The 53,788-nt window shown below is 32.3% G+C and overlaps 7 protein-coding genes across 15 annotated transcripts in view; 5 read left to right on the top strand and 2 right to left on the bottom strand.

Moving 5' to 3' along the window:
• EGL3 (basic helix-loop-helix (bHLH) DNA-binding superfamily protein) overlaps positions 1 to 2,179 on the top strand; it is a 4,159-nt gene extending 1,980 nt beyond the window's left edge. For both annotated transcript variants that reach the window (XM_020362267.3, XM_083069115.1), the window contains 4 exons: positions 1 to 19; positions 108 to 962; positions 1,040 to 1,480; positions 1,828 to 2,179. The exon at positions 1 to 19 is cut by the window's left edge and continues 38 nt beyond it. In XM_020362267.3, the coding sequence (XP_020217856.1) occupies positions 1 to 19; positions 108 to 962; positions 1,040 to 1,480; positions 1,828 to 1,899 (1,387 nt within the window). In that variant the 3' untranslated portion in view covers positions 1,900 to 2,179. The remainder of the gene's footprint in view (positions 20 to 107; positions 963 to 1,039; positions 1,481 to 1,827) is intronic.
• An 8,799-nt stretch (positions 2,180 to 10,978) lies between these two features.
• LOC109800239 (GMP synthase (glutamine-hydrolyzing), putative / glutamine amidotransferase) lies at positions 10,979 to 14,106 on the top strand. Its single transcript, XM_020361004.3, has 5 exons — positions 10,979 to 11,646; positions 11,936 to 12,562; positions 12,657 to 12,788; positions 12,873 to 13,048; positions 13,644 to 14,106. The coding sequence occupies exons 1-5, from the start codon at positions 11,107 to 11,109 to the stop codon at positions 13,765 to 13,767; spliced, it is 1,599 nt and encodes a 532-aa protein (XP_020216593.1). The 5' UTR covers positions 10,979 to 11,106; the 3' UTR covers positions 13,768 to 14,106.
• Positions 14,107 to 15,864: 1,758 nt separating this feature from the next.
• On the bottom strand, positions 15,865 to 21,679 carry LOC109800237 (uncharacterized). 4 transcript variants are annotated; one of them, XM_083069114.1, is made up of 7 exons: positions 21,540 to 21,679; positions 20,300 to 20,508; positions 19,979 to 20,052; positions 18,025 to 19,246; positions 17,806 to 17,885; positions 16,791 to 16,971; positions 15,865 to 16,704 (listed from the first exon to the last, which is right to left on the bottom strand). In XM_083069114.1, the coding sequence occupies exons 2-7, from the start codon at positions 20,442 to 20,444 to the stop codon at positions 16,046 to 16,048; spliced, it is 2,361 nt and encodes a 786-aa protein (XP_082925240.1). In that variant the 5' UTR covers positions 20,445 to 20,508; positions 21,540 to 21,679; the 3' UTR covers positions 15,865 to 16,045. The 4 variants fall into 4 exon arrangements, with proteins under 4 accessions (XP_082925240.1, XP_020216590.1, XP_020216591.1 ...); XM_020361001.3 differs by lacking the exon at positions 21,540 to 21,679 and adding an exon at positions 21,012 to 21,503; XM_020361002.3 differs by lacking the exon at positions 21,540 to 21,679 and adding an exon at positions 21,012 to 21,503 and having other exon boundaries at positions 19,979 to 20,046.
• Positions 21,680 to 23,670: 1,991 nt separating this feature from the next.
• MURE (ALBINO OR PALE-GREEN 13) lies at positions 23,671 to 27,500 on the top strand. The gene is made up of 5 exons (XM_020361003.3): positions 23,671 to 25,489; positions 25,649 to 25,765; positions 25,884 to 26,059; positions 26,841 to 26,986; positions 27,179 to 27,500. The coding sequence occupies exons 1-5, from the start codon at positions 23,716 to 23,718 to the stop codon at positions 27,195 to 27,197; spliced, it is 2,232 nt and encodes a 743-aa protein (XP_020216592.1). The 5' UTR covers positions 23,671 to 23,715; the 3' UTR covers positions 27,198 to 27,500.
• Positions 27,501 to 34,740: 7,240 nt separating this feature from the next.
• Positions 34,741 to 36,296, top strand: LOC109800241 (putative aquaporin PIP1-2). The gene is made up of 4 exons (XM_020361007.2): positions 34,741 to 35,143; positions 35,284 to 35,582; positions 35,684 to 35,824; positions 36,016 to 36,296. The coding sequence occupies exons 1-4, from the start codon at positions 34,816 to 34,818 to the stop codon at positions 36,109 to 36,111; spliced, it is 864 nt and encodes a 287-aa protein (XP_020216596.1). The 5' UTR covers positions 34,741 to 34,815; the 3' UTR covers positions 36,112 to 36,296.
• Positions 36,297 to 40,271: 3,975 nt separating this feature from the next.
• On the top strand, positions 40,272 to 43,347 carry LOC109800240 (NAD(P)-binding Rossmann-fold superfamily protein). 2 transcript variants are annotated; one of them, XM_020361005.3, is made up of 8 exons: positions 40,272 to 40,429; positions 41,016 to 41,247; positions 41,606 to 41,685; positions 41,840 to 41,993; positions 42,151 to 42,229; positions 42,431 to 42,515; positions 42,789 to 42,835; positions 42,977 to 43,347. In XM_020361005.3, exons 1-8 carry the CDS (start codon positions 40,324 to 40,326, stop codon positions 43,139 to 43,141), a joined length of 948 nt encoding a protein of 315 aa, XP_020216594.1. In that variant the 5' UTR covers positions 40,272 to 40,323; the 3' UTR covers positions 43,142 to 43,347. The 2 variants fall into 2 exon arrangements, with proteins under 2 accessions (XP_020216594.1, XP_020216595.1); XM_020361006.3 differs by having other exon boundaries at positions 40,283 to 40,429; positions 41,005 to 41,247.
• Positions 43,348 to 43,984: 637 nt separating this feature from the next.
• Positions 43,985 to 52,851, bottom strand: YDA (Protein kinase superfamily protein). 4 transcript variants are annotated; one of them, XM_020361000.3, is made up of 13 exons: positions 52,611 to 52,845; positions 52,413 to 52,478; positions 50,060 to 50,819; positions 48,539 to 49,954; positions 47,961 to 48,048; positions 47,665 to 47,727; positions 47,214 to 47,374; positions 46,647 to 46,722; positions 46,086 to 46,145; positions 45,888 to 45,995; positions 45,481 to 45,717; positions 45,281 to 45,372; positions 43,985 to 44,911 (listed from the first exon to the last, which is right to left on the bottom strand). In XM_020361000.3, exons 3-13 carry the CDS (start codon positions 50,614 to 50,616, stop codon positions 44,392 to 44,394), a joined length of 3,378 nt encoding a protein of 1,125 aa, XP_020216589.2. In that variant the 5' UTR covers positions 50,617 to 50,819; positions 52,413 to 52,478; positions 52,611 to 52,845; the 3' UTR covers positions 43,985 to 44,391. The 4 variants fall into 4 exon arrangements, with proteins under 4 accessions (XP_020216589.2, XP_029127378.2, XP_020216587.2 ...); XM_029271545.2 differs by having other exon boundaries at positions 45,281 to 45,717; positions 52,573 to 52,851; XM_020360998.3 differs by having other exon boundaries at positions 45,281 to 45,717; positions 52,385 to 52,478; positions 52,611 to 52,851.
• Positions 52,852 to 53,788: the final 937 nt, after the last annotated feature.

Raw genomic sequence — 53,788 nt, 5'->3', positions numbered from 1 at the left:
GCTAGGTACTACTGAACAGGTAAGTTTTCAATTTCATATAACCATTAATTAATATGTCATTTTTGTCATCCTCGCTCATTCATTTAACCCTTTTTCTTTGTGTGAAGGTCTCAGAAGATTTGAGTATCATTCATCAGATCGAAACTTCTTTCTTGAATAGTCTGCACGTCAATGTTCCTAATAAGTCAGGAGCTACATTGAAATCAAGGGACCAGGAAGATCTTGCTTATGTATCATTTGATCATAATGCTTATAATGTTGAATTAACACCAGAAGTTGGATATGATATAGCCAACACAACCTCTCCTAATGGTAGTTCAAATGCACTCCAAGCCAATCAACCACTACATGAAACATTCATGGTTGAAAGAATAACAAGTGGCACTTCTCAAGTCCAAAGCTGGCAAGTTATGGATGATGAATTGAGCAACTGTGTCCACAACTCCATGAATTCCAGTGATTGTATATCACAAACTTTAGCCAGCCCTGAGAAGATTGCTTTTACCCCCAAGTGTAACAACCCTTCAGACCCTTGTGCCCGAGATCTTCAAAAGTACAACAACCCAAAAATGACCGTAGTGGATCCTCGAAGTGATGATTGGCATTATCAGAGAGTTCTTTCTACCCTTTTGAAAAGCTCTGACCAGTTACTCATGGGAGTGCATTTGCAAAAACTTCATCAGGAATCAAGCTTTGTTAGTTGGAGGAAAGGAGGGCCAGTGGATTGTCAATGGCCTAGAACAGGAACCTCACAGAAGTTATTGAAGAAGGTATTGTTTGAAGTTCCTCAAATGCACTTGGATGGCCTGCATGAGTCACAAGAAGAGAATGACTACAAAGAGGGAATGAGAGTAGAAGCTGATGAAATTGGCATGAACCATGTTATGTCAGAGAGAAGGAGAAGAGCAAAACTAAACGAAAGGTTTTTGACCCTTAGGTCAATGGTCCCTTCAATCACTAAGGTAATATATATTTTAGTCATGGCATTTGTTTGCTTGATTGTCACTACACAAATTAGCCAAATGTATAATTCTTTCAGGATGATAAAGTTTCAATACTAGATGATGCAATTGAATACCTTAAAAAGCTTGAGAGAAGAATAAAAGTGTTGGAAGCTCAGAGGGGGGTAACGGATATAGAGACTGAGACTAGAAGATTACCACAAGATATGGTGGAGAGGACTTCTGATCATTATTTTAGCAAAAGCAATAATGGCAAGAAACCAGTGGCAAAAAAGAGGAAGGTTAGTGGTGTAGATGAGACAGGAAGAGAGATTAATTCAGATGTTCCAAAAGGAAGTTATGCTAATGATGTTACTGTGAGTACTAGTGACAATGAAATTGTGATAGAAATGAAGTGCCCCTCTAGAGCAGGAAAGCTGCTAGAAATTATGGAAGCAGTTAACAGTTTCAATGTAGATTTTAATTCAGTTCAGTCAACAGAAGCTGATGGAAATCTTTATCTGACCATTAAATCTGTGGTGAGCACTTGGTATGCCTTTTTAGTTTTTGACAAAAACTTAAATTCAAGACTATAGGTATTGTGGTGCAATTCTTCGATTAAAATTGAAGTTTTTCATTAGTAATATATGTTGATATTTAATGGAATATTTTATAATGCATATTGAAGTGAAATTTCAATTTTGAATCAAGAACAAAACCGAGGTCATCTATTGTATTGCATTTAAGTTTTAGTCATGTTCTGCATGTTACCCTGACCAAGGGTTGGTCATGTTTTTTTCCTACTTCTTGAAATGGTCGTTTTTAATGTAAGCAGCTAAATACCCTCTTGCCCTTTATCTAAAAGTAAGTACCCTTCCATTTGCAGTTCACAAGAGCAAGTATTGCAACCGCCAAAAGAATCAAACAAGCACTTCAAAAAGTGGCTTCCAAGTCCTGAATTTTTTGTCTTTGCCCTAAAAACCATGGTAGTTCTTGTCACTGCCGTGTGACAGAGAGAATTCATTAGATTGATGGAGTCACAACTCACTGCTGCAGTTCTTGGAGATTCTCTTTGAAGATTTCTCATAAAAGAAAAATGTTGTCCTTAACACTTTCGGCTATACCATAACTCTTGGTGATGTAACATGGACTTTTAAGAACTTGTAAATGGGTAGGTAGGCTCAGTTGACTAGATTTTATGGAATGATATTAACTCCTAAGATTGACCAATGACTAAATATTGATAACAAGACGTGCATTCTTTAAGCGTTTGATATTGAAAATGAACCCACCTAACAAGATGATTTTCCTAGAGTTTTGTACTAAAATGAACAACTATTTTGACCATGAACCTTTGTTTATGGATTTCTACGTCACAACTCACAAGGAAACTGTAATTCCTGTGATCCAAGAAATGTACACATGCTCAACTTGTATCATACTAAATAAATAAAAAAACAGGGATGGGGACAAAATTGCTGACACATTAAGAATATTTTAATAACTATTTCTCGTGATAATAAAAAAATATTGCTAGCAGTCCAACATAATGGTAACATGGTATATTACCGTGAGAATATCCTAACTCAGTTAATCTTTTCACCAAACTACTCCATTAATTTTTATTTGTTTATTCCCTAACAATACTTGATCTGGGTCAAATTGAGTTTACATATTATAATCAACTTTCTGGATTTTGACGGATCCCACGCATAGAACAGATTATAATAAAATGGGGGCGGTGGGCCCAGCCGGCATTTCAATTTATAGTATCTGGTTAAATGTATCTAAGCATCCGTTTAGTTGCGAAAATGAGAAAGAAAAGAAAGTGAAAAAGTAAACCAAAAAACAAAGGAAATTAGTAAAGGAAAAATTAAAAAAAAAATGTACGGGTTCACATCTTTTTATTTTTCTGTAAAATAGGAAAGAAAACTTATAGTAACAAGTGAAAAAACATGAAAATAGTTTGTTAAAGTGAATGTATAATTGATTGTGAAACTATTTTTCGCCAAGAGACGAATGTTTTATTGGTTTAACGGATTAAAATTTTGATGTAATCAATTAAAAAAAACAATATATTGTTTTTCAATTAAATCAAAATGTTAATTAATTATTAAATTAAAAATAATTTTAAATTATTTCTTATATTTGTATTTCTCTTGCTTGTTTTTTTAACTGAAAATTCTTATTTTTATTCTATTTTTCACCTATTTTTTTATTTTATTCTTTCTTTATTAATTTTATTTTATTTTCACATATTTCTTTTCATCCTTTCTATTTACATTCTTTTTTCTTTTTTCTATTCTATTTTTTACATATTTTTTCATGCTACTAAATACGTCCTAATATGTGTTTGTTATATAAAAAGTTTACACACTATAATTACTCCTTACAAATGTTTTTTTTATTTATATATATTTACAAAATTATTTTTATAAGAGATTGACACTTACCATTTCCGAATTATAAGAAAACTTTTATTGTGACAAAAATATAATGTTACGTTTAGTTGTTTATATAGTATCATTAAAAATCTTTGATTTTCAATTAATACGTAAATATCTGAAAAAATATTTATAACTAATCAAATAAATTTTAATAATTTATAGGAATCGGGGTTCCTAAAATATATAATTCTTAAATCCCAAGCGTGTGGTTCAGCGATAGGGGTTGATCCATGCTTAAGCAAGGTCAGGGGTTTGAATCCTGCCTTGTGTATGCAGCCGCGTTAAATCTTGGGGCCAGCTATCCCACCCTTTGAGGTGCCTCCAACGTAGCGAGGAGATTAATCACTGCTGTCGGCGGTGGATACTCCAGGGACGAAACAAAAAAAAAATATGATTCTTAAAAGTCAAAATTTATAGGAATAGGATATATGATTTTAATGAATCATGATTTTTGGTTGTGAAAATAATTTTTTCCTATCAAACATCCCTAAAAGCAAATTATTAAATTTATATTTGCTATAAGTGTCATTACATAAATTCTGTTAAAATTTTGATTATCAAATTTATCTTTTAATTTTTATTACTTTAACCTATTAAAGATTTTATCATTAAATTAATTCCTTGAGGATTTACTGAATTATATTTTCAAATTGTTTTTTATTACTATTTAGTCTTCTATTTTAGATTGTTGAGTTATCTTGAGATACGAGAATCGGCTTGATATTATTAATTATTGTAAAGATTAATTTTTGTTAATATTAAAATAATGTTTAATTAAAGAGAGTCACATGGAGTTAAATTATTTTTAACTCTAAACCCTAAACCCTAAACCCTAAACATTTCATTCAACCAATCGAGTTAAATTATTTTTAAAACTTTCACAATTAATTACATTATTTATATATTAGTTGTTACTAATAGAAAAAGAAATATATTATTGCAACATGTTGTTTTTAACGGAAAAAACTTTTTTGGTAGAAGGAAATAATTACCTCTAAAGTAACCCTAAAGTACGTTTTATGTATATATAAAATTATGGCTATTATATATTGGAGTTATTGGGCCGCCAATCCGGCCAATCCGGACTTGAGCACGAAATAAAAGAGTCCACTCATTTTAGGGGCGAGGTAGAAAATAGCAGCCAACACCCAACAATCCACTCACATAAAGATATATCTTAGCCACATTGTCTGGCTCAAAATAAATTTATGTATTTAATTCTAATAAATATGTGTTAGTTGTACATTAATCAAAATTATATATATATATATATATAATATAATTCTATAGTATGAAACATTATCTATTATTTTTTATAGTGTTCTAGTCGTAAATAGGAAGATTTACTTGTTATTTCTTAAGTTTTGTTTCTTTTTCCTTTACTTTTTATTTTCATGTGCACCAAAAAAATAGTATGATATAATATATTTAGGCTCGGTAATATATTAAAGTAAATTTTAATTTAATACTAATAAATATATATACAATTTTGATTCTCTTTTAAGGTACATATAACATCACTTTTATTTATTGTAAAAAGACATGTAACTTTAGGTCTTAAATATATGATTTAAAAATATTAAATACTTGTATATTTTAAGTATTTATTATATATGTATATATTATAATTTTAAAAATAATCATTAGTTTAATGATTAATTATTGATGTTGGAGGTCAAGGACGGAGCCAAGGGGGGACCTACGGGTGCCACGGCCCCCCCAACAATTTTAATTTTTTTTTATATACATATATATTACTATATGGCACCCCCTATTTTTAATATAAACTTATATGTATAATTAAATGAATAACCCAAATTTATTTTTTTATTCAACTTTTGGACTTCTGGTACGGCCTGCTATGTGGTATCACTTTGGAATTTATTCTCGGCCCCCCAGTATTGAAATCCTGGCTCCGTCCCTATTGGAGGTAATGATAAAAATTCAAATCTAAAGTTTGTTACATTGACATTTTTTTACATGTTATTTTTTTATTTATAAAAATTATAATGAAAATTCAAACTTAATTCTACATATACTACTATAACTTCACCATGAGGATGATCTTAATGGTTCACATATGTCATATTACTAGATTATGTCATTAACATATCCATATCTCTCATATAACTTGATAAAACAACAATATATTTAAATTTTATTTTTATTATTTTATTTTGATCCATTGGACAGTCATGTTTACTTGTCTTTATTGTGAATATATAAGTTGTGTTTATACGTTTTATTATAAAAAATAATAATAATAATCAAGGGAGTAATTTTTTTAAAATAAGGAAATAACTACCCTAAGCGTGTAGTTCAGCGGTAGGGGTTGATCCACCCTTAAGCAAGGTCAGGAGTTCGAATTCTGCCTTGTATATGCAGCCGCGTTAAATCTTGGATACTCTAGGGACAAACAAAAAAAAAGGAAATAACTAATTTTTACAAGAATGAATTTTAAATTTCACTAAGTTAAAAATTAAAAATTTTAATAATGATTTTTTTTTAAGTGTGAAAAGAACTTTAATATTTAAGGGAAAGCATTGTATACAAATTTGTAAGATACAACCAAAATCTACGATAAATGATGCATCAAGCCTACATTTTTAATAAATTTCCATACATTGTTTCATATAAATATATAAGCTCACCCCCTGCGGTTTTATTTTACACGGTATAAATTTTCTATTCATAAATTCACATATAATATCAACGTATAAGATGAAGGAAAAAAATATAATAGTTTACATAGTGAGAAAAAAATAAATGTTTTGAGTAAAAACCTAAATTTAGAAATTATTATTATTTAAACAAGTGAAAAGAAGCATTCATGTATACGTGCATATAGTTTAAAAAAAATAGTGTTATGACACGTAAATCAAGTGAGATTATGTATAATTAGAAAAAAAGGTAAATTAACCTTAAACAAAAAATAGAAATATCAAGTGGTTGCAAAATACGTGGATAGTTATATATTCTATAACAAATATAAAAGGTAATAACCTGGTTTGTTGTACATATCTTTTAAACAATTTTACTCTTTAATTTTAAAATAATAAAAAATATTAAAAATTAATTACTCTTATAAATATAAGACTCAAATTTAAGATCTTGAGATTTAAATCTCAAGTGTAACTTTAATTATCTAACAAACATTTGTAATTCTTAAATACATTATTAGATAAAAATATAAATGTACAGGGTATTTTAACTCCACTAGTATATACAAATCGTGGTAAATTGATTTGGTCACATATTTTTAAGATGATTTTATCCTTAAAATTTTAAATAATAAAAAATAATATTAAAAATAATTATCCATACAAACACAAAAATTTAAGATTTGAGAACCAAGTGCAATATGAGTTGATCTAATAAATGTTGATAATTTTTAAGCACTTTTAATTAAATAAAATTTAGAGACTAATTACTAATAAAGTGATTAGTTAATTTTTTGGAACATTTTTTTTTTACTCTTGAGATATATGATGGTGGAAAAATGAATAACATATGTACTATATATATAGAGGATACCTTTTCCTGGTTTTTACACTTTTTTAGACATTTATACCCTTTATTATATATTGTTTTTCCACCATCATAACTCTTAAGGGTAAAATAGAAAGAAGAATATGTATAAAAAAAATTAAATGTTCACTCTATCAATAATAACTATCCTTTTATTTTATAATTACTTTTGTCTCTATTTTTGTTTGACATTATTTTACTCTTTTATAATCATACATCATCTCATGATTTGCATGTTATGAACTCTATTATTTGTATTTTTATTTTATATTATTTTTAAACAAAATATATAGAGACACAAAGTATCATGATTTCACTAATATATAATAAAGGAGTGTAAATGTCTAAAAAAATGTAGAAACCAAAGGAAAGTATCCCATATATATATAATTAATTAATTTTACCTTGAAAGATATAATGGTGAAAAAATAATTAATAAATAATAAAAAGATATAAATGTTAAAAAAAATGTGGAAACCAAAATCCTTTTATATAATAGTAGATGGACAGAGGCATTAGGTTTCTCTAACTATTAGACATATAGAATATTAAATGATTGTAAGTGATTATTCAGAGAGAATAAGATTTTTTTTTTATTTACATTTGAGAAGTATAATGGTCAATTAAAAAATGGAGACAAAATAACATATATACCATGATACCCCATTTATAGTAGGTATAGATAGATAAATATTTATATAAACAAATTTATATTAAATTACATTTGTTACTGTTAATTAAAAATAAATTCCACCTAATAATTTATGTCAATATGACTTATGGTAAATTATTCATACCTGTGATGCATGGGTGTTTTTGTGATGAGTTACTTGTATCTCTACTTGATTCAAAAGTATCATTGGTCATTTTTGTAAACCTAAACTTTACATGATCAAATACCGAAAAATATAAGAGAAGTTCATGGAAATTGGACTTGTTTGTATGATATATTAATTTTAACATTACATGCAATTAATTTGTAAAAAAAAAAGTACAAAACTACAATTAGGATATATTTTACAATATATTTCTTGATAAACAATATGAATAAAAATATAAATGTAATGTTAGACAAAATAATATTTATTTAGTAAAAAAATGTTATTAAGATTTAATATATCATTTGGTCTCATAACTTTTTTAAATTTTTTAATTAAGTTCCTAATTTTGTATATATATATTTGGGGGTTACGTTAATCATTTTTTCTTTGGTGGTTATTATTGTACACATTATTCAAATGTCATATCAACTTTTTAAATAAAAAATATTTTTATATTATTATATTTTTAAGTTCTTATTAATGTTTTAAAAAAAATTAAAAAATTATTAGATTTTTCGTTTCTTCTTATTGGGCTTCAGTATAGTAGCAACCCCTTCTTCTTATTGGGGCTTCGATGCAGTTTTGTTTGAGGAAGAAGTTTGACGTAGATTTGATAAAAAATTCACAGAGGTTCATAACGTGTAGAAGGAGATCGGAGGTTCAGAACGCGTGAAAAGAGATATGAGGGTATAACTTGGAGGGGGCGGAAGGAGATCATCTCTCCTCCTTCGGGTTTGCCTTAGTATTTATGCGGTGGGGTGTTCCTCCTCCATTGTGAAAGAAAATGTAAGTCTTTTGAGTTTGATGAATACAACAATAACGTTTCAAGCATCGTCTATCCATGGCAATGATTTTCTTGTATTCAAATTAATTCTTCACCAAATTTCATGTTAATCAGATTGGTTCTAACCGATTCATTTAATAGGTTCGAATTTTTTTATTTTAAAATTAAAATGGAATCATACTAGTAATAGAACTTGTAAATATTATAAAATTCAAAGCACTCTTATGTTTATTTGCCCTGTTTCCTAGCCTTTTAAGTGAACTACAATCTCATTATTAATGTGATGGAAATGGTAAGGAGGAGTGATGAATGTTCTTCTCCTTAACTCTCCTTATGCATGGATCTTCTTCAAGGAAATAGAAACCAACGTGATGAACACTAGATGGAGGAGATTCTCGGATAGGAAGAAGGTTTAAGCCTTGGATGGAAGCATCCAAGCTTAAGGTGCAAGGGAAAGCTCACTTCAAAGAGGAGGAAATCCTATAAGGGTTCCTAAGGTGAAGCTTTCTCTCATGGTGACTCTTGAACGAAATTTGGCTGAATAAGCTCTCAAATTTCATTATTCTCAAAAGTGAATACAAAGAGTGGAAGAATCACTTAAGTAGGGTTCCAAGTGTGCAACTTTGGGCGCCTAAATCCAAGGCTACATGTGGCGCCCAAAATTTGAATTCAAAACTTGAAATTTGAATTCAAATTTTGGCTCACATGTGCTAGTCCGAAAATTTAGGTGCCTAGATGTATTTAGGTTTGATTTGAGAGTTATTTAGGGTTAATTTGAGTGACACATGTTCAGCCACCCATGGTGCTAAACATGTGACTCAAATGTAACTTAAATGACTTCCAAATTAAACATAGTTTAACCTATTTTACCTATTTAAGTAATTCTTGTGTATCCCTAATCTAATGACCTAAATACATTGGTCAAACAAATACAATGGAAAGGAAAAATTACAAGAATGAAAATGAGCCCAATATTGGGTACCAAAAGCCCAAAGGCCCATGAAGCCCAAAACTAGGCCCAACAAGCCTAAAACCTAAAATGCTACTCTATGTGGTCCAAAATACAAGACCAAAATATATGATACCTATACTAACATGATGTATACAAAACATATGAAAATAGCTATAACAAAATATGGCCCATGAAAAGTTCAACTTGGGCCTTCCCAGGCCCATCAGGCCCATTGGGCCCTGACTGGCCCAAACTTTCATGTCTAGCCAACTCCTCTTGGCTCCTTCAATATGTCACCTCTTGCCTTCCTAGGCATGATTCCATCATAATGCCTTGCAAAATAACAAAACAACTTAACATTACGACACTAAGGTAAGGCATGGAAAATTTGTTCATGATAAGTTTGACAATCTATTTGAAGCTACAAACACGCCTTAGTATAAAACTCCCATGAAACAAAACAAATGGAATGAAAGACATGGTTAATTCAAACTCAGTTTGTTGAAGCAAGACATACAAAAGCAATGGAATTGGATTTAGTGCAGTCAAGTTTGTAGTCATTCATTGTACTTACAACCGTTGGATATAAATCAGATTGCAAAAAATTGAATGTAGAGAGAAGCAAAGCAAGCAATACCATTTTGCATGTGAATTATGAACACAAAATTGGACCTAAGACCTAAGAAGGATGACTTGAAGGCACAAGCTGATCTAGGATTTGAGTAACCTCAATGTCACCTTTCAACATCTTCAAAGCATTAGCAATTGTTGGCCTTAAAACAACCATCACATGAGATCACATAATTCTCACCAACAAAAACCTCTCCATTATGCTATTAGGATTTGACTTAAGAAAGTTCTCATCCTTCACCAAGGAACCATCCAATGCATCTTCTATCTTCCCAGCCTTTACCAGTGACCAAACCCAATTTGTGATCAAGTATGTTTTTGATGATTCGGATGAAGACAAACAAATAGACTTCCTTCCACACATTATCTCTAAAATCACACCAAACCTCACAAGAACATAAGCACAAAATAATAATGAACATTAAATTTGAGTGCTAACATAAATAATAAGAAGAAATAATAATTTTTTTTAAATTATAGATGTACATATTTAAATTTGGATTTCTAAAAATAAAAAATAGTAATTTTTTGAATAAAATAAATAAAGAATCAAATTAAAATATAAAAATACAAAATAATGATGTGATTAAACATTAATAATGTAGCAAAAAGTCAAATAACACTTTCAAAATCTTTCCAAAATGTTAAGACATGGTAAAATTTCGTGTTTATGGAAAAGTGGTAGCGTGGCACAAGTTGATTGGACGGGAGGGAAAAAGGCATGAAAAGAATGAAAAAGTTCCCGCCAAAGCTGAAATTAAATGATAGCGAGTGTGACTAGTTAGTAAAAGAAATATATATCTATATAAAAAAAAAAAAAAAAAATTAACGTGAGATGTGAAGTGGACTTATTATTAAAGTATTGGTACTAGCGGGTTTTGAACGACTGATCCTGGGCTATCTATCAGAATCAGAATCAGAATCAGAATCAGAATCAGCACTGTCAAGTGTCAACATAAGGCATAAACCCTAGTTCACCTTCAGCACCTCCCATCGCCCAAAAATGGCTATGGTTAAATCAGACCTCGTCCTCATCCTTGACTACGGTTCCCAATACACGCACCTCATCACGCGCCGAATCCGCAGCCTCTCCGTCTTCTCCCTCTGCATCTCCGGCACCTCCTCTCTCGCCGCCATCACCCACCTCAACCCCTCCGTCGTCATCCTCTCCGGCGGCCCCCACTCCGTCCACACCCCCGACTCCCCCTCCTTCCCCGACGGCTTCCTCCCCTGGGCCCGCTCCAACGCCGTCCCTGTCCTCGGCATCTGCTACGGCCTCCAGCTCCTCGTCCAGCGCCTCGGCGGCCACGTGCGCATTGGAGACAAGCAGGAGTATGGAAAAATGGAAATCTCTGTTAACCAATCGTCTGCGCTCTTCGCCGACGACAAAATTGGTAAACGACAAGTTGTTTGGATGAGCCACGGCGACGAGGCCGTCACGCTCCCCGATGGCTTCCATGTCGTTGCACGCAGCGACCAGGGCGCCGTCGCCGCCATTGAAAACCCCTCCGCTAAGCTTTACGGCCTGCAGTATCACCCTGAGGTAATTTTATCAAAACATCATTTTAATTCGATAAAATTTTTATTTTGGTTCGTGATCTCATCTAACTATTGGGTAGTAATTTTCTTGCTTGAGATGTTTTCATTAATTTGTTTATAAATTAATTAATTTTATTACACTGGTAAAATTACAAGGACTATATAGACCTGTTAAATTTTTATAGGAACTAAAACTGGATTTAAATATATTTTATCGAACCAACTACATTTTTATTCGATTTAATTTTACGTGCCGGGAGATGGGGATTAATGTTGGTTGTGGTTTTGTGTAGGTGACGCATACTGAGGGAGGAATGGATACGTTGCGGCGTTTTCTGTTTGATGTCTGTGGTGTGGAAGCGGGGTGGAAGATGGAGGATGTGATGGAGCAGGAGATAAAGGTGATTAACGATACGGTGGGGCCTGATGAGCATGTGATTTGTGCTTTGTCCGGTGGTGTGGATTCCACTGTTGCTGCTACTTTGGTGCATAAAGCTATTGGGGATAGGCTTCACTGTGTGTTTGTGGATAATGGGTTGCTTAGGTATAAGGAGAGGGAGCGTGTGATGGAGACCTTTGAGAAGGATCTTCATTTGCCGGTTGTGTGTGTGGATGCTGTCGATCAGTTTCTTACCAAGTTGAAAGGTGTGACGGATCCTGAGACAAAGAGGAAGATTATTGGGAAGGAGTTTATTTGTATTTTTGATGCTTTTGCTCAGGAGCTTGAGGAGAAGCTAGGGAAGAAGCCTTCTTATTTGGTTCAAGGGACTTTGTATCCGGATGTAATTGAATCTTGCCCTCCACCTGGTAGTGGGAGAACTCATTCCCATACCATTAAGAGTCATCATAATGTTGGAGGCCTTCCAAAGGACATGAAATTGAAACTTATTGAACCGCTTAAACTTTTGTTTAAGGATGAGGTATTACTTGTGATCCATTAGCTTGCTTGCATGCAGTTGGATTCTCATCTTATGTTATGCATTGATCTTTGTTTTTGTTGCTGTGTGTATATAGGTTCGTCAATTAGGGAGGATCTTGGATGTTCCTGAGGGCTTTCTAAAACGTCATCCATTCCCTGGTCCTGGTCTTGCAGTGAGAGTTTTGGGTGATGTGACTGAAGGAAATGCTTTAGATATTCTCCGACAGGTACTGGATATTTTGTTCTTGTGTGTTTGTAATATTGATTAATGATTGTCCTTCAGTGTTGAAGTTTGAAAATTGTTTTCCCAGGTTGATGAGATCTTCATTCAGTCAATCAAGGATGCTGGCCTCTATGACTCAATATGGCAAGCTTTTGCAGTGTTCTTGCCAGTTCGATCAGTTGGAGTTCAAGGTGATCAAAGAACACATTCCCATGTTGTTGCACTCAGAGCTGTCACAAGTCAAGATGGAATGACTGCAGACTGGTAAGATTTCAACTGTAGTATGTTTGGCTATGCTGCTGGATAACTTTTTTCCTTATTACTACTACTTCTGAATGTGCTCCATTTGCAGAATATGCCTCAAAAAAAGCATATTTGGTTATGCTGTGTTGCTGTAGCATAACGTTATTTGGTTTTTCTTTTCTTTTAATGGAACCAAATTACCAATAGTAGGTCGAACATGCTTCTAGTATTACTATCGAATGCAGCAAATAAAGTTTGGCAAGCGTGTTAAGCGGTTCCTATTATACGACAGAATATTCTGCTTTTCAATATTGTTGCATGTATATTTGATACAGGGGAAGGTGCTTGTAACAAAGTATAAGAACTTCTACACCTACTTGAGACTTTAAGCAACACCTAAATAGATAAGAAGTTTTCAGAGATAGTGGTGTTACCTTATCATCTCGTTAAGTCATGTCATGATGTTGATTAAAGACTAGGGCATTAAATTCTTTGCTGAAAATACATCAGTTTCAGGGCACTTATGTTTTATTTGTGATGCAAAGTTATTCCATTGGCTTCAAATAATCTTTCCCTATTAAACCATCAGAACTGTTGCTCATGAAATAAATTGCAGGTATTACTTTGAGCACAAGTTCCTTGACAATGTCGCCCGAAAGATCTGTAATGGTGTCCGTGGTGTAAACCGTGTTGTGCAAGACATTACGTCAAAGCCACCATCAACAATTGAATGGGAATAATATCATATTTTATGTCTTTTGCTTTACAGAAGTAGTGAGGTACTATGAAGTTGTATATGCGCTAAGGCACTCTTTTCTTATTTGATTTTCTTGTCTTCTTCCCTGCATGTATATGGCATGGAGGGAAGTTATGGGAGGGGGAATTTCTAGTGGGAGTAATATGATTCTTGTGATTGGAATAGCTAGAATTGAGAGGACCATAACCTAAATTATTACATTGTAATGATTTTTTTGCCCCCAGGAATCAATTTTATAAATGTTGTAGTTTTGGAAACCGAATATCATGGAACCGGAACAGTAGTCAAAACCAGAGAAATGCTCACATTTTCTTCAAAGATTTATTTGTGTTGCCAAGTCTCTCGAGATATAATAGCTATTTTCTGATAGCGTGTAGTTGCACTTGCAAGTCCTTGTCAAAGAAAATAAAATAAAAATTTTAAGTGGTGTTATTCTTATTCCATTATAAAAAATTTCTACAGACTATCTTGTTGATGTATACTATCAACGAGGTTCATAACTACCGTGCCATTGGTCTGATTAAATTTGAACTTGGATTTTTTAAGTAGATTTTGAATTAGCGTTGCAAATGAAAAAAAAATGTATTCGAAAAAAAATCTCATTAATGGTTAGTTACATTTTTTTTTAGTAGAGGTTAGCTGATAAATATTTCACATCTATAATACGACTCTGAACTTAGTTTTGAAGAAATCATTCTCTTATGGTGTAAAAAGTAATTCAATAAATTTTATAATTAATTTAACGACTGAAACTCATTCGTCTCCCTTTTTCAATATTATAGATTCTCGTCATTCTTTTGCTTCCTTCTTGAAAGGAGCATTTCACCGGCTATCCCCAAATCATAAAATATCTTTTTTTAGTTATCTCATTATATTCTTTTATATTTATATATTTACAATATTTTCTTGACAATCTATCTATTTTAATTTTAAAATATAAATTTTTATCACCATTTCAATTATTTATTATACATTTTAATTATAATTATATACAAATAAATACTCATCATATACAGCACACAAGTTAAAATACTAATAATTAAAATTAGAGGATAATAAACTTTTAAGTTGAATTCATAGTTTACTTTTGGGAACATTATAATTAGAGTTAATCACCTATACACTGCCAGTGTAAAGTTAATAGTGCATTTTCTATTTTAATTTAATTAAATGAACAAATGACATGACACTATTAACAGATCTGATTGGTTGTTAGTGTAAAAAAACTTTACACCGGTAGTGTATAAGTGATTAACTCTTATAATTAACTCTCTTAAGGTTTTCTTAAATGACACTCGTATTAAAATCTTATTTTGATGAATATATCTACTTAAAGAAATCTCTTAGTATTAAAGATGAAATTTCTCTAACGAATCTTTACTAGTATTCACTTTAATAAGTAAAATCCCGAATCAAATCGAGTATTATTGAGTTTTAACTAAGTACTAAGTAGACAGTAATACTTAGTTTTATAGCTGTCAAAACGGGTAACTCGACCCATATGGCTGACCCACCTTGACTCACTTTAAAAGTGAGTCAACTCAACCCGGCCCACTTTTAATTTTCTCAAAATTTTCCTAGCCAGGCCTGGCCCACCACGGGTTGGTGGGTTATACGGGCCAGCCCACCAACCCACCAAAAAATTTTAAAAAATTTATCAACAAAATTCAAAATTTCAAATTAACTATAAATTAATATAATAATCATAAAATTAACATTATTAATAGTCATATGTCATAACTCATTATACAAAATTAAATGTAAACTATTATAAAAGTCCAAAATAAAAAATTTGAATGTCCCATTATACACAATTAGCTATAAACCGTAATTAAATTTCAATTTTAAAAAAAAGGTGGGCTGGTGGGTTGCTTCACTCACCACAGGTTCAACCCGGGTGAGCCGGTGAAAATGGGTCAAGTTGAAATATACCCATTTACTATAAATTTTTATTTATTTATTTTGGCCCGATCCAGCTTATTTTCAAGGTAGGTGGAGTTGAGCTACGAGCCACGACCCATTTTAGGAAATAAGAAGATTTGAAAATAAAACTCATAGGAAATAAGAAGATTTTAGGAAATAAGAGAGAATTTGAAAATTTGCATACACTTTAGGTTTAAACCTGTTATTCAACAGACAAAAATTATAAAATAAATGAAATAATGCAATTGTATGTACAAAAAATCATGTTGCACTGATACAAGTGTAATTTACTTGTACATCTTAGGAAGCGTATTGCGTGGACCAAATATACGATTTATTCAATAAATGGTAGCTAGATAATCCTTCCAAAATGCTTTATCATCCCCCAAGCAAGTAGACATAGGTTCATTGCAATATGTCATGGTTATGATATCCATCTCAGATGCAATTTCCAATACCAGATTTTCAAGAACATCTTTCTCCACCTCTATTGCAATATCTTCTGTGTCAACTTGGATATTTAGCCATGAACCACGTCTTTCCAAGTCCTTTTCAACAAGCTGTTCTAACCTTAAGGGTGATGGACAAGGGTGAAAGTGCAAGTTAACTAGTTCTGTAATCTCTTTAACCAGAAGTTTCTTCACAACATATGCTTGGACGTTTGGATTTTTTGTTGAAACATGAGGTGGAAAACCATAGTTCTGGTATACATTTGTGAAAGTTTCGATGACACAATCAAGCAAGATTGTACCACCAGAAAGTTGACGAGTTAGTTCCTTCAGTTCAACAAAAGTGGATGGATCCAGTGATTGGTCACATGATCTCTTCTGAGTAAGTTCATCACATTTCAAGTTGAAAGCATGCAGAATTTTCCTTACATAGTCTAATATGTCCTTGGAGGAGGTTAAATTGTTCATTTGATTCAATGAGAGTCTTATAAGGTCTTCAAAATGGTTCTCTTTAAATTTATCTTGCATTACTTGTACCGGTGGCTCATCTGTGGAAGTCCTAAACTGTCAACTTGGCTTGACAAATAGAGTGAAAAGGAAAAAAAGTTGAATGTGTCCAGGTTTAAAATCATACCTGGTTGAAAGATGGTGATTGGTGGGTTGGTAAAATCATCCTTAATAAATTGCTCAGCAACAGATTCACCACTGGGGTGGTTAACATCGACTACAGTATCTTTTGTTCTCTGACTGAATGTGAGGCTTGATGAAGCAACATCTTGTGAAAAAAGCAAAGCCTGGATCTCTGGATGCAAATCCTAATCAACTCGAAATTTCAATATTAACATCCAGGATAAAAAGACAAAAAGGTTGGAATAATTTTGATGGATTTGACTAAATAACGACGGTTGTACTTGAAAGGCAGAAGTGTGAAAATATTGTTACTTGTAAAATCAATATTTGAGATTGTGATAAAATACGTGTACAAAATAAAAATTACCACCCCATTTCTATATATAAAATTCAATTATTTAATTTATCATTATAAAAAATAGTTAACTTAGTTAATAAAAATAAATAAATAAATAAATATATATATATACATATTTATATATTTTTTCTAAAATTACCTTTGTATCATATTTTTTAATCTAATTAATATTCACACATGTTTTCTAATCAATTAGAATATATATTTTTTAAAGAACTTATAAGAGAATATATTTTAATTAGGAATATTTTAGTCTATAAATAATTTATATATGAGATAATATAAATTAAGTCTTATATAAAAGAACAAATAATTATTTAAAATTGGATCTTATAAATAAAAACGAAAATAGTTTAACACTGATAAATATTAATTTCAACATACTCTCCAACATATTCTTTTAAACAAATACTTTACTATGAATTGAAAATTTATTAAAAGTTACAAAATCAAAGAAAGACTCATTAAATAAAAAGTAAGATCAATGAAAAATTGTTATTTTCAATAAATTTAGGGCAATAATAAAGTGTTAAAAAAATGTGATATCTCTGCATTTTACAATGTAATGTCCCTTAAAGCAACCCAATGCATATCTGATAAATGTAAAAGATAGAAGTGTAAGTCAGTTCATAGTTCAGAGTATATGTCAAAAAATATTTACCAGAAAAGATCCACATCCACTTCCTCTGATTATATTATTTAGGTCGATGTTCTGAGTAGGGCTATCCTTGAATTTGCCATCTGGTTGAGAAAACATATCCATATATTCTCTTATGCACATATATTGTAACAGGATAATATAATATTCTTAGACTACGATAAAGAACTGATGGATTATATAGACGATAGATGAGACAAATATTTATTATATAGAGCATACCTCTTGAAATATCATAATGCGCATGTAGATTGTAGCCAGGAACACTATTTCTGAGACTAATATCTTCACCAAAAAGTTGCAACTTATCAGAATTTATATTTACAATGGTCACTGGGGGATCCTTGATTTTCGGTCCCAAAAAACTATAGGAACCATTTTCTCCTTCTTTTGGAAGCCCGGATCTGGTTCTGGTGACCATTTGATAGTTGTTGTAATCTCTCATTCTTTCAGTGATAGAACTGTGCTCACAGTACCTATGCAAGCTTGGCAAGGACAAAAGGTCAGGAAGTGGAATTGATCTCCCTAGAGAGTTTGTGCACTGTTTACATTCCTCAATTCCACAGTTTAACATCTGAGAAGGACCTTTCCTACCTTCAACATGTATGTTCAATGTATTTTGCTCAGAAGGGCCAATTGAAGTATTATATTTGGTCTTACTGCAACAAAATGAAGCAGCTTCCTGCTCCATACATAACTCAGAATCCTTCAACTTGATAATATTGTCCCTCTTCTTCAAATCAAGATATGAATTCAACCTTTTACCAGCACTAGTATGGTCATTAATTGGTGAATTTCTTCCAGCAATTTCCAATTCTTTTACTTTTTTACCATCTTCCAAGTCCTGGGAACTGCAGGAAAATTTACATGGCATTCCATCGCCTGTCTTCCACTGCTGTTCGTGTCTCCTTACTCTCATGACATGCTTTAATTTTCTCTTTATACCACTAAAGGGAAAACGTAGAGGCCTATTATCTTGTGCATTACTATTAACAGTGTTAGGCTTCAAAACTACTATTCTGTCTGAGGACTGAGGCTTACAACTTGAACTCAAATCATATCTATCAAAGGACTTGGTAGGTTCTACACATTGTGTAGCATTACTATTGTGAGGTTTATTTAATCTACTCATCCTTTTTTGCGTTGCATGCTGACAGGGTTCTTTCACTTGAGAACTCTGGAAGTCGTGAATCTGTTTTACTAATAGAGAGTTTGGATCTTGCAGAAGTTTTATGAAGAGTTCCTTGTTTGAATATAAAATCTGTAAAGCATCCAAGAATTGATTAGGCTGACAAATTGCCCCATCTTTGCCTTCATAATGTTTATTGACGAATCTCTGATCAACAATCATCTTTAGTACTTCGTTTCTCCAATCTGCTGCCTCATCATTCTCCACGCTGCTGGTACTTTTACAACTACAATCTCTTCTATTTCTGGAACTTACCTGTAGTCAGAATTTTTCCATCAGTGCTACTAAGCTATCCATTGAATAATAGGTGAGAGGAGAGGATGACACATTAGACACCCTTTTTGCTTCATCTTGTCAACTATATATGGCAATTTTAAAGATTAATTAAAACTTATAGATTTATAATGCATGAATTACTTTTCATGAAACTGGTCACTAGATCATCAAGGCTGATTTTTGAAAATATCTGTAAGAGAAGTATGGAAGGTTTTCAATGTTGTTTCTCTTCTGGTCATTGTCAGTAGTTTAGTACAAAATATAATTGTTGAGGTCTTTATGATTTAGGGTGCTACGTTATTAAAGAAAAAGAGGTTTTTTCACTTCTCCAAATCCTACACCCTACCCTTACATCCATGTATTTGTGTGCGAGAAAAAAATAGGGTAGTTATGTCAAGACAAAATATGACGGCTTAAGGAAGACGCTTCCCTCTCTGTACATAGAGAGATGGTTAACAAACTTCCTTGCCGTTTAAATTGAATTAACACGTACACTTCACGAGTAATGAGATACAGAACATACTAATTACTAAAGGTAACTAGGGACTGTATCACAAGCAACTTAAACTACACGTAAGTAAATGAGAGAAGAGGTAGGATACGTGACACTGCAAAAAGGGTAAAAACATGAAGCATTTGGTGATAAATTTCATTAAGCACAATATTAAAAGAAAGGCTCCTGTTATAACATCAATCTCGATAAGAACTTACACCAATTTGAAGGTTCTTCTCATCAAATTTGCTAAGCACATCTGAGCTACTTCTGGAGTTTCCATTCCCTGGAGCTTGGAAAACAAATTCAGAAGTTCCAAATTATAGAGGGGCCAAATTGAATACATATAATTTCCTGACCTTCAGAAAACTAAACTGATTTTATATGTATCATGTTTAAGTAAAAATATGGTAAATGGGTGCACAACTTTCTGTCCCAAAAATCTTCATTTTAAAATTGTAGCTTTATATATGATTTAGACTTTTACTAAATAAAACCATCCTTTCTGAATAAAAGCTATAAGAAAAAAAAACACATACCATTAGCCTGAATATTCAAATGCCTCCTACTGGAAACCAATCTCCTCTCAGAATGACCTTCACGAAAATTAAAGATTTTAAACATTCGCCACGTACATTTTGTGTCGTACGTTTGGTTAACACGAGGAGGAGATCTTCTCGCCATTATAAAGATTGAAAGCTATTATACGTGATCTTCTAGTCAAATTTAGTGAAGATATCACAAAAGTCTGTGCAAAAACAGAAATAACGAAAGGTTAATCCCTGGAAATTAAAATTAACTAGCAATGTTCAGCTTCAGAATGTCATATAAACAACAACTAGAAACATCAGAATCTCAAGTACTAACCCATGATCAGTTTCAAACCCCACAAAAAGATTAAAACATAAATGAGTTCAACTTTACAATTGAATGATCATACTTTCTAAACTAAACAACTAAACTCATATTTTGATTGATCTACAACCAATTGACAAATTGACATATTCACCCAACCACCCAACAAAAGTGAAATAAAAGAATGAAAAGTAATCCACCTTGTCTGTAGAACACAAATACATCAAGTCTAAAACCTAATGTGACTGAACTCTGACTGAGACCCAACTCTGAATGCAATCATTAATTCCCATATTCCCCCCCCCCCCCCCCCTTCTTTTTTTTTTTTCTCTTTTCTTTTGCCTAGTAAAGTCTAATATTGGAAACTGTAAGTATATAATTACAAGTGAGAGATACCTGGATATGATACCGAAATTTAAGTCGTCCTATAGAGATTAAAGAAGTGCATGATGATGTAGATCTAGAATGGAATGCAGTTATCACACAAACACAGAAACACAGGGAATGTGTCTGATTAGGACATAGAAATATTATGAGAATGAGTAGTAAACTGTAGAATAATTGGTGGTTGAGGAAAGGTTTTAGGTGAAGGCAAGTTGGGTTGGTTTGTGTTTGTTATCCAATATCTTTGAACACATATTTAGAAGCGTTTTTAGTTAGAAATAATTATTTATTTTTTAAGAGAAATTCTTAAAAACTATTTTAGTTTGTATCAAAAGACTCTTAGCACTGTACATGTCTATCTATAACTATTACTTCCCGACTTCCCGTGCAATTGCACATCCAAACCCACCCTCCTTTGTCTGTCTAGTGTCTAGTGTCTAGCATTTGTTGGATGGTGCTCTTGGAGTACGAAACGGTGTCGTTTTAAGGAATCTTCTGTCTTGCTAAGGTTGTCGTTGAGTGGTGGACGAGACGTCTTACTTAATTTGTTAGCGCGGGGAACAGGCCATGGCCCCTGCACCTGGTTTTGCTACCAATGTCAACCGTTCATGTTGGTGGATATGGTCCCGCACTCTCTTATCATGTTAACTGCAATTGATAGTGTGAATGAGATTTGTTTTGCAGATAACATGAGGAGTGTCACTTTTTTAAGTTTTAAGTTTTAATTTAGGTGCAGCAAACTACGTCGCTATTCTGGTATCCTTGCCTGTTATGGGATTCATTCTATAATAATGGCTACACAACTGACAGCTGCATCTTTTGGCCATGTTTAATCCATCACTCAAATTCTCTTTCCAAATTATCAACCCCAACAATAACCAAATCCTCTTGATATTTTATTTTACAATTGAATAAATAATATATTTAACATATTCAAAATATAAAATATATTTTATTGTCATGAAGACAATCAATTTAGCCAAAAAAAAAATCCTCATATGATCAGATTTTTAGAACCAACATCAATCATAGACAATCAATTTTGATTTGCATTTTGTAAGATGAGTTATTGATTTTATCTATTAGGACCTAAACGAGGAAATATAAAGTTTGAACTTTAAATTTAATTACAAATTAAATTTGAGTCTTTTTAACTTGATTCAATCATATCTTGATCTAGACTTACATTTAAACAAAATACAAATCAAGCTTTTTATTGAAATAGGGTTCACTTTTAAAGCTTGAAATGAATCTCAACTCTCTTTTTTCCGGCCTTGTTAATGTAATACTCATGTTGAGTCCACAATCAACTAGGTTAAAGTTCTCTCATAGTATGTTTGGATAAAGTAATTTAAGTGGGAAAAAGTATTTTTTTTTAAAGAAAATTTTAAAATTTTCCTCTTAAAATATCTTGTTTGGATACTCTATTAAAAGAAATTTAATATTTAAAATGTTATTTATTATTAACTAAAAACCTAAAATTCTAATTTCTCTCCCTCTCAAAACAAAGAATTCTAAAATTCCTCTAACTTCCTCAAAAAAAGGCAGCTCAGTCTTACATATACGTTTAAAAATTGAATGATTGAGAAATATTGGATATTAGATTTTTTATTTATTAGATTTTTTATTATATAAAAATTAAATGATTTTATATTTTTAATTTATAAATATTGATTAATATCTTAAGGATGATTATAGAAATAATTTAGAATTATTTATTAAAAATTCAAGATTCGTTGTGGTAACAACTGTTGTGGATATTAATAAAATTAATTAATAATAATATTAAGAATTTTCATGTTAAATCAAATAAAAAATTATTATTTTATTTGAATAATTTTAATTATAATTATTTAATTTAATAAAATATTTATAAATTAAATAAAATTAAATGTTTTATTTAAATATACAATTTTTAATACATAAAAAACAGGTTAAAAATGCACCAAAAAATATATAATTTTAAAAATGAAGAATTTAATTGTTTTATCCAATTACAAGGTTTTCTAAATGAATAAATTTAATTTATTTATCCAAACAAAAAAAAATTAAAACACAAGAATTTGAGCAATTAAAATTCTAAAAATTCGAAATTCTTTAAAATTATAAAATGCTTTATTCTAATATAACCTGAATGAATTGTAAGGATTGAATTTAAAATTGTTAGTCCACGTTAAATTTGTGCATTTTTTTTTTAATCTTAATCCAATCATGTCTCAATTCCAGCTTGGTCTACAAAAAAAAATTCATACAAATCAAGTTTTTCCTTGGGCTTAGGTCTCATTTTAGAAGCCTAAAATGAATGTTTGACTGTGACTCGAATCAACTCCATCCCTTCTAATGAAATGTTAACTTTAGGCTTTAGATTTTAAACACAAATTAAATTTAGGTCTTTTTAACTTAATTGAATAATGGCCTAACTTGGACTAAACCCAAAAATAATTGTATGGGTTGATCTTGGGCCTCATTTTAGAAGGCCCAGGTGAAAAAAAATGTGAAAACTAGTTTCATTTTTTAAAATGAAGTCCATAAATGGAGTGTCAAGTAACATAAATATTGGTCCATAAAGATTTGGGCCAAGATGAAGGAAAAGAATGATTGTTGGGCTGTCCATCAGCCTAATCCTTCCGGTGAATGGTGATTAAAAAAAAAATTCTAAAACCCAAACAAACCCCTTCATTGTACTCCCGAGTACCACCACTCTCTCTGAACTTTGATGGCGTTATCATTTCTTGGCGTTCCTAACTTGCTCTCTCCTACACTTCCAACTTCATCCACCGTAAAGCTCCAACACTTCCACAAACCCACACGCACACACTTCTTTCGTCCCCTCTCCCACCCCTTCGTCCGGGTCCGGGCCCCGTGGGCCATTGGGCCCGATGGCAAGTTCTACCCAAGCCCAGCCGACGACGACCCACCGGAAGCCGCAGAGGATTCCTCCCACGGCTTCTCCACCTTCCAACAAATCCAACGCCAAGCCGAACGCGCGCGCCAAATCGAAGAAGAAGACTACAAGAACAACCAAGCCACGTACCTCGCCGCCATCGCCGACGTCGAAGACGCTCCCGACGCCGACGCCTTCGACTCCTCCGAGGACGACCTCTTCGGCGAAATCGACAAAGCCATAGCCCTCAAGCGCAAGGAATTCGTCTCCCAAGGCCTTCTCGAACCTAATCCACCGAAACAAGACCAACTCACCGCCGTCGACGAACTCCAACCGGAGGAGCTCGGCGATTTGGACGAAATCGAACGCCTCCAGGGACTCACCGGTAACGGTGACGGAGGTTTGACCGAATCTCCGTTTGAATTCGATTTAGACAGTTACGGGAAAAGTAAGGTTAGAATAGTGGAAGGGAAGTTCAAGATGAGTTTGGCTGAACTTTTAGACGATACTAAAGTCGTCCCTGTGTCTGTTTCCGGTGACCTAGAAGTCGAAATCACCGGAATTCAGCACGATTCGAGAATTGTTACTTCGGGTGATTTGTTTGTGTGTTGCGTTGGACGGAAAAACGATGGACATATGTTTCTGTCTGAGGCTGATAAGAGAGGTGCGGTTGCTGTTGTGGCTAGTAAAGAGATTGATATTGAGGATACTTTGGGGTGTAAGGCTTTGGTTATTGTGGAAGATACGAATGCTGTTCTTGCTAAGTTGGCTGCGTCGTTTTATAAACAGCCTTCGACTAAAATGGCTGTGATTGGGATAACTGGGACTTATGGCAAAACGACCACCACCTATTTGATTAAAAGTGTGTATGAAGCTATGGGGCTGCGCACTGGGATGTTTAACTCGGTTGCTTCTTATGTCCATGGGGATAATAAGTTGGAGTTGCAAAACATGGTTTCTGATGCTGTTTTGGTTCAGAATTTGATGGCAAAGATGGTTCTCAATGGGACCGAGGCGGCAGTCATGGAGGCGAGTGGTGAGGGGTTGGGAGAGGGGAAGTATGAGGAGGTTGATTTCGATGTTGCGGTTTTCACTAATTTGAGTCCGGAGAAGGAGGGTGATAGAGACGCGCAGGCTAAGTTGTTTGCGAGGATGGTGGATCCGGATAGGCATAGGAAGGTTGTTAACTTGGATGATCCGAATGCGCCTTTTTTCGTGGCGCAAGGGAGCCAGGAAGTTCCTGTTGTGACGTTTGCCATGGAGAATAAGGATGCGGATGTTCATCCTTTGAAGTTTGAGCTTTCTTTGTTTGAGACACAGGTGTTGGTTAATACTCCCACGGGTATACTGGAGATTTCATCCGGTTTGCTTGGGAAGCATAATATTTACAACATTCTTGCGGCTGTGGCAGTTGGGATTGCGGTTGGGGCGCCCTTGGAGGACATTGTTAGAGGGATTGAGGAGGTTGATGCAGTTCCTGGGAGGTGTGAGTTGATTGATGAGGAACAAGCGTATGGGGTGATAGTAGACTATGCCAGTACTCCTGATGCATTGTCTAGATTGCTTGATTCTGTAAGAGAGCTTGGACCTCGCAGGATCATAACTGGTATGTTTGTGTTGGGTTTCTCTTGTTGCTGCAGAAGATTTCCTAAGTTAATAAAACTACACAATACTTATGTACATGCCTAAGTTTGAAGGCTTATATTATTTGATGGAAATATGCTTTCATTATTGTGCATGTCACAATTTCTTGTTCATTTTGAAGTCATTGGATGCTGTGGTGAGGACGACAGGGGTAAGAGACCCATGATGACCAAGATAGCAACAGATAAAAGTGAAGTGACCATGCTGACATCTGACAATCCCAAGAGTGAAGATCCATGTATGTATTTTGAGCATAGAATACAGACAATGTATGAATGCTTTTGCATGCTTTAACTAGCTGCTAAACAGCTTCAGAATCCTAATTTTTACATGCCTTTTTTACCTTTTTTCCCCAGTGGATATATTGGATGATATGCTAGCTGGGGTGGGATGGACAATGCAGGACTACCTGAAATATGGAGAGAATGACTATTATCCACCTCTTCCAAATGGTCATAGACTTTTTCTCCATGACATTAGGAGGGTGGCTGTGCGAGCTGCGGTTGCAATGGGAGAAGAGGGAGATGTGGTTGTAAGTTATTGGAGCTCTATTCTACATTTCGCCTTTTAATATAGAATTGAGCTAGGTTGTGATGACTCGCAAGTGACTTAATTGAAAGCAATTTGGTGCTTGGTACTGCGATAGGGATTTATAGTTTTTGGTTTTCTGAAAAATTTGAAGAATAAAGGACCAACTATATTCAAATATGTTGATTAAGAGAATAAAATAGGGGAGAAGCTTAAATTTATGTTTAAATTACTAAGTAGGTCCCTGACCTGAACTATCTGAAAATTTTCTAATGTCCCTAAACTAAAGATTATTTTAATGGGGCCCCTGATTATGTATTTTTTTTAATTTATACCAACACAGGTCAAGGACCCCATTAAAATAATTAATTTTTTAGCTTGGGGACCCAACTAAAAAAAATAGATTAGGGTCCTATTTGAAAATTCTCAAATAGTTCATGGACCTGCTTTGTAATTTAAACTTATTGCATGGGGATGAATCATCCTCCAACATTCAGTTTCATTTGTCTCTTTTTAGTTAGCCTTGCTTAAACTGTATTGGAGTTGAGAAAACTTCACGTTGATTGTCTACTGTTGATAATGTCTTTGTATAAGCTGTAGATTGACTGTATTAAAAAAATAACGTACCGATAGCATTACAAGTGGAGTTTAATAACTTTTATCCTCCTTTTGACATCTTTTTAAATTAATTCTTCAAGAATATCATATCATAAGTAAAACAAGGAATGTTAATTTGTGAGTTGTGATTAGTTAAACAGGGTTATACTTTTATATGCATGGTGCAGGTAGTCGCTGGTAAAGGCCATGAAACATATCAAATAGAAGGTGAAAAGAAGGATTTTTTTGATGATAGAGAAGAGTGCCGAGAGGCATTGCAGTATGTTGACGAGCTTCACCAAGCTGGAATTGATACAAGTGAATTTCCATGGAGGTAATGTCCAATGTTTTCCTCTTTTATGTCATTTTGTAACTTGACAAGGCTGGTTATTGGCAATATCAGTCTAAGACAACACCTGTTACAAAATAATAAAAGAAAAAGAAAAACACAGAAGAAGTAGAATTGTCATCTGTTGCTCAGTAAAAATAATGTTTATTTTGTTTTTGTTTCTTGTTACTGTTGCAGGTTGCCAGAGAGCCATTGATTTTGATAGTTAAGGCTGTTGTGACAAATAATGGGTTGTTCTGGACTGTTTGCAACTTAGAAGAAAAGGGCCTTTGCTTTGCGTGATTAGAGGGCTTTCCAAAAATATGGCCTTCAGATTCCATCCAGCCAAATATTGCACAGTAGGCTTAGTACAGTTTATCCAACCGTTTCTTTTTGTTTATACAAATGTAGTCATAATTTTTTATCTTCCTTTCTTTTTCCCTTTCTCCGATGTTCTTTTCCAATGTAATTCTACGTCTTCTAACTAAATTAATGCAATAGTTAGCTTCCTCTTTCTTCACTCTGTATAACAAATTCAGTCTTTATTGTTAGAGGAGGGATACTTCTCACGGGCATTTTTCTTATATACTAATACGTTCTGTATTTACTGTACATCTTACGAGTATCAACTCTGAGTAAAATTAATATTTCTCTTCAATTAATTCAAGAAGATTTATCTTTTTAATTATTGATCGATGATTCACTTTAGACGCAATAAAAAGTTAGCAACTATTGCTAAAATACTAAAATATAGTCGGTGCTGTATAATTAAACAAAATCCTTAATTGAACTTGGCCAACGAAGTGGGATATCCTATCCAACAAGAGTTTGAGAAGCTTTATATTTAGGCCATCACTCTGTCTCTGAGCATCGACAATCAGCACCAATATTCTTCCGGAGTGGGCTCTTGAGTCTTAAGGCCCAACCTATCAAAATAAATTCTCTTTCATTAATAACAATTCACAGTTCTCCATATTGTAGATATAAAGCTGATCCCAAAGAGTCAAAGTATAGCTTTTTTTTTTAAAAAGAAAAAATTGCACTTAACTCTCATAAAATATTTTTAATTCACATACTTTTCTTCTAATTTTTAAATAAATACTAACCTTCGTGACATATATAATTCTTTATATAAAATAACATTATTTGTAAATTACTAAAAAAAAGTTTTTTTTAATGCAAGTGTCAACAATTGAATGAGACTAAACATGAAAATTAAACTTGCACAAGTAGGTACCCATTTGACTCAAACTTGATTTTACGGGAAAAACCCACTTTAAGCATGTTTGGGTACAAATTTTATGCAACTTGAAAAATCGGGTTCAAGTACGAGTTCAAGTATGTATCTCTTCGCTCTCATATCCACCCTACTATATTTTTTTTAGAGCAAAAAGATAATATATATATATATGTATAGAGGAAGGTTCAAACGACACCGGTGTAACTTTTAGTAAGTGTTACACCGCTCAATAACTTTAAATGTGAATTTTGAAAATTCAACCGTTAGATTGAAAGTTCATATATCTTAGATCATATATATCAAATTTTATATTAATCTAAGATGATTTGATACTTCATTCTCATAAAACAAAATTGACATAATATATACATTTCAAAATATACTAAAATTTTGATACTTCATTCTCATAAAAACAAAATTGACATAATATATACATTTCAAAATATATTAAAATATGAATACTTTGATTACCTTCAAGTTGTTGTTCAATTTTAACAAAATTTGATATATATGATCTAAGAGATATGAACTTTCAATTTAACGGTTAGATTTTCAAAATTTACATTTAATATAAAATTATTGAGCGGTGTAACACTTACTAAAAGTTACACCGGTATCGTTTGAGCCCTCCTTATATATATATATATATATATATATATATATATATATATATATTAAAGTTAAATTTTATTTTTTTATAAATATTAAAAATATAAATTTACTTCAAATAGAAATTTTAAATTTTTATAAATATTAAAATTTGCTTAAGTAAATTTTTAGAAAATTTACTTCAAGAATTAAAAATCTGGAGGGAGGTAGGAGGCACTAGGGTGAAGGAATTTTTTCTTCTGATGAAAGCATCATCTCACAAGTCCCACTACCACTAATATAATGTTCATTAATTATTGCTTAAAACTATTAGAAAAACAAGGCCTCTTCTTGCTAGTATCATTTGATTAAAAAGCTTCTTCTCTGACTAATGTACGTCCATTCTGGCAGGTAAATTGGGTGGCAAACGATGGCCATGTCTGTCATTACCTGTACTTACCATGTCTGTTATTTTTTTTTTTTAAGAATTTATTTTTTGAAGTTTGACTAACAACGATGATTATTGATTACTTCCTTCTTTTTGTTTTAATTTTTTTTAAATTGTGGTTAGTCTTCTAATTACTAGGAACTAAACTTGATGAATGGGCATGGCCTACCACTACCAGGACTACCATACATTAATTGTTCCATGCACTCTTGCTAGTTTTAAAATTTAATAGATGAGAATAATTTGGAAGAATCTTCTTTCGTTTACTTTTTTTTTAATCAAGAAAAAGAAAATGATTTCGTCTACAACATTGCAAAACAGCTTAATTAGTAATTATTAGTTAGCTAGGTAGTGATAGTTTCATGCTCATGCATGTATACATGGACACTTCTAATTATGACATTTCGTGGACCAGAGGAGAAGCAGAATTGAGAAAGACCATCCATGTGCACATCACATATCAATTCCAACAACATAATGAAATTGAAGGAGATAATGAAACTCCGACCTGTACAGTGTAATAATGACATAATTGGTTGCATATAATCTTTTTGGATTAGATGCCAAATATAATGTTCTATGAAACCAATCCTGCCAGCCTGTCCCACTTACCCACGTACCAAAAGCCTCCATATTTTCTTTCTGGCAAAGATATTGCTATGTTCAACAGGTAAAAAAATTATTTATTTTATTTTGGGTTAAAATGTAGGCATAATCCTAATTTTATATTATAAGAGAATCCAAGATTATTTCATTTTAAAATCAGGCTAGACATTTTTTTAATTTAAAAATTTGATTGCTCTGAATAATAAGGGAAAAACTTCACCTAGGAGCTAGAAGCATTCTCGGATTGCGTTCGAAAATGTCCAAATTTATGCTTCATGGCCAACCTTACCCTAAAATTATGTTATGTTTTAAAGTATACTTCTTTAAATAAAATAAATTAAGAAGAGAGAAATGTTAAATTACTTAAAATTGATGGGTTTTTGTCACTTTACGCGTAGACCTATTATGAAACTGGTAATTGACTTTCCCTTTTTGTAAAAAAATTATTACAAATTTTCAAATTATTTTTTTAAGATTTAATTGAGATTATTTTGTTACAAAATAATGATCGAATGAACTATCGTTAAACGTCACGTTGAAATTGTTTTATTATTAAACCATAATTATTAAATTCACGGTTCAAAAGTTAGAATAATAAAATAAAAAATTAAATATAATAAATTATATTATGATATAACATAAAATTTATTAAAGGTCTCAAAATTTGTAAACACGAATCTGTTCATTCTAAATACAATAAAAAAGGCTTTAGTATTTACAATATTGTGAGAGGGAGATCAGCAAAGGTTGGTTTTAGTGAAAGAGTGTAACATTGTTTTGAGTGTTTTACTTTAATTGAATGATTAATTGAGTTATTGATAGTGTTGTTGTTTGAAAATTCTAGTAGCTAAGGAATTTTAAGAGTTAGGTTGTTTTTAAGATAATTTTAAATATAGTTAAATTCGATCATCCTATAAAGAATATATTAATTTTTTTTAAAATGTGAATTTCATAAATTTATATTTTAAATTTTTTTAAAGAGGAATTAGTGAGGAGCTCTTTGAAATTCAAGTTTTTTTTTAATCCTTTTTCTATACTAAAATCCCTTTATTCTTCCTTCCTTATGGTTAAATCACTTGGCTAAGTTGGAGATTCAAAGCGTATTGAGCCAAGAATCTCAAGTTAAAGAAATCGTATGAAATTCTTCTTTCTTTTCTTCTCTTCTTAGTTTAGATCAACAAGGGGTAAAGGAAACTTGTTTTCGAATCAATATTTATGAATGGTGATTTGTTGTTGCTTATAATCATTGATATACAGTTGTTAATTGATTGAATTTATGAAATGAGAATTGATAGAGTTGGAGTGTCTTGAAATGTTGGTTGTGAAGGGTAGTTGATGATCTTTGTGAATCTTGGTTGCATGTTGATTTTGGAGTTGCTTTTGAGTCATACAAATTGAAAATATGTTGTATATCTTGTTGCATGTTGGATTCTTGGCTAGATTTTGGGTAGATTGGCCAATCTAATTTCTACATAAGTGCAAAATTTATTTGATGTTGCATTAGGTACGCCTTCATGACATTGCACATGGTTTGAAGTCAAGGATTTATATTCTCTTAATGCCACATGATTAGTAACGTCAACGTGAAGAGAGAGAATCATTTTTGACTTGATCACGTCGAACGTAAGTTTGAATGGTGTCGAGTGTAAGGAAAGAGAATCATCTCTATCTAAATTGATGTCGGACGAAAATGGAGTGATGTTGGACTTGAATCAAATGGAAACCCTTTAGGACAAGGTGTGGGATTTATTTAAATATATTTATCACTGCATTTACAATATTAACTTAATTATATATTTTGTTGTGTAAATATTAAATATTCAAATCATAATTATCTTATCAAGATAAAATTATGATCACATTTAGAGACTAAAGTGACGTCAAGTTAAAATTCTAGAACTAAAGTGACATTAAATTACAATTTTAGGGACTAAAGTAACATTGTGTTACACTTTTAGGGATTAAGTTATAGTTTCAAGAACTAAAGTGGCATTGTGTTACACTTTCAAGGATTAAAATGATATTATATTATAATTATGTTACATGATACATATCTGTCATGTGATACAACCACATAACACGTATCACTCCACATATGTCACATGACATGACAATGTCATATAGACATTTCCATTTAAGAAAACAAAGCTTAATTAACAGAGTGACTCAAATGAACGACGAATTACATTTTCGAAGATTTTTTTTTAATTTCACTATAATTAAAAACTAAATTGAAAATAGTATACAATTTCAAAAATTAATTTGATCATTTTTTTTTAAACTTGAAACATAAAAAGTAAAATTCAGTTGTTATGATACTTAATTATATAACATGATATTATAAAAATATGTCACTTATAATTAAATAAAAAATAAAAAGTTTAATGTATTTAAATTTAGACTTGATCAGTAAAAAAAAATAAATAAAAAAAAAACTTGATCCGCATGTGACGCGCAGGTCCAAGACCAACAGGGTATCTCTCGAGTATGAGCTGTTGTGCACAAATCCTGACGGTCCCACTCTGTCTACTTTTGGTTTGCAATGCAATCATAATCATGTTGTGACACTCAGGATTAGCCCTACCATAATCAAACTCCACCAATATTTGATACACCATGCTCTTCATTATTCCTTATTCTTCATCATCGTCCAAATAATACAAATGTAATATCAAAGACAATAATCCCTAAAATCACTCAAAATCTCCACATATATGAAGCAAGCTATGCATCCTTTTAATAAGTTGTGTTGAATGTTTATTCTTCTAAGTAACATGTTTTATTTATTTTTTTAATTATGTTATATCCATAATTAAGTTCATGACTAATCAAAAACTTTATTGATGACTACTAGAGTTAGTCTAGTGGTTAGGTGGGGAGAAGTTGAGATAATTAGAAACATGAGAACCTAGGTTCAATCCTCATTGCGACCATCTTTATAATCTTTCTTATCTTTACAAAAAAAAAAGAATTTTATCGATCACTTTTAATAAAGTTATTTTTGTAATTATATATATTTTTTATATAAATGACTCAAAATTTAATTATCACATTTTTTAAACATAGATGTACAAGTTAATTATATAAAAAAAAAAACAACAACTATAATTCGAAATATAAAAGCGTAGTTGTTTAATTATCGAAGAAATTATTTTTTTGAATTATACTATTTATATACCTTTCTATAATGGCATTTTCTAAAAATACTTAATTTAAATTAGTTAAAAGAAAAAACTATTAAATAGAGTTTCAAAATTATGTACGTGAAGTATTTTATTTTCTCTATTCCCCAAATATGCTTCGTATCTGTAATTTTAGAAAATTAATTATTATTTTTTATATATTGCAGTCTTTTTTTTCATAAAACAATCTGAATGTTTTTCTTATTTTATTAATGTAATACAATATTTTATTTATTTATGTCACATTAATTAGAAAATAAATAACATATGTACTGATAATGTAATTTTTTTTCACATTATCTAATCATAAGTTGTTAATTATTGTATTTTTTACTTTATAATAATCATCTTAAGAGTTTCATTAAAAAATAATTTAAATATTTAACAACATAATTATTTTATATTAATTTTTCATGTCTATTCAAATCTTAAATATTTTATTTAATATTTTTTTCTTGTTTACATTTTCTATTATGCAAATAAATTTTATAAGCATTTTATGTGTAGTACAATTTAGTTAGAGGAGTGTTTATGACATGACTTGCCTGAATATCCAATATTCTTTAAGAAAATAAATGTTTTGAATAATTATATATATTTTTAATTTTACAATTTAATTATATACAATATTAAAATTTATATAACACAAATTGAGATCATTAATCCAATCTTGTGTTTTATATATTTAAAATCTTAAATAAATCAGAATCATATTGAAATAACTAACTATAATTTTTTATTGTTGATGAAATAAATATAAGAAAAAATGATTCGTAATTATGGCATCTTTGTTAAGTGCAATGCAACAGTAATACTAACGTGAGTGTTGCAGGACAATAACCAGAAACTACACTTTGATAAGGACCAAAGAGCCATCTCCATGTGCCTGTCACTTTCTCAACGGCCACTTCTTCTCGCCCATCCGATTCCTTTCTTGATCCTGTGGCTCTCATTTGCCTACCGTTAAAGTTAAAGCCTTCCTATTTTTCAAGTTTTAACTTTCCCAAACGGAACACTACTCATAGAGTCATAGTCATAGTCTCATACCATCATGCATAACGGCTAACATTATTGAATTTATATTGCCTCTAACAGAAATTCATCTCATATTTTGTTATGTACCATAATTCATTCACTGATTAAATACCATAAAAATGAATCTTCTTTTCCTATCTCGGTGCTATTATAGTATTCAGTAAAATCCAAGTCCTCCGCTTCTTATTTTTTGTCTTAGTAACCGGGCATTATTAATATTCGTAGGAGTATTAAATATATTCTTAATAATTTTGAACGTGATGAAAAAATATATTTAAACTACTTTAATTTACATGATAATGATACTGATATTGTTTGATTGAAAAGCATGACAACTGTTTTTGTAAATGTAAAACAGAAAGAATCATTGAAAAGACAAAATATTAAAGTGTAGAGGAAGACATCGAGAAGTCTGCGGCGGATAACAAGAAGACAAAGCAACCAGCATGTAGCATTGTAGACTTGTAGCTGCTAAAAATGATTCATCCTTTTAACTAACCCTCGTCTTATTAGTTTTTTAATCCCAAAAGTAATATATAATGAAAACCAAAGCATAACAGTACAGTAGCGCATTGGAATTTGCTAAAAACAAAAAAACAGTCACACTTAACCTTTTAGCTTATAAAAATAATAAGTATTTGCAAATAATGGAGTTCCTTTCCTCTTTCCACTATATAATGAGACTATTGTGATCTGAAGGTGAGATAAGAAAAGAAAGGAAAGGGTGTGAGTGAAAATGGAGAACAAAGAGGAAGATGTTAAGGTTGGAGCAAACAAATTCTCAGAAAGGCAACCAATTGGAACAGCAGCTCAGAGTGACAAGGACTACAAGGAGCCACCACCAGCTCCTCTGTTTGAGCCTGGTGAGCTCAAATCATGGTCCTTCTACAGAGCTGGAATTGCTGAGTTTGTGGCCACATTCTTGTTCCTCTACATTACCATCTTAACTGTCATGGGTGTCAACAATTCATCCTCCAAGTGCTCCTCTGTTGGCATTCAAGGCATTGCTTGGGCCTTTGGTGGCATGATTTTTGCCCTTGTCTACTGCACTGCTGGAATATCAGGTATTTTGTTGCACTCTCATGATGTCTTTACTTATATACACCATTCTGGTGATATTATAAGTCAATGTGGGACTTCTAACATGTTTTTTTGGTTGAAATATTTTGAGCTAAGCCAGATCTGTGTTTGTTTGTTGTTGCAGGGGGACACATCAACCCAGCTGTGACCTTTGGTCTGTTTTTGGCAAGGAAGCTGTCCCTGACTAGGGCACTGTTCTACATTGTCATGCAGTGCCTTGGAGCCATTTGTGGGGCTGGTGTGGTGAAGGGGTTTGAGGGCAATGGTAGGTATGAGATGTTCAAAGGTGGAGCAAACTTTGTGGCTTCTGGATATACCAAGGGTGATGGCCTTGGAGCTGAGATTGTAGGCACTTTTATTCTTGTCTACACCGTTTTCTCTGCCACTGATGCCAAGAGAAATGCTAGGGACTCTCATGTTCCTGTATGTATTTTATTCTTTCCATTTTGGCTTATAAATAAATGGGTATGTTACAATTTTGCAATTAATGATGTGGTTAATTTATGGTATGATAATAATTGTAGATTTTGGCTCCACTTCCCATTGGATTTGCTGTGTTCTTGGTCCACTTGGCTACCATTCCCATCACAGGAACTGGTATTAACCCAGCTAGGAGTCTTGGAGCTGCCATCATCTACAACAGGGACCATGCATGGGATGATCAGGTATTTTTCTATTTTTACTTTGTTTAAATTTTTGTTATATTTCTGTTCTTCTTAGAATGTATGTGGGTTTGATATTAATTCAAAAATCTTATAGTATCCACTTATATATTATTTATTTATTTATTTGTTTGACTTGAGACTTAAATGTGGCTTAAAAAATAATGGAATTTATGATTTTTGTGGTTTTGCAGTGGATTTTCTGGGTTGGACCTTTCATTGGAGCTGCACTTGCTGCTGTGTATCACCAGATAATCATCCGAGCAATTCCTTTCAAGACAAGGGCTTAGGGCTTAGGGCTCTTGTTTTTTTGTTTTATGTGCTTGTATCATCATTATTGTTGTGTATCTGGAGTCTTCATTTGGAAATTCATGTGAATCTTTTTGTGTTAATCCATTGTATGGATGTAAATTATGACATGATTACTTCCTCCCATTGTATTCGTCACACTGAATGGATTACCTTTTTTCTTTTATGCTGCTTCCACTAGAAAGAAAATTATGTATTTCATGTTTCGATTGTTTGCAAACGCGCACGATTATAATTTAAAAGCCGTGTGAAATTTGTAATCTCAAAGGCCTGAAATTGCGCAATCTATCTAAGTTCAAAGAAATAAAATAGAAAAAAAAAAGAGTAAATTGTTTCGAAAGTATTTTTTTTAGTACAAATTAAATTTATAAAGTATTTTTTTCTTATAGGCTCTTTCTGCTGAACAGTGCATCGATGCATCCTTTAACTGCCAAAAGAGAAACAGCTTTTACCTGCAACCCGCCGAACAAGGAAAGTAGGTAAAAGAATCTAACTTAGAGCTTCTCCACTCCCTTGAAATAAAAAACTCTCACTTTATTTTTTATTTACCATCACAACTTTATGTAATTCACTAATTTTAACTTTAATGCAACTTTTTATCAGAATATTATTTGATTCATAAATATTATTTATTTATTAATATTTCATATTTTATCTTATATATATATTAAACAAACTTGCAATAAAATTTTGATTATAAACAACTCTATAATTTTAAACAACTTAAAATTACATGTGATAAATTAAAATAATATTTTATTATAAACAACTCTCATTCGACATAATTTTATCAATTTAGATTTAGCTTAATAAAGTCTTAAACACCCACAATTTATGTTTGAAAATTCACGGCATCTGCATAATGCTTACATATTTAGTGTGAAAAAAAGTTGATGTACCTAATTTACACCGTGAAATCGGAAGCCAAATGTCATATCGCCATAAAATTCGTATTGAGTTTTGTTTAAGGTTACATTGAATATGACACGATAGGTTAATTGGATATAAATATGCTATGAGATTAATTAGTGTAACTAAGTTTGTTATGAGATTATTTTTTAAATATCACGTTTTTCTAATATTTAGTTAGGAATTAAGATTCTAATTTTATATTTTACACGATTGGTCACTTCTAATTAATATATATTGACTTGACTTATATATTGTAATTGTTTTATATATGTGTGTTTAAGTCTTACTACTAAGGATTTTTAAAACTTTTCCTCTAGACTTAGATTGATTGTCACAACTCAACAATATCATGCCTAAATGTCCAAAGCATTCTCAACATTCATCATCTCAAACAACACAACAATTTCTTTCATGTTCAACACAGCTACATAACCAACATCCAACTCTACAACTCAACATGCACATCTTAACTTATAATAATCTTCTCAATCATCATTCATCTCAGAACATCATCATATATAGAATAACAACACTTAACAACTTTAAAGAATGCAACATATACTTCTATTGATCTCATTTTCAACAATTCATCAATATATCAACACATGTTTCTTCAGTAACTAATGTCCGACGCCACTTATGATTGTGATGCATATAATTGCCATGTTGTTGTGTTGTTGAAGATGATATAATGATGTGATGTTCCTGTGTTGTATATATGTGGTTTCTTTTTACTCAAGCTTACTTTTGCGTGTTTCCATGTGGTTTAGATTGTGATAACTATACGTGGTATGAGAGCAAGGTAGGGATAGGGTCGGAATGTTATTGTAAAGGCCATTCAATGGTATAAGAGCTGGAAGATGTTTTGTTGACTACCTGATAAGGGATAAATGTGTATATGTAGTAGTAGATGCTTGACCGGTAACTTAAGATGTATAATTTACATTTATTAAATTACTATATTTATATTGCACATATTTATTTAATTGATCATCTTTACATGCATCCAGTATAGTACATGATTCTCGTATCTATAAATCTATGATTTTAAGTTATATGTTTTTTATTATTAGTCATTGTGTCATACAATGTAGAAACCAAGGTAGGTTGTTACATTTTTCATATTCTTTTGAATAGATTATAATGAAAACATAAATAACAAATGCACGTTAGAAACCCGATACTGACATCCAATCATCCATCTCGAGATCCATTTGTTGCTTTCTTTTCTTTTTTTATTTAAATTTCATTTTGATCTTAGTTACATCGCTAGAAGAATGCTAAAAGAACATCAAAATAATTCATGCAACACAAATTACCTATGTAGTTTTATTAAGATGGAAAAGTTCCATTGCATTTCTTGATTTGTACCTACAAATCTTAAATGATCATCAGTAATTTATTGGCTATAAAGTGTTTCCAAACACATTACTAATGCATGATTAAATTTAATGATCATTAAAATTCCTGATCTTGAATTTTTATGATGAATTAAATGTTCGGAAAATATCATTTAAAAAATATGTATTTTTTTAAAATAAAATGATTAATAGAAATAAGCGACCGTGTTTTTGAAAATAAACTCATAATATTGATTAAATAGACTATAGTTATTCACTTATTCACGTATATTTTCTTTCAGAAACTATAATATTGCAGCACTCAGAAACCAAATCAGACATTAAATGAGTTTTACTCTGAATAAAAATTACAACCTTAATCCACAACCTAACAAAGGACAATTTTCCAATCATTAAACTATGTTTTTTTCCTAGTACACCATTTTTATATACATATATAATAATTTGTGTATATGTTAAATGTTTATTATATATGATGAAAGGGTTGACAGATTTAGTACTTTTAATAATTATATATAAACAAATATTAGAAATTGTAAAAGCCATTTAATGGTATAAGAGCTAGAGGATGTTTTGTTGACTACTTGATAAAGGATAAATTGTATATGTAGTAGTAGATGCTTGACCGATAACTTAAGATGTATAGTTTACATTTATTAGTATATAAATTCATTTATATCGTGACCGGTAACTTTATATGTAGTACTTTTATATCGTGACATAAAATCATTTTATTCAAATAGAATATAATTATTTTTTTTACATCAAAGAGATATAGTATTTCACTAAAAAGTAAAGACAAAAAAAAATAGTCATCAAAATATATTCTCTTTATAATAAATATAGATATAATTATTTTTACATAAATTATAATTAAAATTTGTAAAATAGATTTTTTAAATATATAAATTATATTTTAAATTTATGATAAAAATAATTTATATCGTGACATAAAATCATTTTATTAATTAAAAATTTATTTTAAAAATATTAAATTTAATTCATAAATAATTATAATAAATAAAAATTAAATTAAATAAAAAATTAAAAAAGTCTTGAAAAAACTATTTTATCAAATTTTTTCTCTAAAAATACTTTTGTACATTCATCTATAATATATAAAAATTGATTTGATATAGACACATACATATTGAAAAGTGAAAATAGGTCAACAAAATGAATTATAATTATTAATTAAAAACAAAAGATTAACATCTAAATAATCACATAATTAATTATACATGTACATGTATTAAACAATATTAATTAATAATTTTTTTCCATCTTGAAATTTTAAAAATAAGAACATGATGAGTTCTATTATAAAAAGATTTCTTTGTTTTTCATTTTCTAAAATTTATAAATATTATTTTTAATTCTTGTGAAAATAATAAATTTAATTTTTTATTCTTATAATATTATTATTATTTTTTTATTTTTTTTAAATAATAAAGTCATTATTTTTTGTTTTTATGATTATTTTAAGATATACAAATAATAGATATTTTAAAAATTTATACAAATTTTTTAAAATGACAAATAATAATATAATATCGTTAATGTAAATAATACTTAATATAATTATTTAATTTTTCAATAAATAATTTTTTTTTAAAATAATCACATGTAAAATAGAAATTAAAAGTAATATTTATAATTCTAGAGTATTTAAAAAAATTTAGATAATCATAATTTTTTGTATATATGATTTAAGAAATATGAACTTTCAATCTAATAATTAAATTTACAAAATTCACATTTAATATAAAATTATTAAATAATATAAATAAAAAAAATAAAAAAAAATACTTAATAAAAATTATTTCGATGTTATTATAACTTTCTACAACTTAAAAATAGTCTTTGAAGTTAAACTCAAACTCATTTGTGCAGTGATTTGTTTGGTGTTGAGAAGTAAACATGTGGTTTATTGGGTGGAAAGGGGCATCAGGGTTCTCAGCCTCTTCTACAGCCGAACAAGTCACTCAAGGGATCGATGGAACCGTTCTCACCGCCATCGTCACAGGTTTTTCTTACCTTTCTATGCGTTTTATTTTCCTTTTTTTTTTTGTAATTTTATTCTATCATGTGATTTTGGGTGCTGAGAAAATTGGGGTGTATGTATGTCTCTACTTGGAACACCTTTGTGGGATGAAATGAAAGCTTAACAAAGTTATTTTCTTTATGTTGTTTTATAGTTTATTTAATGATCCAAGATCATCGCATATGGCTAATTCAGTGGTTCCTTCTATGAGAATACCCTCATAGAAGACATAACACTTATAATCTCTAGTGAAAATGCTATGTAACATCATAATATGGTGTACCATACACTACACAACTTGAAACTACTAGGATTGACTTAGTGGTCAAGGTAGAGGTAACATAGACAAGGTCTTAGATTTGAACGTTGTTGTAATCATTGTAAAAAAAAATAAAGATACACACCACACAGATTGTTTTTCTTCCTTTGGTTTTGATGCTTACTAGTTTTGTTGAATTATTGAACTGATGAGATCCATGTAAGCTGTTGTTCAATTTAGATGAGAGTCTTAAATCTTGCTCTAGTTTCAACTATCATGATTGAGTACACTTATTTAGTCCATTTTTAGGAGCATCAAGTGGTCTTGGTCTGGAGACCACCCGGGTTCTTGCTTTGCGTGGTGTCCATGTTGTTATGGCTGTAAGGAATGTGGACAGTGGTAAGAATGTCAAAGAAACAATACTTAAGGAAACTCCCTCAGCTAAAATTGATGTTATGGAGTTAGATCTGAGCTCTATGGCATCCGTAAGGAAATTTGCAGCAGATTTTAATTCATCTGGTCTTCCACTCAACATCCTAATGTAAGAACTCTTAACCCTAGCCGTGTAAGATAACATGAGTGATGTTTTTGGCTGTGTCTCCAAGTGGTTAAATGTGACTTATTGATGTCTTCTGATTAACTCTTAATTCTTATCTTTCTGGAAAGATGGTTGTTGCCAAGTTGCCAACTTATACTACTTTCTTGTTTGACGTAGTGCTTGATGTTTTATGCCTGTAAAATTATTCCCTTTTACCCTCTGTACTTTAGTTGGCATATTGCATGGAAAGAAACTCCTATTTGTTTTTATGTGTTGATTGCAAATTTTAAAGTTGAAACAAATAATATTGTTTTTCTTATTTGAATGTTCAAAGAAATTATATTTTTTCCTTCCTTTGAAGTAACAATGCAGGGGTGATGGCAACTCCATTCATGCTTTCCCAAGACAATATTGAATTGCAGTTCGCGACCAATCATTTAGGTATTATATTACATGTTTACCTCATAATATTTGAGATTTCGCTAACCCCATTTCTTCAACATGTCTTTCTAAATGGTATATAACTGAAAATTGTTATTCTCTAATAGTATACAAAAATATTTTGAATATTAATATTTAATACTATTTTTTGTAGGACACTTTCTCTTGACAAACCTTTTATTAGAAACTATGAAAAAAACAGTTCGAGAATGCAACCATGAAGGAAGGATAGTTATTCTATCATCAGAGGCACACAGATTTGCATATCGTGAAGGGATTCGATTTGATATGATCAATGATGAATCAGGGTAATGGTCTGGTTGGAATGATTAATCAATGATCCTTTTCCCTATTTGCCACAAAGCTTATGCTTTAAAAACTCTTGACAAATTTATACTATTCACGTGTCCAATGTTTTGAGTTCCCAAAATTGCATAATTTCCTCCTCTATCTGATTTTTTTCAGGTACAGCAGTTATTTTGCTTATGGACAATCAAAGCTTGCAAATATCTTGCATGCAAATGAGCTTGCAAGGCGCTTGAAGGTATTATATTCATGAAAAGTTATCTCTAATTTATGGAATTTAATTTATTCCACTTCATTTACTGCAATATTTAGATTACCCTGTCTGTAAATAGTCTGCTTCAGTAATGGTTTTTTTTCCATCCTTTTGATCTTTTGACTAATTGGTGAACTTATTAGTCGAGTTTGATGTAGAACTCTTGCATATTACTTTGTTTGACAGGAAGAAGGAGTGGAAATAACTGTCAACTCCCTTCATCCTGGATCAATTATTACAAATATTCTGCGACACCATGGTTATGTCAATGGTTAGTATCTATACCATTCAATTAGTGTGCAAGTGTGTTTATTGAAGTGTCATTGCCGTTGGAAATAGTTCTAATGGCTGGTTCAGTAGGGTTAACATTGACTGATTTACATAATCCATATGAATGTGCTTACTCTTCTATGTATATCTTGTAAAAAAAGGACATACATAGAAACAAAACAGATGCACTAGCTGGAGATTCTTAATCTTATACAAAATTCCTTGCATAATCTTTTGAGTTTACGTTCATGTATCTGCTTCTTGGCTTATGCAGCCGTTGCTAATATGGTGGGCAAGTACTTCCTTAAAAATGTGCAACAGGTATTTAGTTACATACAAAATATATCTACATTCTACAGCAGTGTGTGGGGGGTTGCATGGCATGCATGCCTTTTGCTGCTGCTATGTTGTTAATAATCTAAATGTTACACCAGATTTTTAATTGTTGGGGCATGTTTATAGGGAGCTGCAACTCAATGTTACGTAGCATTGCATCCACAAGTCAAGGGAATATCTGGTGAATACTTTATGGATAGCAATAAGGCAGACCCAACCTCTCTGGCTAAAGATTCAGAGCTGGCAAAAAAACTATGGGAGTTCAGCTTAAGCCTGACTAATCCAAAGTAGCTTAGAGAGGTTTGTTTGACTGGACTAAATTAGAGCAAGCTTCATACATGGCAACATTATTGCATTGAAAAAGAAGTTTCAGAGAATTAGAAATTTAGTGGTGTAAACTTTCATCTTGAAGGTTTTTAGTAATTATAGCTCAGACTACCATGGCTGTTGAAAATCAAGCAGTATATAATTAATTTCGAACTTGACACTTCGCAGTACTCCCTTGCATTCATATCCAATTCATGATTTTTTTTTTCCTTTTTGAAGAAATCATTACTTGGAAGTATATGCACTTGGGAAGTTGGGATTTCGGAAATTGTTTTTATGTTATCGCTGCATTGTATATAGTATTATTACTAGATGCGATGTCACCATGCCTTTTTAGGTGTGAATTCTATGGACTCGGCAACTCTTAAGTGTTGGATTAAAAGGAAAAAATGTCACCTTGTTTGGCTACAAGAGAGTATAAAGTAATAAAAGAAATGAGAGAATAAAATCCTAGGACAATTAAATCCGTATGATTAGAAATTATAACCTACTTGTTTTCATTTCCAATTCCTCCTATACTGAGCTGAGCAAAGGGAATAAACTTAAGCCTTCTCATTTTCCCACTCCAAAATTTTTTGAAACAAATTCACTTCGATTAAAAAACTAGTTAAGTTCACAAGATTTAAATAAGTAGCCATATTAATTTTTGTTTACCGAATTGAATTGTTTTGGAAACAAAAGGTTGGGGTGAATCTAACTTTAAAAAATTAATTGATCCAAAATTATGCTGCTTATTGAAAGTGAAGTTGCTGCAACATTTTCGGTAGTTAAGCCCGCAGATTCCGATATATATTCAAACAGTATAGATAACACGAATATCAGACGGAATAGATAACACCAATTAAGCTGAACAACCCCCCCAAAAAGGCGACAGTTATAGGAGGAAACTCTTGCTTAAATAAACTATAATTGAGTTTCTCCTATATTTACAATAGACATTTGTTTCTAACTTTCTATACGCTATGGCACCAGCACCATTCAGTTAGGATGATGATAAAAAGGGTTTGTAATGCACATTTCCTTGCAGTGCTAAAAAAAAGTTTTACGCAAGGCTGAGACTAAATGTTGCGTCTCCAAAGAAAACGCAGGTTTCAGAACATCATCTGAGACTACGCAACAAAACTAACATTAGTACCAAATTACACTTTCCGGATATGCTAACCTTCAAAACTTTAATGCCTAGGTAGTATTACCCTCGGATCCCTGACACGGGATCATAAGCCATTAAAGCGATCACGCTTTGGGGCTTCCTCCATAATACCCAGGCATGCATTTAGCCGTACATAATCCCTCAACAGCTGTTGTGATACACAATCAGCCAAGTATGACTTCCCATCACGAATTTCTATTGGATCTCCCTGGACAAACCTCATAGAATGGTTTGGAAGAGCATCATTATCAGAAGAAACTACATCACGGCAAGCATGTGTAGTTTGGAAGTTCCTCCCAAACTGCTCATGCTTATACTCCGGATGAGCAGTGTTTCCGTTTGAATAAAAATCATTCCGGGACTTTTGAATCATACCCATAACATCATGGGAGAATATTGGTTGCTTTGTCTGATGAAATGGAATAGCACCACCACCACTGGTTAGTGGCGAAGATGAGCCAGACACAGTATGAGGGCTAGATATTGGAGAAGGAGACATCCATCCACTTGTATGCGACGATTTATAAAGTAGGCTCCCAGTGGGAGAAACTGGACAAGAGATGTTCCTTGACGGATGCACATCACTGAAAAGAAAGGGCCCGAAAAAAGTTAGTACTTTCCCTTTAATATCAGCGTATGATGAATAAAAAAATAGAAATAGCATTGGACAATTAGATCAACTTTTCTACACAGCCAAGATGACATCGGTGCCTTTTGCATCACCTTTCCTTATCAACTAATGATGCTTAATTATAAAGCCACTTGCATAAAATGAGTGCTAAAATTATGCAGGTTCCTACCTTTTAAATATTCATATGTACATGTCAGCACCACAGATATTCATATGTACATGTCAGCACCACAGATATTCATATGCACAAATACAACATTGTATTTTTTTTTATTATGATCTTTCTCATGCTTAAGTCTGTACATTTGAGTTTGAGAGATACCTTGATCCAAAACCAGTTCTCAAGCTTCTAAGTGGATAGATCCCAGCCGCTTCTGAGTCTAAGCATAAATTATGTTTTGCAGGTCCAATGCCCTGAAAGAAATTCAAAGCGATGAATAGCGAGAACTCAAACAACATAGATATGCACAACCTCAGAAAAATAATGCAGCTGCGCAAAGGATGATTGTATGAATGACATACCAGGGATTTCACAGCATTTATTATAGCAGGTGGAGCTTCTGCAGGAAGGGCAGTTAAAATGGATCTTTCTAGCATTGCATTTTTAACAAATGGATGCTCTAGAAGTTGAGCAGCTGAGGGACGATTTTCAGGATCCCTTTGCAAACAAAGCATAACAAAATCTTTTCCATCTTCTGATAGATGATCTGGAATTGTAGGAAGTTCCTTGCTGTTTCCAATTTTAAACATAGCAGCAACCTTGAAACATATAGTGTAAAACAGCAGAAACAAACAATCAATGTTTCTAGACAAGCATGCTTCAAGTCTCCAACTAAGATTCATATAATTGGGTAAGAAAATAGATTTCAAATGTAGATACAACACAACAATATTCAAGATGCTTTCAGTCTATCTACAAACTCACTTACCCCTTCATACTGGCTCCAAGGAGGTTTTGTTGTCGCCATCTCCAAAACAGTGCATCCCAGACTCCATATATCAACCGCAAGATTACAACCATTTGAATTTTTTATAACCTATGTAATTGAGGCAGTGTCACATAAGAATACTACACACGTCGCATCAGCGACAAAAAAGTGTTAAATGAATGCAGAAATCATCCTGACCTCGGGTGCCATCCAGTAAGGGCTTCCCTTGAAAGAAAATGGACAAGATGGCCCGCTTATCTGCAAATTATTCCAGTTAGAAAATATTAAAAAGTCAGCACGAGATGGCAAAGCAGGTTGGCCCACCCTGCCAAAAGAATGAGGCAGGATAGATTGGCCCCTTTTTTCTGGAATTGCTGGGAAAGTCAACTTATCCCATTTTATGATGGGTTATAAGGTTGGCGGGCCAAGCCACATGAATAATAAAAAAATTATATAAAAATAACAAAAAAAATGTTTTTTTTATCTTCCCAAAATAGTGAATGAGATGAGACATAAGGATGTGAATGGGAGCAGGGATTGAAGAAAAACGAGAGTTTGGATTGAGGTTTTTGGAGACCTTGATAAATGAAAAGGAAAATAGTTTGATGGGTCAACCCAACCGGTCACGAGCTACGGTTGTGTGGGGCGGGTCATGCACTCGATGGGTTAAAATATGTAACCCAACCCCCACCATGTCAAACCCATTGTGCTGATATTCAACTTAAGCCAGATTATCCGATATCATATAAATGCTCTTACATGTTTTGCCATCCCAAAATCTGCCAATTTTATCCGCCCACTAGGGTCCACCAATATATTTGCTCCTTTAATGTCTCTGATCAGACCAAGAGAAATTGTTGCACAAATCACATCATTATTAGAATAGCATATACTAATTGAAACCATAGTTATCAATTTCAGATAGCAGGAAAGTGGAAACGAGATGTCTGCTTTTATAAAAATTATAATGCAAACTAAATAATGCATACTACTACGCATATAAAACTCAAAAATTAAAAGAAAATCATAATATAAATAAGTCACAAGATTACACACACAGTCACCATCAAACTAGGAGCAATAAGAACATAGTAATGAAATTAAAAAAATGAAAGATGATGGTGACATTAGTAGAAAAATAAAACTTTAATAAAAATTAGTAGAATGTAAACCGGGAAATTTAAAGTAAGAAGAGAGAACTAAACATAAAAAGAAAATAGTGATGTAAAGTGTGAAGGAAGAGAAATGAAAACAGAGGTAACTTTTTATGGATTGATCAAGGAAGAAGGGGTTCAAATCCGATTATGTTTCCGAAGTAAAACTCACCTGTGAACAGTGTTCTTAGCGTGCAAATATGCAAGTCCTAACAGAATTTGCCGAGTATAATTACGAATAGCAATTTCACCTAACTGGCCATATTCACGAACCAGTTTATAGATTGACCCACCAGAGACATACTCCAAGTACACATAAAGTTTGTCATCTACCTGTTAGGTGTAAAAAATTCATAAAGCAGTTAATACTTAATAGACATACAAGCAATTGATAGTCAATATAGTTTGACAAATGAACTCTGAAATTCTAAATTACAATAGTTGTGTTACGAAGATATTTAATTATGTGTTTCTCAAGACATACAAGCAATTATAATAACTGATTTGTGCGAATAGCAATTATAATAACTGATTTGTGCGAATATGTTTTAAAGTCTTCATTTAAGTAAGAAGATTCAAAAAGTGAAATTTTTACTGAATGAAGACAATAATCCAATAAATACCGTCTCAGATCCATAATACTGAACAATATTTGGATGCCGCAACCCACTGAGAAGAGCAATTTCCTGCAAATGCCATCACATGTGAATATTCATCGATATATTTATACTCATCAATTTCAAAATTATCCCTAGTTCTTTATTGATTAAAGGAAAAAGTAAAGACAATTGGGGAAAGTAAAAGGTTTCTTTCTTAATTTCAAAATGAGACATTATTTGGATTTTCCCAAATAAAAGCAAGTATGAGACATGTAATATGGAACATAGGAAGTGTATTTAATCTAAAAAAGCAAGCTTACTTGGCCAAGTTGCTGTGCACTTTCCCTTGATTTAGCATCATCTTGAAAAAGGGTTACCTCCTTCATTGCACACATCTCACCACTTTCTCTATAGATCATCAGAAGTTTAACCAAGTAACGATTAAAAAGTTGAAAGAACTTAATGTAGAAAACAAGATAAGGATAACAACACCACAAAGCATGGAAAATAACAAATATCAATTTTGATTTTTGAAACAGGGCCAATGTTGACATTAACAGATCATGGTGAAGAAAAAAGTGGACACATCACACATGCATATAATACATAATCTGCTTGATTAAGAATTCAAAATTCAACATACAGAAATCCTAATACAAATAATAGTGACCATTCAACAGCTGAATGTGTAAATGTGTCTGGCACCCACTTGAGTAATTTGGTACTTCTGCACCACTACTTTGGTAGTTAACACCTTTAATTTTACAGTTTGCTCTCATTTTTGTTTTAAATATAAAATAAAATTTAGGAAAAAATTATCATATGGTGTCATAATTTAAAGAGAAGGAATACATACTACAGGAGGAGTAAAACACTTTTCCACCCATTTGATAAATACCTGTTGAAACCAAGATATACATGTCCAAACGTCCCCCTCCCAAGCAACTGCCCCTTTTTCCAGCGTGGACCCGGGCCTGTTGGATTTTCTGCTCCGGAAGGACTATGAGGGGCTGAAGGAGTTGTGGATGCTGAATAGGTTGGAGAAAACGGATAAGGATTAGTGACTGTTATTGGACGAATTGGTAACTGATGAGTTTGTTGTTTCATATCGTCAGGACGTCTTGTAGGTGCTTCTGCTGCAGTACCACCAGCTTGTGGATGCAGAGGGGTCACACTACCACTTTGTATCCTGGAACTAGGACCAGGGCTTGTCATTCTGGGACTTGGTATTGGAGAACACTCGGGGCTACACCTGTTCTGTGGCCAAAACATCTGTCCTGACAGATCACCACCAACTGAAATATTACCAGAATTATGGCCTGAAACCAGAGTAGAGCAGTGCCCGGAAGCTATATCTGAATAAGGCTTTCCTGTCCGTAATCCAGATTTCAACATTTTCTCTGTACCAAATGCTCCCATCGGGCTTCTAGAAGGACTTGACATTGAACTATCTGGAGCACTGCACAAACCACCTGGGCGAGCTTCTGCTGCAGTACCTCCAGCTTGTGGATGCAGAGGGGTCACACTACCACTTTGTATCCTGGAACTAGGACCAGGGCTTGTCATTCTGGGACTTGGTATTGGAGAACACTCGGGGCTACACCTGTTCTGTGGCCAAAACATCTGTCCTGACAGATCCCCACCAACTGAAATCTGACCAAAATTATGGCCTGAAACCAGACTAGAGCAGTGCCCAGAAGCTATATCTGAATAAGGCTTTCCTGTCCGTAACCCAGATTTCAACATTTTCTCTGTACCAAATGCTCCCATCGGGCTTCTAGAAGGACTTGACATTGAACTATCTGCAGCACTGCACAAACCACCTGGGCGAGCTTCTGCTGCAGTACCTCCAGCTTGTGGATGCAGAGGGGTCACACTACCACTTTGTATCCTGGAACTAGGACCAGGGCTTGTCATTCTGGGACTTGGTATTGGAGAACACTCGGGGCTACACCTGTTCTGTGGCCAAAACATCTGTCCTGACAGATCCCCACCAACTGAAATATGACCAGAATTATGGCCTGAAACCAGACTAGAAGCTATATCTGAATAAGGCCTTCCTGTCCGTAATCCAGATTTCAACATTTTTTCAGGGCCAAATGCTCCCATTGGGCTTCTAGAAGGACTTGACATTGAACTATCTGGAGCACTGCACAAACCACCTGGGTGAGCTATTTGCAGATTTTGCAGATGTAAAGGGCCTCCTTTTGGTGAGGTAGATAAAGGCTTATTATTGCATAATTGAGGAGCTGGTCTCGAAGATGTTCCTGAGTTACTTTGGATAGTAGTAACTGGTTGATTCTTGTGCACCACACTTTAGGAGTATAGAAATAAATTTAGTTATAGAAGGAACAAAAGAAAAGGTATTTACATGGAGAGCATTTAAAAAAAAAATCTCCCTAGAAGGAAAAAAACCCACCTGAAATAACTGTTAATGTTGGCTTTTTTTCCATTTTCATAGTCAAATGCCAGAGGACTAACAATATGCGGCGAATCAAATGAGTTGCCACTATCAACTGAGCTGTCACTAGAAACAGATGCAGTGCCTATATCTCCTTCCGCATATGTAGGCTCTTCCTTGTTAGATACAAAACCAGGTTTTGGAAGGGGAAAATGTAGAGATGGCTTAGAACCTATGGCTCTTTCCAGTTTTGATGATAAAATAAGTCCAGAAGTTGCATCAACAACAGCAGGAAGGTGTGACCTTGGTAATGGGAGTGGCTGAGAACTAGGCCTTTCTGCAAAACTTTGACAGCGTGACACATGTGTAGTGGGTGATGGTGATCTTGAAGGTGTGAGAGATCTAGATCCCTTCTTGGAGATAGCATCATCAAGATATCTCGATCTTCCTGAATTATTATTGCACTTCTCTTCAGAAGCATTTTTTAATTTCCGCTGTATTGTATCAATAATACTTTCCCTGCTTGGCTTCTTCTTTACCTCTTTGGAAGAAGACTTTCCCCACCATGACGGCATGTCTTGGGAAAAGCTTGCCAAAAACACACAAAGAGAAGGAACTATTTGCAGATTATGGGTGTAAATTCACTTTTAGCATTAGGCAAAGTCTCTGACAAATGTTTGTAAAATATTGAAAGTCGATGGCATCATCTAATTTCCTTTGAAGTGCACTGCTCCACTCTTAGTAATCATAGATGAGGTGTGTGCCACGCCATAATATCCTGTAAAGAGACCTTCAATGTTAGTTTGTTCTCTCCAAAAATAAGCATTTAATAAACAATCACCCACACAAAAAGGTTGTGTAAAAGAAGCTGAGATCGGATAATTGATCATCTATTTTGAAAATTCGTATTTTGATCTATGTTGTAGTCTATGAAACTTGTTGAAATCTATTGCATGACAATGTACATTACAGATGCTTTCACATTCTAAAATAGAAATCCAACGAACCAGGAACATTCTCTGGTTAAAAATTAGAAGCCGTGCTGATAAAATGATGGTTCTAGAAATTAAAGACAACTTAAGTATCCCATCAATTAAGTTTTACTGAGCTATAAATTTGTCGCAAACAGTTAGTGCCAAAGTACCCCTTAAAAGCCCGGAAGCCACAGCTCTAACTTGTTCTATAGAGACATTTTAAATCATTCTATATTCAGAAAATTAAATAAAAATAAAAATAAAAATAAAAAATAAAAAAAATAAAAGTGAACCACTGGCACAGAAGTAATGAACATAGTTTAGAAACCGAGTTTTATAATTAGGCAAGGTACAACAACAACAAAAGTCATATCCCACTCAATGTTTTAAATTCCAGATAGCAACCGAACCCGAAAATGCTACAGCAAGATCGTAGATAGCGGGATATCCGATATCGTGAATTTTTTAACAACTCATGACATTCATAATTATGAATAAAAAGTCGTAGGTGTCTTCAACAAAACATACAAGTAAATACCAACAAAAAGTCAAATACAAGTCTCCTAGATAGGAATCATCAATCGTCATCTTCAAAATCCAAGTCTTCTTTTTTATCATTTTCACTACTATTAGAGCTGTATATTTACTTTTGAAAATGGAAATCCCAAAATAACCTCCCAAAAAAGCCCTAATGTCTTTGTTCAAAGGGCCTTTTTTAATTTGGAATGAACACATAGCACCACTATCTTGTCCATTACAACCACTATTTGGTCTGCTACACTAAATCACTCTGCCACGGAAGCTCCTGTAGCAGCAAGGAACCACTCCACCATAGCGTTACATTGTGCTATTTAAAACCCAGATCCCTTTAGATTAAATCCGCTACATGGATCTCACATTACCACAAGGCAAGGTGCACTTAGGCATACTTGGCATTCCAACACAGAAGCACAACCAAAGTTGGATAATTCAGAAGAGAATTTCGCATTTTACATAAGCACAAAGCAATGAACAGGTAATAAACATTTTCCAAAATTCATCCCGCCTCTTTCTCAACGTCCGTTAAGTCAAAAAATATAACTAAGGAAACATTCATTTCTTTCCTGAGAAATTAGCCAGCACACAATAAAATAAGTTATCTAGTCCTTTCTTCCATTTTCTCCCTTTCACTTTAGCTTTCAAGCCAGATAGTATAATTCAGCTCTAGACACGCACAGCTAGAAAGACAGCATTGCATAAAAACATAAATTCAACACATGAAGCATAAAGAACCAATGACGGAACCGTAGATGCATTCAACTCAGAATCAGATCTACCTGTTTAACCAACACTCAGAAACTAAAACGAAAACGTAAACAACGCGACTCACGAAGAAATTGACTCAAAATCGCACGCACCGGGAATGCCAGCAGCAGCAATCAATTCACAAAGCACCAACAGCAATTGAAAATGAACTCCAATTCCTGCACGCAAAAACAGCAACCGGAACATAACAAGTTCAAATTCCAGAAAGAAGCATGCAAATAATCCTTGACAATGACAGGTTCCGAAATATACAACATATTCAAAGCAACACAATGAAGAAATAACCACACCGTAACCCTATATTCACTCAGTGTTGCCTTTATTCGGAGCAAAACGACGTCGACGCTCTGCTGAAGATGAGAAAGTCGAAGTGTCCGTTCATCACAGACACAGTGGCGAGAAGTTAAAGAGACAGTAAAGGCTTGGAACTTGCAAAGAGAAGAAGAAAGAAAAATGCTTAAAATAAAGCATTTCAGTTTATTTGATTGCCTAAAATGTTAAGTGTAGTGAGAGAAACTAATAATTAAATAATAGTAGTAATAAATTAATACTTAATACTTTTAATAAAATTATTAATGCAGATTCCGTCCGGTGCATGAACTCGTGGGAGCGACCTAGTCGCTGAGAATCTGACCGTTGAATGGACATAAAGGCTCATAATCGTAGATGTATCCCGCGATGATCACATCTCGTGTCGTCCTTCGGTTAGGATATTGGTGATTAGACGCGCCCATGGTATTGTAGTGCACCCTTGACTAGGGAATGTTCATCTTATCTTTGAGTAACGGCAATAATTAATATATTCCATTGTTTATTGTGAATTGTGAAGACTTGAACAATTAATAGAATTCTTTTTTTTTTCCATTTTAATTTCTTTTCGGATTCTCTCTCATCATTTACTTCTCCTTTAAATTAATTATAAAATATTCATGAATGTTTTTAATTCAAGTGAAATTCTTTAAATGCATTAATGTAAAATTATAAATAAAAAAATCATATTAATACTACTTCTATTCAATGAGTGCAATTTTATCATTTGAAAAAGTTCTAAAATAAATTATGATACCACTTTTTAATATAATATTTAATTATTTTTAATATAATTTTTTCATAAATTATTTAATTATTATTATTAAAAGTAATACATCTATTGAAAGAGTGAAATTATATAGTGAAATTGTTTTTAAAAAATGATATATTTATTATTTTTCTTAATTTATATGAAAAATTTTAAATTACAGTCATATTATGATAAAAAAAATACTTGTGAAATAATGGAACAGTTTGTTTAAAATTTAATTTAAAAAAAAAAAAAGAAAAAAAACAGTTCTTTAAGACGAGTTACTTTCTAAAAAATTAGTTTAAGCAACACACATAAAATAATAAATAAAACTGTTTGTTTTATTAAAAAAAATAAAGGGTCAATGCTAAACTTATGTAATATTATTTTTTTATTCATTATCCGTTA

Source organism: Cajanus cajan, chromosome 2 (assembly GCF_000230855.2).
Source record: "Cajanus cajan strain Asha chromosome 2, NIPB_CcT2T_4, whole genome shotgun sequence".
Classification (NCBI taxonomy): Eukaryota; Viridiplantae; Streptophyta; class Magnoliopsida; order Fabales; family Fabaceae; genus Cajanus; species Cajanus cajan.
This window is presented reverse-complemented; position numbering and strand designations above follow the sequence as displayed.

Coding starts and splice junctions, on each gene's coding strand:
- LOC109800237 (XM_083069114.1), bottom strand. CDS start 20,444: ATGGCGAGAAGATCTCCTCCTCGTGTTAACCAAACGTACGACACAAAA. Junction 20,053..20,299: donor TTTGAATATTCAGGCTAATG/GTATGTGTTTTT, acceptor TTGTTTTCCAAG/CTCCAGGGAATGGAAACTCC. Junction 16,972..17,805: donor GTGGATGTGGATCTTTTCTG/GTAAATATTTTT, acceptor CGAGTTGATTAG/GATTTGCATCCAGAGATCCA.
- LOC109800239 (XM_020361004.3), top strand. CDS start 11,107: ATGGCTATGGTTAAATCAGACCTCGTCCTCATCCTTGACTACGGTTCC. Junction 12,789..12,872: donor CTTTAGATATTCTCCGACAG/GTACTGGATATT, acceptor TTGTTTTCCCAG/GTTGATGAGATCTTCATTCA. Junction 13,049..13,643: donor GATGGAATGACTGCAGACTG/GTAAGATTTCAA, acceptor AATAAATTGCAG/GTATTACTTTGAGCACAAGT.
- YDA (XM_029271545.2), bottom strand. CDS start 50,616: ATGCCGTCATGGTGGGGAAAGTCTTCTTCCAAAGAGGTAAAGAAGAAG. Junction 49,955..50,059: donor AACATTAACAGTTATTTCAG/GTGGGTTTTTTT, acceptor ATACTCCTAAAG/TGTGGTGCACAAGAATCAAC. Junction 47,728..47,960: donor GTGCACAGCAACTTGGCCAA/GTAAGCTTGCTT, acceptor TGGCATTTGCAG/GAAATTGCTCTTCTCAGTGG.
- LOC109800241 (XM_020361007.2), top strand. CDS start 34,816: ATGGAGAACAAAGAGGAAGATGTTAAGGTTGGAGCAAACAAATTCTCA. Junction 35,144..35,283: donor CTGCACTGCTGGAATATCAG/GTATTTTGTTGC, acceptor TTGTTGTTGCAG/GGGGACACATCAACCCAGCT. Junction 35,825..36,015: donor ACCATGCATGGGATGATCAG/GTATTTTTCTAT, acceptor GTGGTTTTGCAG/TGGATTTTCTGGGTTGGACC.
- MURE (XM_020361003.3), top strand. CDS start 23,716: ATGGCGTTATCATTTCTTGGCGTTCCTAACTTGCTCTCTCCTACACTT. Junction 25,490..25,648: donor ACCTCGCAGGATCATAACTG/GTATGTTTGTGT, acceptor TTCATTTTGAAG/TCATTGGATGCTGTGGTGAG. Junction 26,060..26,840: donor GAGAAGAGGGAGATGTGGTT/GTAAGTTATTGG, acceptor TGCATGGTGCAG/GTAGTCGCTGGTAAAGGCCA.
- LOC109800240 (XM_020361005.3), top strand. CDS start 40,324: ATGTGGTTTATTGGGTGGAAAGGGGCATCAGGGTTCTCAGCCTCTTCT. Junction 40,430..41,015: donor TCTCACCGCCATCGTCACAG/GTTTTTCTTACC, acceptor GTCCATTTTTAG/GAGCATCAAGTGGTCTTGGT. Junction 42,516..42,788: donor ACACCATGGTTATGTCAATG/GTTAGTATCTAT, acceptor TGGCTTATGCAG/CCGTTGCTAATATGGTGGGC.